This window comes from Notothenia rossii (genome assembly GCF_949606895.1).
Source record: "Notothenia rossii genome assembly, chromosome: 11".
In the NCBI taxonomy this organism is placed as follows: Eukaryota; Metazoa; Chordata; class Actinopteri; order Perciformes; family Nototheniidae; genus Notothenia; species Notothenia rossii.
In genome coordinates, this window is record NC_136910.1 from 44,084,074 (window position 1) to 44,156,162 (window position 72,089).

The following is a 72,089-nucleotide window of genomic DNA, read 5'->3' on the forward strand; positions in this document are numbered from 1 at the left end:
ATGTAATCTTAAAAAGCAGCAGTAGCGCTGGCTACTTTAAAATGTCAAGGGGTCTATTCATACTTCAAAACTGTGTATGTGAATCAGTGATTTAGACTATTACTAACAAATGAGTTGTGAATGAGTCTGTTTAGTGTAGGTGTGTATACATGCACGCACAGGTCCTGAGAAAAGTAGGGCAGCACTATGAATAAGTGCTGCAGTGTTTTGTAACATCCCTGTGTAGCCCGCAGAGACTAATTCTCAATCTCAGTCAATGACTCTTCATTCACAAGAGAGACTTAAAGAGGGAGGGAGGGAGAGGTTAGACAATTGGAGGGGTGGGAGAGAGAGAGAATAGAAATAGGATTTAAAGGTCCCCTATTATACTGTGTTTCATCATATATTATAGTAATAATAATCCCATAATCCCCTCTTTTTCAGCCCTGTTTCAAAAGTGCTGATTCTCTGTCTGTTACTTTAGATGAAAATAAGGTGATTCAGGGGGGGGGGGGGGGGGGGGGGGGGGGGTTTACCTTGGTTGGTTATTGGCAAAGAAAAAAATCCTGAAACTTTCAGAATCTCTTAATGCAGAGGGGACACATATTTATGTATAAAAAAACATGAAAAAGTGGATTTTGCATGATAGCTGACCTTTAAGGGGGAAGTGAAAAAGACGTAGACATTGAAGAGGACAGAGGTCAACAGAAAAGGACAGTATTTTTCAGAGGGTGCAGAAAATACCATTATTGGGTCGGATAAGGATAAAACATGTCTTGAATTTAAGAATGTAATGCATATTATGTTATTATTATTATTATTATTATTATTATTATTATTATTATTATTATTATTATTATTATTAATAATGCTTTAGTTTGTGAATGTTCTTTTCATCATGTGCTATATAACTTAACCTTAATCTAAAAAATGAAACAAAAGGCAAGCATGGAAAACGTCTTTCATAGACCAGAGCTACACTGTAAAATGCCCTCCACCTACTGTACATATAAAAAAGATTAATTAAGTCTCCTGTGGCTTCATTTGCTTTTAGTTCTTTGTCATGCAACATCGAGGACAAGTGAGACAAAACCGAGCAGCACAAGAGGATCCTGAGAGAAGGATACACAGATGGTGATGAATATGGAAAATGAAAAGGGCTTTTCATTGGCTTCAAAGAGCTGAATATACAGCTCTCAGTCAAATGTGAATGGTCATGCAAGTCTATTGAAGGGACAACCATTACGTCATCTATTATAAAGTTAAGGAGCTAGAGGTGGGAGAGAAAGAACATAATGAATAAGGAGACATAAGTACCCAACCAACAGTAAATACTATAGGGGAAATTAAATTGTGATCTCTGTGGCGAGTACACAATGAAATGATCTACTCACTTAATTATAAATGGCTTGGGTAAATTACCAATAACACACTATAAAATCACTTAAAATCAGATGTCCTGCCCCTAAAAAAGACCAATGTATTACATTAATAAAGTAGACAAGTAACAAAAGACAAAGTCATTTTTGACAAAAAGTGACTATCGGCTAAATAAAGCCTTGTACAAAGTAAAATATTATTATATATATGTATAATTGTACAAAGTTGCACAAAATGGAAATACTATAGTAAAGTAAGTATAGCTAAAGTGAAGGCCTATAATAAAGTGTGAGAACCTACTTGTTTTAGTTTACCTGATCCTTTTTTTTGGTTTATTGTACAAAGTTGCTATGTAGCAATATGCTAGCTAACGTAAGAGTCAGTTTGCAGATTCTTTTAAGTTATATTTTGGCCTGCAATTTAATCATTAGTAAATAATGGCTTTGTAAATAATCCATGTTGGCAGTGGACACACTGGTGACCAACAAAATCTGTTCTCGGATTTAGGAATAGTCCGAAAATCAATATTAGAAGATTTTTTTTAGGCCAGTTTGACAATAACAAAAGCCCACCATTTTCAAAGGTATAGCAGACAAGGACTCAGACTTTTCAAGATTTACGATTCAAGGGTTTTATTATCATGTGTACATTAGCTACAGTGTAGTTATGGCAATGTAAATATTAGGTCCCGAGACTTGAACTCGTTGTTGAAGAGTTTAGTGTTGCATCGCTGGCAGAATTTGAAGGCCCAAGAGTCGTCTTGATGCCCTGTCTCTATTATAACAGCCGGCTAATGAGGTTCCATTTATAGACTGTTCATTTATATGATGTCAATGCTGAGGTCAAGCGAACGCATGTATCTCCGTATCTGGGTCTCGAAGGAGAACATTCCTAATGGTTAGCCTAAATGTAATTTACGAATACCTTGAGTAGCCTTGCTTTCTTTCCTAATATGTTAGTCCAGGAATTTATGTTAGGGGTTCCTATTGACCCAGATATATACTGTTACAGTTGAATAATTGTCTTTTACTTGATTAGAGCTTGAGCATAACGGTTCATTTTGTATTGATCTGACCAACCTTAACCAATCAAGTTCATAACAGCTGCCACCCTGGGATGTAATCGCATTGAGCTGGAGGTATGTCGCTCTTTTGATGGCTCAGCTTTCCCGTCCTCATCTCCATTTAATACAATACCTGCATCATTTAAGCCAATGTATCTAACCTGCAGTCAAAGTCTTGATGCGTTTTCCCTCAATTGTGAATATGACCCTGAATTATCAAATCTATTCCATAAAATCACCTAAAGAGTGCAAGCATTGCGTTTCCCTGCTACTGTGTGTGTGTGTGTGTGTGTGTGTGTGTGTGTGTGTGTGTGTGTGTGTGTGTGAGCGTGCGTGCATGTGCGTGCGTGCGTGTGCGTGTGCGTGTGTCGTCAGCTGTCCCCTTTTTTTGTCCGTCTGGACAGCCTGTGTCATGTCAACCAATCTTGACCCCCGCTCCAGGTCAGGGCAAAGGTCAGCTTTAGCCGAAGGGCAGACCACATGGTGCCTGACTTACAAACGGTCTGCTATCTCTACCCAAGGTCTCATGTTTCCCATGGTCAATCAAAAGTCTTTGGAACAGGAGCCCCTCAACGTGAAGACATTTTCGCGAGCTGTATTTGGAAGATCTTTACTGTACTTTTGGATTCCACTGAAACATTTTGTATCTGAACACTCTTAAAACGACATATGTCTCACTTGGTTCACAGCAGTACACATGAAACAAAATGCATCTTGAATCACTTTCAGTCAAAAAGAGGGTCATTTGTTGTGCTGTTGTATTTGTCCTGAACTTAATGAGAGGAGCCATCTGTGCTTTGTTGTGAAATTGTTCTCACCATCTGTAATTTCTGGCAAGAGTATTCCTCGCTCTGCAGATGGAAAAATCTTTTTGTTTTCCTTCATACTTGGGGTGCCTTCTAATCAGATGTTGTGTTAACTTGGATAGCTTCCTAGTATTATCTCTAGTATGTTTTCAAAACACCAAACTCAGTTTATCTGTCACTTAATTTAGCTGGTAATGAACTCAATCCTTGAGAGTATGAAATTGGGAGTCGACTGCTGTCACTGCATATAGTGGTTAAGAAAAGTTCAAGTTAAATGAAAAAAAACAAAGATGCATTGCACGCAGCCTTTTATATTTTCAATTCCTGGATGATGATTTTATGTTTTGTCCTTGACTCTTCAGTGACCAAAAACAACATCCAAGTGCAGAGAGTGGATGACTATAATAACTGGGATAGAGCACTGCTGTAATCAGATACATTTTGTCGTTGTGGGCAGCAGAGGTTTACTGCACAATCATTGTGATATTCTTAGCTTTTTCTTTGACCTCTCATGCATATAAAAGCCTTAGGAGGTTCAGACGCTTATAACTTTGTCATAACTATAATTACATTACTCACTTTCCCTAATCAGGTGCTCCCAATGTTAGTGTAGAGATGGCAGTAAAACAATTATGGGCTTTTTTGCTCTGCATGGTTGGCAATCATGTAAGTAACAAAACAGACCGGAGCCTCTGATTACCTGCAGGTTGAAAACCTTGAAAAGGACATTTGTCTCAAAATAGCCAAAGTGTTACCGTGTAATGTGTTTGTTACATCAATAGGCAAAGTATTACTCATTTGTTGTCTAATCTGTTTTTGTTGTGCACAACTTGTTCAAATGTAAGCGTGTTGTTTATGTTTAAACACAGTTTTACTTAACTTTGTCTGTTACATTAATGAGAAGTGTATTGTTCGATTGAGCGAAATCAAGTAGAAAGTAAAAGATGCAAGACGAAAGTACACAACATAATAGGCAAGTGTAATATGTTTAGTTTGACAGGGTATAACTTTTAACCATTTTATGCTAAGCTAAGCTGAATTTCTGGAAAAGTTAGTGAATGGACCTTTAGTTAGGATTGTAGGCAGCTTATTGATTTAGTGAAGCTGGTCACATCTAAAACTGCCGAATGTCTACACACTAGACACAGTTAAGTGACATTTTCCTCTTCTAATCTGACCCTTTGTGAGATAGAAAACAAACATTTACAAACCGTTGTTTCATAATATATTTAGCCTAAGGTCTATTGTATCAGTCACCTTAGAAAACACAAATATTGTGTGTTTGGTTTCGGGTCAGAATTAGAAGCTCTCATGATTCTAAATAACACGCTTTAAATGCTGCAGGAAGCCTTTGACGAAAACCTGCAATTACCACGGGCAACGTAACAGACAACAGCCAGGATTCATACCTGCTTTTTACTTGTCTGTGGTCAGTCAACAACTACTGTTTTCTTGAACCATGAAGGTAAAGGATGAACTTTGGTGATGAAATCACAGGTAACAATGAGATACATGCATTTTAAATGTCAACAGAGATTGGTCACTAATTGTATTGTTCTGTTTACTGTCAATGGATGTAATTGCATGTCTGTACTGATTGTTTTTATCTACAGTATGTACATTATATTTGTTCAACACTGCCCTTACTGTAGGCCTACTCCTCTGTGGTTTGTGTGTTTTCATGTTTTTGTGCATGAATAAGAGTATGCACATTTCTTAGTAAGTGGAATACAGGTTGTATTTCTATTGTAGAAATATATATATATATATATATGCCTAACTCTTGAGTTTGCAGGAAAGATGTCACAGCTCTCAACCCTAAGTAGGTTGTTGAGAAAATAGCATGCTTGTTGTCAGCCCCACTCACCTGTTGGTTCTCTGGAAGGAATATTAAGCAAGAAGTAGGCCGAGAGGAGGTCAGGCCAACCTTGAGCTGAGACAAATGATATAAAAGGTATGGTGTGTTTTGTAATATTGAGGACACTTTGGTTGCTAGTTTTCACCAGAAATGTTTGAGGCTGAAACCTGTTACAGGATCATCATGTGACTAAAACACACAGTATGACCGCCGGACATAAATGAGCTTTCTTCATCCACTTCCTGTGCTGTCCAACATCTGCACCATCGCCAAAATGGCCTTCAATCATCTCAGGTATATGTGAGAAATTAAGTTTATGGTTCTATTTATTATCACAGACAGGCATGTGAACACATGTCTATTCTTTTGAGAGTAGATATATAGTTTTATCGATTTGATTCAACTGTTTCAACTCCTCTATCTACATTTGCATATCCAATTGAAAGAATGAAATGTAATGCTTTTACTACAACCACCACTTCTGATTTGAGGTTTGCACACATAATGTTTTCTTTTTAGATGGACATCATGACATTTTGTGTTCGCTGTCTGTGTACATATCATACTTAACTATTGTAAAACTCTGTGAATTCCTTTAATTAATTTTGATGAGCGTTTGTTTCACAATAAACTGGACATTTGAAAGAGTGCATTATTCTAATACCCACAGATTTGAATTTCTTTCGCTAAGTGGCATTGAACACCTCTCAAAGAGGTAAGTGTTACCCTACCTCAAGTACCTACAACTTGTTTGTTACCTGTGTTGCCAAATGATCAATATAGTGATGTAGTCAACAATGGATTATGCTTTCCTGAATAATCCGGACTCTCCTATAGCTGCAACATTAGGATACTATTGCCATCAGTTTAGGTTATGCGGATGTTTACTTTACAGTCCCAGCTAAATCTCCACAATACTAAATTCAAGAAGCAGAGGGGGTAAGAGAGCAGAGAACAAACTGGTCCTGCTGTACAGAGTTACTTGCCAAAGGAAGTGAAGTGAATATTTATTTGTATGTTGGCGCTCTCTGCTGGACAGAAACGATGAACACACCCAGAGACCCAGTACAAAAGTCTAAATAAGACATTTGTATTTCTTCATTGTATGTGACGGCAAGAAAAATCTCAGCATCACCAGCAGCTTACATTTTTTTGTTTGTTCGATTTTGGCAGAAGCACCCATCTGCAGATTAGTCATCAGCTTTGTACATGTGGACAAACTGCAAATGTCCCCATTCTTCTGCTACTGCTCAAGCTTTGAACGTGTTCAAATGTTTGACTCTTACTCAGACACTCCAAGACACACACATTGTTTTTCAAGTTATTCCTGTGCAGATGTTGCTTTATGTTTAGAGTTGTGTTCTTGCTTGAAGAAAATGTCCTCTCCTGTAATCCAGACTGCAGCAGGCTTATTTTCAGGATTTCACTTTATTTTGCTGCATTAATTTGACCCCCCACCATCACAAGCCCTCCAGAGCCTGCTGCAGAAGAACGTGATGCTGCCTCATCCAAGATTAAGAGTTGTTGTGTTAAGTATGAATATGATGACCCAAAAAAACACATTTTGATCTTTTTAGAAAATGTTACTATTCATTAGTTTCAGAGTCAAATTAACTTTCACGTTTTGATATCTGTAATGACTCATACAGTAGAAAGTTAAAACAATTCCTCACAAAGCTCATTAATGAGCTTTGTGAGGAATTGTTTTAACTTTCTACTGTATGTCATGAATGTAAAATAAATTACAATCATTGTGATTTAATATATAGTTATAAAATAGAAAGACACTATGAAGAAAGTGTATAATGGATTAAAAGAAATAAGATTACACACTTGTATTTTTGGATACGGTTAATAGATGTATTTGTTATTTAGTTGCTAAAAGTATGATGATAAAAAAATCATAATCCATAATTCTTAATTCCCTAACTAATTACTCGTGACATTGTGTAATTGATTAATTCATAGACTTGATACATTATTGATTAGTAAGATAATTAATTTAGCAATGAATTCGTTTAATAAAAGAGAATGAATATTGAGATGTTAGCAGAGGTTTTTCAATGGGTGTTCGAAAGGCAAAGAAATTCACCATATACAGTTCACATTAACCTCACATCTGAATAAATGCTGTTTCTGCTTATGGGATGTGCTATTATTATTATTATTAAATTATTATTATTATTATTATTCGTGTGCATGGTTATATTATTGCAGTCTAATAATTTAACCTACAGTAAGAGACTATACCTGCGTGATTTATTTATATGAAATACCAAATACAATTTATTCATTAGCAAAAGATGTTACTTTGTACATTAGAGAGATTCTCGCTTTCGAAACAAGAATTAAACTATTTCAAAAGAAAAAAAAGATTGCTGATTCTCAGAGTGGGGTTTCGAAATGAAAATGTGTTGGCCAACCAAAACCTTTCCCTTGAATGGTAACATTAGAACATACTGTGTAGACTACTGCAGTTACCTGTACTAACTAATATGAGTACATTTGTTTTAACTGTTTTCATTCGTTTTGACTGGAAGGAGTTTTATTTTTAATTGATCTGAACAGATACATTACATCTCGAACAGTTAAACTGTTCATGGAGGGTTGCTATTTTCCTTTACATTTATAATTATCAACAAGGTGACCAAGAAGCTATGCTATTTTAACACAGACACTGTACATCAACATCATACGACATGATCAGAATCTATTATCAGATCAAATAGTCCCACGTCTCGATCGTTATAGTGTGTGTTAGTAAGAGTCCGCAAACAAAATGTTCTCAATTCACATGAGAATATTTCCCCCTGCGTAATTTGCAGTCTCTTTATTCCCTGTGTAACTTTATAGTTGGCCCACATTTTATTTCTGTCTTCTTCTCAGACTTTTTTCCTTTTTCTTTTTTTTTCTTTCATGTAGGCTAATATACTGGCCGGCGCTGCAATTTCGGAATCTGCCCTTGTATATGGCGGACGAAATTTCCACAGGAGGAACCGCAACATAAAGCCACTGCACGAGGTAGAAACGGAGAGCATTGCAAATACAGAAGTAGAACTCGACAAATTCATGATTCATCTCGCCATTACTCAAAAATGTAACGTAGCGTTCGAGGAAGGAAAAAACGCTGTGGTGAAAATTTGCTACATTTGGAATTTCTCATAACTAATTCACAATTTTTTTTTTGAGGAAACAGTTGTACAGGCTGTCACCTCTGCTCGGGGAGGGACGATTTCTGCAGCGGGGAGCCTGTTCGCATGAGCTGCATCGTTTTTGGAGGTATGTCAGACCGCTGTGTTATCTTTTTTCTCATTTAGAAATCCTACAATTTAGAAATTTCAGTTGCGGATGTTAAGTTTCAGCCCCTTCTACTTAGCAAACGCTACCTGACAGTGTTTCGTATTGTAGCCAGCCACTGAGCCAGGTGCAGGCTTTGAAGCAATCCGAAATAGTCCTAATCTGTTGATGTTTTTTGACAGAATATTCCTAATGAAGTTTGCTTGTAACTGCTGACTAGTCGTCTCTGCAGCTAGTTTGTCCACATTTACACCACATAGGTAAAAACACTGTGTATATTCCGATACTGCAAAGGGACGATAGTGGCAATATGAAGGACGACGAGGGGAGGAACAATCTGAAACACAAAAACCTCCTGCAGCCATGTTTTGTGAATTTTCCTGCAAATTTTGAGCAGAGCTTCGGAGTTTCTCCTCTGAAACTCACACAACACTAGTGTTACTTTTGGCTGTATTTCAGGATTTGGTTTGAATTGCAGACAGACAAAAAATATACACTTCAACTGTCGTCATGTCAAAAATATATTTCGAATTTTATTTTTAGGAAGATAGAGGATTTTAATTCTGGGGGTAATTGGCGCCACCTGTAGGCAGTCATTTTGAGAAATTACAAAATTATAATGAGACTAGTTTTGAGAATTTGTTATTCATTTGAATGTTATTTTCTGATACGCATGTCACAATGCTGCTGACAATTAATTGATATAATATGTAAATTATTTAAATAAGTTTAAATGAAATCACCTTGTGCTTTTCATACTAATTGATACAAATTAACCCTTTTTCAATTCTGTATTTAAAGCAGTCTACAAGTTAATGGTATTCCTGCTTTGTTTTATTCATGATGATTATGCTGGACTTATTTTGCCAAATGTGTTAGACACTCCACGTCATTCTGTGACAAAAAGCTGAACTAAAACATCTTTTAAATCCACCATGAATCTTTTAAATCTAACACATTAACTACAATTTTCAGTTCCTCCTTTCTTCTCTCTCTTCTTGTGTGTTAAGGTGGGTAAAGTGATATAATTTACTACTTTGTAAACATGGAACAATTTAGACTTTATATCTGGATGGAAAATGTGTAAGCGGAAAATATATTATCCAAAGTTAACTGAATAGCACTGGAAGAAGAAGGAGCATGTCAGCATAATTTGAGGGCAGGAAAAACAATCACAAGCAGTGGCTCTACTGTTTATATTAATCCTGCAGACGCCAAACAGTTTCCCATCTTGCATGGCTTGCTTTTATTTTAATGTAAGGGAAACTGCGGAGGCCATTTTGCTGTGGGTAATTTTAATGCTGACCTTCATATCTGTATAAATTGAAAAGAGCTAGTGGAAATTGTATGGTTGGTATGCAAAATCTGGGTGAACATTCTGACCTTTGCTTGGAGTCTAATCAAAATGCAGGAGTTTCAGTTAAAGTACAGAAGTGAAAGGAGGCAACCAGTGTCAGGGGTTCAATATGGTTGAATCAGTGATGGGAATGTTTATATGCAGAATACCTGAATGACTGAGAAATAAGTAATAGAGCTCTCACGAATAATGCTGCAATGAAAAAAAACCTAAACCCTCATATAGTTAATAGAAAATGCATTCTGGGAGTGTTCTCATTTTAAGCAAGGTAAGAGGAACGCACACTCGCCTGTCTGTACTTAAAAGAACAAAAGCTTTGATTCATGGAGGATACTCAGAGCGAATAGTTTGGATGGAGAGGTGAAACCTGTCCCTCCAGGCACTGATAAACCTGACATGGTGAGGGATCGTATCACAGCCTGCTGTGGGTCCACTGTGTCAAACATAGTTGCTCTTTTAATTGTCATTAACTTAGTACAGAGGCTTTAATTCTTCCGTTTAAAGGGTAAGCGGTTTTACATAAACAATTTCTGTCTTTGATGTCATGCCAGTCCTTTCTTTTCTTAATGTACTATTACAGATTCACGATTTGTGCTTGGATGTGTGAACAAATATGCATCCTTCTTAAACATAGAGAACATATTACGTCGGCTCTTTTCTTAGTGGCATGTTGAAAATGTCTGAAAATGGCTTCACTTAAATGAGTCTCTAGGGAATGGCTTTTCAGGGGTTGGGGCTGCAGCATTAAAACAGAATCTGTGCATTCTGCACATATTATTTCCTGCCTCTTCCTTTGTAAAAATGAACCTTATTGGTTTCATGAATAATGCATAAGGACGTCAATTGCTGCAGCGATGAAAATTAGGCTTGTTTACGTGCAGTGGTTATGTACAGAGAGGCTTCTTTTTTCTTTGACCATTTTCTGAAGGTAGAGCAGAGTCTGAGTAGCTTTTCCGAAAATACAAATTTTCAGCGAAGCAAATCTCATTTCTTTGAGTGAAAAGGGGAGGGGTGAAACTCCCGCGGGTTTAATGAATCCATAAATCACAATAGTGCCAGGTTTGCTGCGCCTGCGTCAGTGTGCAGTGCAATTTTGATTTTCATCAAAAATGTAATCTGCCAGCCTACAAGGGTTTAGCAGCAGACCGGATGCCGCCCTGAATTTCTAATTTTAGGGGCCTGATCTTTCAGGATTTATTTTTGTATAATTCAAGTCTGCTTTTCAATATCTCTTGTTATTAAATTTTAATTCGTGGCATTAACATATAGATTGAAAAGGTTTTTATGGGGCTTTTGAGTGTATGCTGATGGAATTTTACTAGACGACACTGTTTCTTTTTCCAGAGCATCACGGGTGTGTGTGTCTGGGCGGGCGGGGGGGGGGGGGGGTTTATCCATTTCTCTGCATTATTGCTTTTTGAAATCATTGGTCATACACCATCTTGGAAGACATTTATTACAGAGGACAGAGAAATGTGCATTTGATTAAAGAAACAGGGAAAGCAAAGCATTTAGTGTAAACCAGGTTTCGGTCCACCCCTGCTCCTAGTCACTGACTTTGCTCTGGATAATACAAACATGCAGTGATTGAAGTGACCCCCACCATCCCCCATTTTAGCTGATTCCTATTTTTAATCCCTCCCAGAGTGGAAACATTTTCATGAGCCTTAAACAAATTTGTGTTATATATTTGGAATCTCTATTACGGACAAGTCTACTTAACATGCAGAGCACATGGATTTTTTTTTGGCATTGCAAGGTACAATTCAAAGTCAGAAAATCTCTCCAAGTTAGAGCGCAACATTTCTTTCTTTTTGCTTTAAACAAGCGCAGTGATTGATTTACTTTATTATTGTGCAGAGGCAAACACAGCACTGCCCAAATATAGGCCAATTATTTTAAGTACCTCGCAAAGCGCTCAGTTCTGAACAGAGGTATGTCCTAGAGATGTTTTCCTTGTATGCCTAACCTCCTTATTCTTGATACATTAAGTACACTGCTGTAATATATTGTTGTTAATATGCATGCATTGTCATTTTGTTATACACAGCTGTTCCAAACCACAAAGGAAAACTCATTTAATAGATTGACATAAATCACCTCTTCTTACTTTAGTGCCTATTACAATATTAGTATCAGTGATATGCAAAAAGCCTTGATGATTTTATTTAGTATATTTCCTTGTCTTTTATTTTAGTTGGTTTATGTTGTTTCTTATTCGTCGGGAACATCAAGCAAATGTGCATCTGGTTTAGATTTTCATGGTGCATGGTGCAGGTTACAGCATATCATAAGCCCCAGACTATGAAAGAACAGAAGGCCAGATGGCTAATTTTGCATTTTGACTTTAATTAGAGGAAAACGGGTCCTTTCATATATCCAGGGCAGGCATTCAAAAAGTTGCCCAGGGAATATCAAAGTGGATGACTAAGCAATTGCTCTAATTCAGATATGCATGTTTCTTTGTCTTTAATATTATTTGATTGCAGATGACAAAAGTCAGTTAATTGAGCCATTATTTCATTTTCATTTGCACCCAGTGACTCCTATCAGCTAATGCTTATTGAGCACTTTGAGATATTTTGTTATGTTATGATACAATTGTGCAAACAATGAATTTTTGTACACGTTTACTAAACGAATGAAATGTTGAAAAAAAAAAACTGAATGTAATTACCTTAGAAATACTCTGATCCTTAGATAAAACAATAACATACAAAAATGTACAAATACAACAAGTTCCTGCGTTCAAAACAAGTGAAATTACAAGATTGTTATCCGCAAAATATAAGTATCAGATGTAAACGTGCCCATTCTGCAGAAAGATGGCCTGTTGATCAATGTGTAAGCAGCTTTGTAAAGTAGCTAGTCAAAGTGTAGCTAGTTTTAACCATAGGTTTGAACTACTTTTGATACAGTTGTTTCCAGTTGTTTTTAAGGGCATCTGACAAAGAAATCTGTCTTGTGAAATGATTGATCTGAGTGGAAAGAAGAAGTTCTTATACAAAAAACTGTTTCTATTTTTTGTAGGACATACTTAGTAGTACTTCAAACTGTTATTTGAATGAAACCATGTGAAAAGTTTGGAGGCATAATGTCCTTTTAAATATGGCAATGGACCCAACCCCTTTTTTCGTAATAAGCACATTGTAATGGTCGGAATCACTGGTTTAATCTTTAACATTTTGTTGTATTTCATCAGCTTATTTTTTATGTAAAATAGTTTTAAGTAAACTCAATATTTTTAACATCTTGTCTGAAAGGTACTGGAGTAAAAGCATAATTGACATTAGATACACAACAAAAGTAAATTATAAAAAGCAACCTTAAAGGACAGATTTTGAGTAAATCTACTTGCTTACTTTCCTCTTAGTGAGACAGAATCGACCAACATCAAAGTTGAGAGTAAATATATTTGTGCTGTCTTAATTTGTTTTGGCTGTGTGTCAAGATGACAGGTGGCATTGACCCATTGCTCTTTGTATGCGTCAGGGGGGGGGGGGGGTGGCTGAAAAACCCAAAACGGCTGAGACTGTATTTTTATGTCTTACTATAAAATTCATCATTGTAGCATCCCATAATCCCCTCTGTTTCAGCCCTGTTTCAAAAGTGCTGATTCTGTGTCTTTTACTTCAGATGAAAACAAGGAGCCCCTCCCCACGCCCCTCTGAGAGATATTTGGTTAAAAAGAACACAATGGTGCTCTAGAAGAAGATTCAGATGATAATGGGGGTGGGGGTGGGGGGGGGGTTACCTTGGTTGGTGATTAGCTAACCTTGGTTGGTGATTGGCTAATGGTTAAACAAGCCAAAAAATCTTTAAGACATCATAAAGTGGGCAAAATCTGATCAGCTCATTTTCGGACAGGTTTTTTATATAAATGGATCAGGAGGTGAGTGAATCTTTTTTCCTGAAACTTTCAGAATCTCTTTACACAGAGTGGATTTTGCATAATAGGTGACCTTTAAACAAAATGTGTTTTTCGGTTTAGACTCTGAGTCTAGTTAAAATGGAAAACCAGATGACACAATATTTACATTTTCCAGTATACCCTCAGTAAACATGACTGCTGCTCAGGGCTGAACCTTAACTACTGCCGTACTGGAGTATATTATATAAGTATATTTTGGCAAACATATTCACACCCATAATCTTACATCATTTCTTTCTCCATGAGTCAGTTAAAATGTAATCCCTTTCACTCACACGTGATATTTATTCTATGGGATGTCATTTTTGTTTTCACATTCATAAATGGGTACGTCATGCCTGCATTTTTTGTTTTGCAGACCGTCTACCTCTGATACTGCGCACGGCAACAAGCATTTTAAGGGGCATTTTCTAGAGATACATCTAGAGGAGAACTTTTGTCCTGTGTGTTCTGTAATAAAACGCTTTGATATTCATATAGTTTTCACTTCTGTTCACCAGAAGCAACACTTTAATCAACATTTATCGTACCATAACATTTACAAATACATAAAAAACGGTTGTTCCCTTCGCAGCATATTCATTTCAACCATTACAAGAGTTCACTTCTACCATAACACTTAAGTCCAAAAGCTGGAAAATAGAAAGCTGACCATTCAGTTAATGATGTCGCTGGGATGTAAAAGTTGGCACTACTGAGAGACGATTAAATGGGCCACTAACTTTGCTGACCCAAAATCTTTCTGTGCGAGTGTCTGCATTAAAGATTTACTTATCATTAAAGGTGATCACACAAGTGCCACCATTTCAAAGATTTTCTCTCCTATCTTTCTATTAGATACAAGTAATGATACCACCATAAATACTGTCAAAACTGTTCTGGTAGACAGAATGAACTCTTCAAAATGGTGGTGTAAATCTGCTGCTCCAATATGGAGACCCAGAGTTTTAAACATTAAAATAAATAACCAAGACCTTATGAATAATTAATTATTTGAAATTGGCTGCCAGCAACAACCAACATTGTACACTTCTTGAAAGTAAGATAAAAGTATAACATGTAAAAGTTTCCTTTTCAATTTTACTTTACATACAAAAAGAGTCACTCAGGTTTTTAGTTATTCCTAGAAGCTGTATGCCTTATATTGGAAATGCCATTTCAGCTTTAAAATGGGAAATACACCAAAAGAAAAAAAAATCCTGCATTGAACATGACAATATTAAAAATTATTCGTCTCTTATAAAATTGAATAGGAAAAAACGCTATAAGGTTAAATGGAAATAAAAAAAAAACGTGAATTACAATTTTACCCATTTTAAATGTATCATCTGTCATGATATTTATTTATGACTCATGTTGACGTTCAATCTAAAATGTAATGTTTGAGCTTGTCCCATGTAAAGCTTTTAGTATGTATTAGGAAATCAATCAAACACAAGCTTGCAGAACCTTCAGGCCAATTATTGCACATAATGTAACGATTGAGCCCCATTGCTGATGTTTTTTGATCCTGTGTCCTATCAAAAGAAAGTTGTATTGGGCTATGAAAGACTAGTTTTTGGCTGTATTGTTGCACTATTATTAGAATACCAATCCCCCCTCTTTCCATAATATCCGTCATCCTGGCATAACTCTGCTTTGCATGGTTGCATTTTGAGAACATGCTCTCGACAAAGCCTTTTACAGCCTTGTGCTGAAACGGCTAGTTGTGTAATTTGGATCGTTTTGAAATTAGAGCATTGGGGCGCCACCGAGTAGTGGAATTCATGCCATCAAAGGACACTCATTATCAGGGTTTTAAACCTGGCGCTGAAAAAGAGAGGTGGTTGTCTCACTTTTTATTACACTTTCAATAGTTTTCAAAAGTCAGATGCAGGTAACAAGACAACCTTTTTTTCTTGATAATGGATTTGTTGCCATTTTGGTTGCAAAACAACACATATTTTCCAATGAGGAGTGCTGCTATTGTGCACAGATGCCATTTGTTACGCTAGAAGTAATGCTGGAATCTTGAAATGGATGTTTTTGTAGGACAGTAAAGTCAAGTATTTGTCCCTCTCTGTTTTTTCCCCTGGTACAGAAGCACGGGCTCAGAGGAGGCGGAGTCATGAGTGCACCAGAGGCACCCACTCCTCTGATGGAGCAGGCTGACGGTGGCAGTGCAGCCCCAGATGTTCCCTCACCAGCCTTAGTCTCTAAGCCCAAGAGTCCAACTCCACCACCTGTCACCGTCACAGTGAAGAAAGAGCCCGGGACCTCAGAGACCAGTAACGGGAAAGTGGGTGAAGTCAACCCTGCGGAGATCTGTGTTGTCATTGGAGGAAATGATGGGGGAGCAATGGGAGTTGGATTCCGTAGAGCTCAGACCGAGGGTATGTTTGCCCTAGGTACTCCTCCTCCAACGAAGAGCACAGACTCATGCATAGGTGTGTGAATATACATGGATACACGCATTTCCTGACTGTATTCTTGTCTGGTGTCTCTTGACCCTGACTTTTTTTAGTTAAAAAAAGTCTGTAAAATATCAGAAGCTTAGCCATGGTTACTCAGGATAATCCACACATTTAGCTGTTAGCTGTAACTACTTTCTACAGAATAAACTGCCTCTATGAAAACTATTTAAAGCAAATTGTTGTCCTTTGAAATATGTTAGCGGAAGTTTTTAAAAGCCTGTGTGCACATTTGAACATCCATTGACCTCCATTTTGAATTTGTGTTAAGTGTTGGATCAGCATCTGAAATCTTAAAGGGTCACTTCTGTATTTTTTTACCTAGACCCTATTTTCCAATGTTTTTGTGTCACAGACGGGATCCATTGTTTGCTTGGGCTAAATATCAATGCTAACCTTTAACATTATCTGAGGTCTTGAGGAGAAAACCAAATATTAATAAATATAATAAAATATCAAACGGTCCTGTTTGACCCTGATACCAGTCTTGATGCCACTGCCATTAATCAGATTAGTTAGTAATTCTGCCCTTTAGTCAAAAGCTGATTAAATGTCTTATAACTTAAGGTTTCAGTAAACATTGTGTTTAATGTAAAATGTTTGTAGAAAGTGGTGTTTACTTTGAGCTTAGAAGACTTATTATTGGTAATATTTTGGGTATTTTCAGAAGTAATTGGGAGATGTATATTCAGTCTGTATGTAGGGGATTACTGAGAAAATAAATGAAAAACTTAAATCTGAAATGTTTTGAGCTATGCTAAATGTTTGTACGGCTGATAATACTCTTACTTTGCTTTTATGACCCTGTTTTGATTTGTCACGCAGGTTCCTATGTATGTGGGGTATGTGGGAAGAAGTACAAGTATTATAACTGCTTTCAGACACACGTCAGAGCACACAGAGGTAAGACACTTAAAACATATCTATTGTCTCAAAATAATAACTGACTGCTCACTGTGTTTTTCCTCTTTTGACTGTATCGGCCTAAAATGATTCACTTCCTCTAAATGAGTCATGCTTGTCCTGTTTTGGCTAGGAATTGTATTTGATTTATTTATTTTAGATTTTTTGGCCTCTGCATTGATTTAAATGTGAGACAAGATTTTAGCACTGGTGCGAGCAGATGTGAGCTCACATTCTTTATTCACAGATTTCTCTAATGCTGACTGTCCCCCCCCCCCCTTCTTTTCCACTCTAGAATCAGATACCATGGTTGCAGATGGTCTACCCCAGACACCCAACAGTGAGTACCCATTTGCAAACCCAACCAGTGAACACAGAAGTTTAAAAGCACGTCAGCACAAGCTGTTTATTTCCTACCTGGCTCATTTAACACACATTATGTTTCACTAGATATCTGTTATATTTTCATGAAACTGGATATAAACAATCCACTACATCTTATAGCTGAAAATACCTTTGTCTCTATATGACTTAGCAGACTTAACGCCATTATAATTTACCCTCATTGTCCCCCTTCCTCTCTCCCATCAGTCTTGTCTCCTCACTGTAGCCGCCTTCCCATAGGTGACATCCTAAAACCAGGTACCTATAAGGCAGCATCCAACTTTACCTCAACATTTCTGGCTCAATGATGTAATGTGTGGACACAATGTTTTAAATATCACAATGTTCTCTGTATGATAGCATCAGTTCCTCTTTAAGGGAGGATAACCTGAAACTGCTTATAAAGTAAAGGCCGGCCTGCACGTTGGGGGATGTTGCTTTTTTTATTCCACTGTATATCAGCTGCCAGAGCCTGTGTTTATCAGGCATCTTAAAATCACTCTCAGGATTCACGGTGAAAGTTTGATTAGGACTAAAAATACTCCTACCTCAGAGTAGTACTTGAGTTATTTATAAAGCATCCTACAGACACTCCCAGCAATCATTACATGAACGTGCACATCGCTTAAAGGAAGCAGTGTCTACATGGCAGAGAGAAAGGAAAGAGCAGTTATCCTGATGCAGATGGAGCTTTTTTAACTGTATGAGGAAAACAAACAGTGTAACCAAAAGGCATGTGACTGTAATCGGCAGGTTAAAGAGGCTTCTTGGCAACAACAAACAACCCCTGATTAAATTCTTAGGAGGATGGAAAATGAATTGCATTTTTGGTTGACACTAAATATTTAAACTTTTATATTTGAGAGTATTCACATGCCAATTCATAAGATTGTTTGAATACAACATAAACAAATGTCAGCCAGTAAAGATAAAACAAGCAGAGGCAAAGTATAATTTGCTTGTGCCTGTAGCCTGTACAATAAAGAGAAAAAAAAAAGTATATATTTTGCTTTCTTAGCAATTAATTTAACATAGAGAAATAAACTGACTGATTTCTCTAGGAAGAATAAAATTGGCGCTGCATTTTGTTGTTCAAAACAATGTTAAAAGCTCAGGTTTAGGGCCTCACAGCGAATATATGGCATTATAGTAACCTTGACTTTAAGCCTGCTTAACACCACACCATTTTTTAATGATTGGTTACTATAGCAACATTCTCTGGATCATTGCAAGTCTGCATTTTAAAACCAAATGAGGAAAATTAATCCAGGCATACACATAATAAACTGAGATTTTCCAGTTAGTATGGCTATTAAAATATCCCTCTGTTGACGTGTGGGCATAAGAGCATTTTAAAAACAGGAGACAACACAGGTTGGAGTGTTGTGTAGGTTGAGGAGAGTATTTTAGGAGCACAGCTCAAACAAACTTTGGGTAGATCTGACTAAGTGGGTGTTAGGACCAAAAACAGCCCTGCGTTTATAAAAAGAATCCAGGGGTTGGCGGGGTGGTGTAGCTGCAGGTACGTGTTAGAAATTAAATTGTGATGCAGGAAGTTGAGTTTGAGTTATGGATCATGGATCTATTTAAATCCTCAGACACTAAAACACTGAACGCTATATTACTTATACTATTGGACAGGGTTTCAGTTTTCTCATATCTGGTTGTCCAATGCATTGATTTGCCAGATGTCGTTGCATTTTGTATTTCAAATTAAAACCCTGTCATATTGATTGTGAAACCAAATGTAAAATGGATTTTGCATTTTCAGTTGTGTTGATTATGCAGGCAGTGTGCAAGTTAAACTTGAACATGAAAGTGCAAAATGACCTTTTGCATTTGAATGTAAAATATGTACCGGTAATGGTTTTAGCGTATCAAATGATAGTGAATTTTAAATGTCAGTTTGCATTTTCATTTGAATAATTGCAGGACTCTCCTAGGCTTGTTTTCTTAAAAGCAGTGGGCAACTTACACCATCCAATTGCTTGCATTTGAATGAAATACCCATATCAAAGGACGTTCAAGGTTGACATATCTTCTGCTTTGAGCTTGTTTCTTTTTAAGGGCCTCTTAAAAAGCCACAGAGGAAAAAAAGTATGTTGGGATCAGAGTAGGCTTGTTTTTGTCACATAACTATCTGTTATAATAACCACTGCACAGCAACATCAATTTGTGACCCGCTCTATCGAAATCAGTCGGAAGTCGCAACGGCTCATTTCAAAATAAACGTGGATATGCGTAAAAAACTATTTTTTCGGGGTTCGGGTGTTTTGTTTGATTTTAAACAAACAAAGTCTTGACTTTCAGAATATGAAACTTTTATTTCCAAACTCACACGATAAATACATTCTTTAAGCTGGTAAAGGGAAGATGACAGGCAATCTGCTCTTCCGCAGTGCCGCCCCCCCCCTCCCTCCGGCTGACATTATGAATGTAAGCGTAGAGTAATCATAAATAACACGGCAGGGACCGTTAGAGTTTGTTTTCATCTAATTTCAATTAAACAAAGTCTTGGCTTTCAGAATATTAAACTTGTTTCGGCAAATTCAGATGATAAATACAACTTTGAAGCTTGTAACGGCATAATTACAAGCGGAGAACAGAGTAACTTAACGTCACAGCAGGCATAACAACAGCCGGTGTTTCTCGTGAAGGTTTTTCCCAAAAAAAATTACACACACACACACACACACACACACACACACACACACACACACACACACACACACACACACACACACACACACACACACACACACACGCACTCGCGAGCTTCCCCCAGACCAGTAATCCAAACGAAAATATCTTCCCTCCGTAGTATTTTGATCATTTGCTAATAACCAATCAGATCGATGGATTCCAGAGAAGAGAAAACTTTGAAGGCCTTTTTCTCAAAATGATGACTCGATGACAGTCATTATATAATGTGACATATTTATCTTAATATTTGGAGTACAAAAACAATCCTGATATCATTAGAAAGCTAGGAGTATCCTCTTTCCAGCAGTGTATACAACTCAACATGTGTCTTCGGGTCAATGCGACTGATTTCGATGGAGCAGGTCACATTTTAAGACACAAGCCCAACATGCCAACATCATGCATCCATAACCAATTATGTATGTTGTATGATTTACTCAGAATGTGTCCTCCTCACCTATGCTTGGTGCAATCCGGTTATGTTAGCTTTAATTACACTGACAAATGCCAGGAATCCACTAATTTGTTGAAAATAGTTTTAATCACGTCAATTGGTGGCAAAATGAAAGAATATGTGTTGGAGCCTTGAGGTGTTATACATGCAATTACAGTTTGGCACCCTAATAATCGCCTTTGTAGCTGTGTTAACAATTAAGCATAAACTGCTCGGACGTTTTTCTGTGAAGATAGGAAACGGGTTATTTTTAAATCATCTGTTTTGGCTTTTTATGCCCCTTGTATCACATGCCTAGGGCAGCCACTTACTAGGTTTCCAAAATATTTTTACAGCACTAATTTGGATTGTGACCTTTTTTTAATCTTTAAAATATAAAAATAGAGCAGAATATTTTATTTTCTGCTGTAATGTATTTTGAAGAGTTTAAAGGCATCTTTTTAACACCCCTAGGAATTCACCAAAGGATCCTGCTGATTGAATTAACAGTGTCAGAATGAAGGGGGGAGAAATTCAGAAGTTATCATTCAGCTGCTAAATGATAAAACATTTGTCACATGGGTGTGTGAGTTGAGGGGCTTCTGCTGGGGCAACATAAGTCAGACATATTAAGGAGCAAAGACAAAATTAGAAACAACCAGAGAATGGAGGATTCGTCTTGCAGTTTCTGTATGCCGTGCTGTTTACACGTCAGTTTGGCCTCAGACAGGACTTCGCTGTGGTGTGCCAAGACGCTCTTAAAGTGTTCTTAATTAGTGCGAATGCTTCCACTAATGTACTTCAAATCTTTATTCTTCCCCTTATTTCAGCCAATACTTTAGCTCTCCATAACTTCAGCTTACTTTCAGCTACAGAAACCATTCAAATATTAAACTATTCAGTCTTTTCAGCAATTGATGGGAAACTTTCAACTTTTTCAAAATATTTCATACCTTTTGAAATATTCAGCTTTTTAAACTCTTTTTTTAACATTGAAGTCAATGGGAGATGCCTTCAAATCCACTTTTCCTACACTTTAAGCCAAATGCTTCTCCTTCAACATAATTTCAGCCAGACACTTCATTCCAACTTTCAAATGATCACAATACCTTCAGCTATAAAACTTGTATAAAAGATTTTTGATATCTTTTAAACTTTTTCAGATATTGAAGTTAGTTTGGAGCTTAGCAGAGAGGCCTTTTTCAAATTTTAACATTAGAGTGGATGGGAGCAGCTCGTTAAGTCTAGAGTGCTTTGATCTCAAAACAGAGTGGAGCAGTGCTTGAAATTCTCCCCCAAAAATGTTTTAAACTTGCCATAATTCCCAAACCCTACACTTTTCATGAAAAACCTAGGAAAATCTCTCCTAGGCTCCTAGGCTCTCCTCTTCACATTTACCACACAAGACCCAAAAAAACGACATATATCATTTCATCGGGGGTCCCTGATGCTCACGGTCTGGTAATTTTTTGATAGGAGCCATATTTTTTGAACAGGTGGCAAAATTGTCAGATATAATCCTCAATGCATTCTTATGGGACTCAGTGCTGCAGTTGGTTGTCATGGTCTTGCTGGATACACACACACACACACACACACACACACACACACACACACACACACACAGGAACCCTTTGATCTCTGGGTTTACACACACAGGTGTTTGTAAACATTCAATCACTTCTACTTACATTTGATATCTTTATTTAACTCCTTCATCCTATTCAGCCTTTTCAGCACATGATGGGAAACTTTCAACTTTTTCAAAATATGTTATACTTTTTAACATATTCAGTCTTTTTTAACATGGAAGTCATTGCAATGCATTTGAGCTGTAACAATGATTTCTCTCTCTCTCTCTCTCTCTCTCACACACACATATTCACACACACTCTCTCTCTCACACACACAGACAGAAACATATACACACACACAGACAGAAACATATACACACACACACACACACTGGATGTCTCTAATACATATGTAAAGACACACAAACAGGCCAAAGGCCTTTGCCCACCTAACTATCGTTTTTATGGGTGAACCTCCCATTGACATCTCATTTAGTTTTTCTACACCTCACACTCTCCAAAACCAAACACCCCTTCAAAAGAAAAGCACGATAGATGTAATGCTACTTGAACTTATACTAATACGTACATCTGATATTTAACTCCTTCAGCCTACTTTCAGCTGCACAAACTATTCAACTATTAACTTATTGAGGCTATACATGTTGTTTATACCTTTTTTAAACCTTTTTCTTTTAAATATTAAGCTTTTTCTACATTTTTGTAGCTAAAAGCAGCTACCGTTCAGCTAATAACATATTCAGCTTTTTCTGCATTTTTGTATCTAAAAGCAGCTACCATTCAGCTAATAACATATTCAGCTTTTTCTGCATTTTCAGCCATAAATGTTCACAGTTTACAGCATTCACACGCATTTTCTGCAGGAAATGCATTTTCTAGTTCTCAACAGCCACTTGGCTGCACAATGCTTCCAACTAGTGTTAATTTCGTCATCTATTTTTTAATTTAGTTTTAGTCTTAGTCCTGTGTTAAATTTCCTTTTTAGTTTTAGTCATATTTAGTTACCTTCATCCTGTTTTTATTTAGTCAAGTTTTAGTCGACTAAAAGTCTGAGCATTTTAGTCTTATTTTAGTCGACTAAAACAGTAAATATTTTAGTCAAGATTTGGTCGACTAAAAGTCTGAGCATTTTAGTCATATTTTAGTCAAAGAAAACGAATTATTTTAGTCTACTTTTTGTCAATGAAAACTGTTGAGTCTTTTTTTAGTCATCAGATTATATAGAACATTTCAGTCAAACTAGTCTAGCCAAAACCAATAATTTGTCATTTTAGTCAAATTTATTTCACAATAAGATTATATCTAGTCCTTATTTGATGAAAAACACAGACTAAGAATGCAGCTTTGCAGAGAGTATCGGGTCAGGTTGTAGTGTTATGGCCACATTGCTTCCCTTCTGTTAAAACAATGCGTTCTCTTTTTTCCTCCGCCTCATGGCAGTGAACATGGGCTCAAATATCACATCGTTTCTTTCTCCCAAGCAGTGGTGGCTTTAGACTTTTTCGTTGTCAGTCATTTTGACGGACAGGATTGTAACATTTCCGTCATAATCCATTATTACCCGTCGAGTGCACAATTTATCACTCACTCGCGCTGACGAAGGGGGGGGGGGGGGTGTATTCGGTTAACGCGACCACTGCTCCCAAGCCCTGTTGTTGCCATTTTATTTTCTGTTAAATAAGATTCGTTAGACCAAAGTCTTCCTGACAATTCACAGTGTGCCGCTGCCCGGTGTAATTCAAATGTACCGCCGCGCGCAGCACAGACACACAGCTGCTGCCCAGCCGCTGCACCGGAAATGGAACTGCTGGGAGAAAAACTGACTATCAGAGATGTAACGTTATCTTTGATAATATTTCGTCTCCTCATTTTTCGTCAACGAAAGTAAAGACAGATTTTGACATAGTTTTTATTTAGTAAACTACATTTTCATCTCGTCACTTTTCGTCAACGATATTGCATGATGATTTCGTTACAGTAACGGCCCGTCCACACAACGGCGTGCGTTGACGCTTGCCGCTGGCTTATTGTTTACTGCCGTTGGTGCCGTCTCGTCATCGTCTCGTTTTCGTCATGGAAAAAGAGGTCGTTGAAGAACATATTTCGTCATAGTTTTAGTCAACTAAATTAACACTACTTCCCACTGCAACAAAATTAGCAATAGCAGAACAATTAACCTGCTTCCCTTTTGTGCTTTCACTCTCTTAGACGTCTACAGACACGTCATGGAATGGCAGCACAAGTTGTAAACAAGGAGCAACATAAAAAATACATCTGGGTCAAAACACCATTTTTTTATTTGAGTGTTCTTGATCAAAAATCATCATCTAAAACAAATCTAAATAAAAAGAGAAAGACAATTACCCATTTAATTCTTAAGCTCTCTACTTTATATTCTACTGAACATTATTTGAATTTAATTCTAATTTAAAATGCCGCATTAAACTAATTTGCATTGTTTTGCATACACGGATAAATATTTTTTTGTTTTGTTTGTGTGAAGGTGTCACCCGTATAAATAATCAAATCATTATTAACTTTTCTATCACTTCCCCCCAGGGATTCATCTGCCTATTTGTCCTGCTATTCTAATCTCCTCTAGCCTCCCTCTGTGTGTCAGCCCCAATGTAATCAAGGATATCCAACAATCAATGTATTTCAATCACATTTGTTTAGTCATTTATCATTTCTAATACACCATGACTAAAAACAGGACTCATTTTCTAAGGCAGAATGCAATAAGATGTTCAACCGGATCTCTATACATTCAGATGAATGTGTTCTTAGTTAAAATGTAGTCACTGAAATGGCTCCTTCAATCTTGTCATTTGTTTACCTTTGCACTGTCCTCTGTACTGTACACTTTACACCAAAGCAAAGTATCTCTACTATAATAAGGTTATTATTTACCCAGTTTCCAAACATACTGGTTGTCAGTAATATCCATCCTTATAAACAATGTTGTTTTTCTCTCTATATTTGTATCTGCAGATAGCTTCCGTTACTCCTGTGACATCTGTGGCAAGAAGTATAAATACTACAGCTGCTTCCAGGAGCACCGTGACCTGCATGCAGTCGATGGTAACTAGGAGTTTTTGGACACTTTGCATGGCAATTAATTTTTTCTTTGACAACCCCAAGACTTGATCTGGAAAACCATTTAGAAGAGAACTTTCCATTTCACACGGTCACCAGAGTCTCTACTTCCTGCAGCAGCAACAACAAAAGCTGAGTAGCATAGTAAGGAGGAGTAGTATACAAAAACAGGGGGATTTTTTGCTAATAAAAAAATAATAGACTATCAAATTAGCACAAAAATCAGACTCTAATAATAGTCTGTTTTTATGTAAAGCTTATTTCAAACTGACTAGCTGAGGTAAATAAAGTCCTATATTTCAGAATTTACTGTAACAAAAAAAAAAGAAACTCAATAATTTAAACTTCTTACTCGCACTTGAGTTCAGAGTAGGATACCCCTTGCTACTCTCTTTAAAAAAAAATCTAATCTCCCATTCTTCTTCCTCTCCCTCCTCTTCTCTCAGATCCTTATGAACAGGTAGTGTTACCTGTGGACAGCCTTAAAGAGGAGGAGCCAGTTGAACCCTACCAGAAAATCGGACCAAGTAAGACTGTTTGATGCACTTACAGTAGTTAATTCCACATATATACCAGTGCAGGTGAAGGTTGCAAAGTGGTCTATACATACAGTAGCTTAGGCACCACATTGCTGATTGCACATTTTAAGTTGTTATACCCTCCAGAAGGAATAGATTAAATTGGGATCATTTGTAACTGTAACCAATTTGTCTACGTTATATTTAAATGATTATTTTAGAGAGGTAAATCTGACATATTTGCTCAGGGGGCATTACAACTCCTACTTGATTTGTAGGTTCTTCCGTCATTCCTTAAATTATTTTTAACATGGCGTACATTTGACAGCTTGATTAGTCCACCTGTGTCCAGTTCAGCACATTGGGCACAGTTTGTACTAAACATTACATTAATGTAAACGACCTTAGCCAATAACACATATGAGCTAACTCCACACTGGAAAGGTTTCAGAACATGAGTCCAAAAGTCCTCCTTCGCAGGGGAAAAAGCACTCGCCCACCTCCGCAGAGACTGCGGGTCGGACCGACGGCAGCGGGTGTCCCTTCAAACTCAATTGGCAGTGTACGCAGGTGGGAAGCCTGCACTTGTCACTGCACTAATGACTTCTACTGATTGGGGGACAGAGAAAGGCTCAGCACACTTTGCAGAAGACCCCTGTGTCTTTATTTACTTTAATATGGAAAAATTGCTAAAAGTAAGATTTTAACTGGAAAAGATACAATTTAGAATCACCAGCCTCGTCTTCTCCACTCTATTAGGACCTCTTGTTTTCTGCTTCTTCCTAGTGAAAAAACACCTGATTAACAAAGTGATTCTGTTTCTTTTAATTGTATTTAATTCAACACAATGAATCCCCCACACTTCCATCTCAATTGATATACAGGTTTTACCACGGTTTGATTGTGTGTTCTCTTTTTTGCAGAAACTGGGAGCTATGTCTGCGAGTTCTGCGGGAAGCAGTACAAGTACTTCAACCCATACCAGGAGCACGTCGCTCTGCACACACCGATGAGTAAGCCCGTTTCATTATTGCTTGAAGCCACAACATAAAGGATAATCTCTCCTTTTTTGTATTTCTGTTGGTGTCTACAAATATATCATCATAAAGAAATACATCGTGGAGGTACTGCCAACATCTTAATGCTATGTTTTTATGTTTACAATGTTAAGGTAGGAAAACAACAGTATTGTCAGATTGGACGTCAAAGGTCTAAGTTGGAGCATTGCACTGTTCTTGATTCTGAAATCTTATCTTCTAGGCGCCTTTGATCTGAAGACATCTCGGGTACAGGAATGTGGTAGCATGGATATGAGTAAATTTCCCCCCAGCCAAACTGGTAAGGTAAAACGTAAGTATTCTACTTTTATAATCCTACATTTTCCAGTAGATCTGTTGATTGATGGTATAAAGTAAAGCAAAACGTTCAGGCCTCATTAGCTCATAATCCAAATGCTTATTCTTTTCATGCACGCAAACACACACTTAAAAGTACAGTCGTTTCGTGCTCTGGATGGTGACTAAATGAAATTGTTAGTAATGTGTATAGCAGTATGCTTTTTCTAGCTTTTGCCCCATCATTATTTGTACACTTCATATAACATTTATCTGTGCTGATGTAGAACTTAAATGCTTTTAATTGGCTGAGATTGTCAACTTGACAAAATGTTACATTGTTGGAAATGAGTTGGGGTCAAAATTGAGATTTGATGTTGATAAAATGGAAAAACAACCTAGGGAAGTTGATCAGAAACTAAACCCCTATTGCCTGCACTGTTGAATAATGTATTTTTTAAAATGACAGTGTGACTCCCGCCCACACGACCACAGAATGGCAGTCAGTGGGTTCACTCAGATATTGGTGGCTGGGTTTGAGGGCAGGGGCAGTCACAACAATATCGCAGTCCTGCTGAGAGGGCGTGATCGAAATTCATATAAGGCTCACTACGGCTGAAGTATGTTAAACCTGAAGCAGTGGAGAACTGATGAAGATAGGATCTGCTGTAAAGTTCTGGGTCACCTTGCCAGTGTATTTGTGGTAACTCTGCTGCAAAATGTTGGCCTCTAGAGAATCGTTAATTACACTTTTAGAAGATTGGACATTAACATTTTTTATAACTCCTTTTTTAATTACCACAAGCACCTTAACACATTAAAAATGATGTTCAAAAACAATTCATCAAAATGTAATACAGGTCCGCACAGATTTTCAATTACAGCAAGCGTTTGTCTTTAAGCTGTTTTTTCTTTCAGAAAGATTTACAAACCAAATAAAACCTCAATTAAATACTTTTTGTTTGCTTTTAGCAAAATCCCAAATTAAGATCTGCATTTTAATATTTGATAAAATACCACATATAGTCTTTCTTCAACATTGTAGGCAATTTTAGCTCCAAATCTCCACCAACATTAGTTTCCTGCTGTCATATTGTATAGATTTTCTTCCAAGTGGTGCAAAATGTTGTGTTACATGACCCCCCACACCCCCCCCCCCCCCCTTCCATCTTTCTGCGCTCTGCCATAAAGAACTATTTAAAGCATGGCACACACATCTAAGAAGTGGGTCAAAAAGATGGAATGAAGAGGAGGAATTAAAACCATATTTAAATGTAATGCGGACATTTGGATCCTTTTGTCAAGGCTGTTAGTGTGATTGATTTGAATGCCCCAAACTAAAACTGAGATTAATAAATTGCATGTCATTAACTTTTGCTCCGTATTAACTTATGTGGAATATTATCCACATTTTTACAGCATGGCCATTTCACTCAGTGTTTCTCCTTTTTGTTTTCACCTACAGACATTCCATTCAGGCGGAAACTGGAAAGTGCAATTCAGTCTAGTCTGGTCGACACAAACAGTTCGCAGAATTCAAGCGGTGAGCACTGGCGCACTTATTTTATCTGGGGGTGTGTGTATTTGGGTGGAAATGTATCATTTCTGCTCAAAAAGTAAAAGGTATTTTCAGTCCTGCTAAAAGCAGGTATATATGTGTGTGTGTCGGTATAGATAGAAACAGTGCTTCTGCAGACATTGTTTTGTTTGCTGATAATGCCCGGGCTGAAAATGGAGATGGAGGGGGAGTAGACGGTGTAAAGAGGTTTATGTGACCTACCTTGCCTCAATTGTGACTATATAAAACTAAAGTCCATGAACTCTATCATTAGTATTTGTATTATTCCGCTCCACACTCACACAATTACAATTGAGACCTTGTTGAATACCATGCTTCTCTCACACTAACATTCAAGTGCAGTCATTGTAATAAAGGGACTCAGTTTTCTATCAGCTTCTTTCTTTGAGCAATGCTTTCCTACAAAAACACAACATCTTCTACAAAAGTCACAAAAGTCTTGTATGTATTTCTCATTAGAGTTTTCTGTCTGTTCTGATTTGTCTTTGCTAAAAAGAAATTCAGTTTGAATGGAGCTGGAATCAATCAATACATCCTTGGGATCGATGCAGTATTAAAATTGCTTGTATAAGGTTTAGATAACCATCAGTCACTGATAAAAAAATGCTGTAAGGTGTTGTCATGTTTGGAACGAATCAATGGAAATATATTTTTTAAATGTTTCCTTTTATTTTTTTTAAAGACTGACTGAATAAACAAAGGGAAAAGTGTGATTTAATAAATAAATAAAATAAAAGATGGAGAACCTCCTGTCTGTAGTCTTATCTCCCTCCCTCTTCTCTTGTCCACAGGAACTCCGAGCCCTCTGGTGGCCAGCGTCTTCTCTACAAGCCAGAGTGAGTCCAACCCCACCTACCTGCTCACAGCAGAACATTCATTCTACTTTCTCATTTCACCTTTTCTTTTCTTTTTCCTGCATGCTTTGATTTTTTGAGGCGCTCTATAATCCATTGTGATTGAACAGTTTTTCTGCATTTAGCTTCATGATTGTTAGGCAGAACTTTAGAGCCATATTGTAAATCTGAATTGAATTCGGACCTACCTTTGTCTTAAATTGACAACTACAACTAAGCATTGGCTGAATTAAACTGGTACATGGCTTGTTTTGGTGGACAAAGATGGCTGGAAAAGCTGTTACAGCCAATTTGCTGTACATCTTGTATTTTAACATGTTAGCTATGTGTTTATTATGTTTGTTGTTGTTTATGGAAAAGGCTTTTTAAACCAAGGACTTTGAGATTAGATGACCAGCACTTAAGTCCCCACATAGGTGCCGACATACACATTTTTATTTTTATTATTTGCAAAGTAACATGCAAATTGGATCAAATTTGTTTTAAATGCTGCTGCACATTGAGTCACTTTAGGCTATAAAAACCACAAAAGCATGGATAAGTGAGGCTAGAATGTGGACGGATGCACAGTGTATTCATTTGTCCCTCCACCAAAGCGTCAATGCACTTGTGGCCCTTGTGATTTTTTAGAACCCTACACTTGTGGTGCCTGTGGCATCCAGTTCCAGTTCTACAACAACCTGCTGGAGCACATGCAGTCCCACGCTGGTGAGTCCATCACTACAGATGCATGTTAAGCTCAACAGTGAAACAAAAACAGAATGTGAGCACACCCCCACTGGCTGCAGTGCATGTGAACGTCTGTATGATCACACATAATACTCAATTGCGTATTGAGTCATAGGCGTTTAAACCTTGAGAATGTAACATTTGTTTTTAATGTTCCAAGAAATATATTGTTATAATCACGGTTGTTGCAGATCTGGTTCTGGGCTGGCTGAATACGACGCTCTTATGTTTTGTTACAAAAGCTCTAGTGCATCATACATGTCCCCATTGATATACACAGCATTATCTTTTATTAAGTATCCTTTAGTACATACAATGTCAAAAATAAAGACTGATTCCAAACACATCCCAAAGTCATGACAAAATGACTTTGTGTGCTACGGTGGCTGAGAGGTGCAATTGACAATGACAAAGTGTGAAAGACTTTTGAGAAAAATTTACATTTTATAAAACAAATTTACCAAAGAAAAAACTATTTAAAATTAACAAAAACAAATTAACAAGACGCAAAACACTTTTACAAAGGTAGAGACAAATTTACAAGTGTCGAAACACTTTCACATTTCCCGAAACACTTTAACAAACTAGAGAATCAAACTGGAAAGGGAATGCCCGTCATACCAGAAGTGACGTGCAAGTGACTGACACAAACTTAAGTTTGTTTTGGCGGATAGACCGCCGGTACCTATGGACCTTTGTGGTCGTTAAACATGTTTTGGCCATTCTGTGGAAACCACCTGGGCCAAGTGACATGGTTTTGCTCATCACGATATACTTTCTCTCGTGCAAGAGATACGTTCTCGTGCACACGAGAAAGTTACAGGTTCGCCATGAAGGAAGTGGAGCTGTGCCTTTTACACACATCCTTCGCTGTGTTTACCTTCATTAGACAGCTAAAGAGTGACACTCACACTCACACTCACACTCACACTCACACTCACACATCATCATCATCATCGGCGGTCACTTGTAGTCGAGTATGACTGTCCTCCTTCTTGGTCCTTGTGGGTCTTCAGGTGGGCATAGAGGCCGATTCTGGACCCGATTATCCTTGTGCAGTGTGGACATGGGAATGTAGAAGTGGAGGGTTTGGGTTGGACCTGTTTGGTGGTTGCTCTCTCCTTCCTGAGTCTGCGCTTGTCTTGTGCAGCATGGCAGAGGTCATCATTGTATAGTACAGCACCCTCACGGACAAGGTTTCTCCAGGTCGCCCTGTCTGTTGCCATGTCTTCCCAAGCTTTTAGGTCTATGTGGCACTTCTTTAGGTTTGTTTTTATGTTATCTTTGTACCTCTACCTTTCCAGGGGCCCGTTTCCCTTTAGCAAGTTGGGAATAAAGGACTTGTTTTGGGAGGCGAGAGTCAGGCATGTGGATAACATGGCCAGTCCATCTGAGCTGGTTTTGGGCAATGGTGGCAGTGATGGTGGGAATGTCAGCCTCCTCCAGGACGCTGGTGTTAGTGCGCCGATCCTCCCAGCTAATCCTGAGGACTTTTCGGAGGGATCTCTGATGGTATGCCTCAAGTGCCTTTAAGTGCCTGCTGTATGTGGTCCAGGCTTCTGATCCATACAGAAGAGTGGGGAGCACCACAGCTTTATAGACCAAGATTTTGGTCTTTGCTTGGAGGTCACGGTTCTCAAAGACTCTCTTCCTTAGCCTTGAGAAAGCCCCACTGGCACAGCTGAGGCGATGGTGTATTTCGTCATCAATAACAGCTTTTGATGATAGGAGGCTGCCAAGGTATGGGAAGTGGTCCACATTTTCCAGTCTGATGTTGTCAATGGAGATGTTTGGGGGTAGGACAGGCGTACTGCTGTTCGGTGGTGGTTGGTGGAGGATTTGGGTCTTTTTTATGTTGATGGCTAGACCAAGCTGTTTGTATGCTTTCGCAAAGGCTGATGGGATACCCTGTAGGTCCTCTTCTGAGAGGGCTACAAGGGCGTTGTTGTCCGCATACTGCAGCTCCATGATCGATATGGTGGTGGTTTGACCTTTAGCCCTGAAACGGTTGATGTTGAGCAGTTGGCCATCAGTTCTGTACATTATGTTGACTCCCTCGGGCAGATGCTTGCTTGTGAGATGTAGGATAGCAGCAGCAAAGATGGAGAATAGTGTTGGAGTGATGACACATCCCTGTTTGACTCCTGTGTCGACCCGGAAGGGTTCAGTTTCGTCTCCACTGCCACTGAGTACCGTGGCTGACATATTGTCATGCAGCAGCCTCAGTACCCGGACGTATTTTTCTGGGCAGCCAATCTTTGCCAGTACCATCCAGAGGGCCTGACGGCTCACTGAGTCGAAGGCTTTGGTGAGGTCGATGAAGGCCATGTATAATGGTTGATTTTGTTCTCTGCATTTTTCTTGCAGTTGGCGAGTAGTGAAAATCATGTCTGTAGTGCCTCTTTTTGGGCGAAATCCACTCTGAGACTCAGGAAGGATACTTTCTGACAGGGGGGTGAGTCTGTTGGCCAACACCCGAGCTAGGGCTTTCCCTATGGGGGACAAGAGAGAAATTTCACGGTAATTTCCGCAGTCTGCCCTGTCTCCCTTCTTAAATATGGAGACAATTAATGCATCCCTAAGCTGAGCAGGGATTTCCTTTTCTTCCCAGATTTTGAGAAGCAGGGCATGGATGTGCTTAAGAAGATCAGGTCCGCCTTTCTTCAGGACTTCTGCTGGGATGCCGTCGGGCCCAGCAGCCTTGTTGTTTTTTCATATTCTTAATGGCATCCTGCACCTCACCCAAGCTGGGTTGTTCTCCCATGCTTTCAACTATGGGCTGTTGAGGGAGTTGGTCAAGAGCCTCCATCTCAGGAATGGTGTCCCTGTTTAAGAGGTCCTTATAGTGCTCTTTCCACCTGTTTGCTATTGCATCCTTGTCCTTCAGAAGCAAGAGCCCATCTTTAGAGCAAAGGGGGGATAGGCGGCGATAGCTGGGACCATATACCGCTCTTGTGGCATCAAAGAATCCTCTTGTATCACCAGAGTCGGCAAACTGCTGGATCTCCAGAGCCTTCTTTGTCCACCACTGGTTCTTCAGTTTCCTAACTTGCGTTTGGACGGCTGCCTTCGCTTTGGCATGGGCTGCTCTTTTCACCTTGCAGTGGATGTTATTTTGCCAGGTGATAAAAGTTTGCCGCTTGATGTCAATGAGTTGCTGAATCTCTGTGTCATTCTCATCATACCAGTCTTGATGTCTCCGCTTTTTTTGACCAAGGATGTTTTTGCAGGACTTCATGATGGCAGTAGAAAGTGTGCTCCAGTGTTTTTCAGTATCCTCCGGATACTGTTTGGGCAAGGCTGCGCTAAGAGCATCCTGCAGCTGTTGTTGTTAGGTGGTGTCACCCAACAGGTCCAGTGCATGACATTAGTGGGCCATCTAAGCTAATTTACAGATGGCCCTGAGCCCAATAGAGATTGCCCTGAAAAATGCGCGCGGACGAAATTGCACGAAGGTTTTGAGGGGCCTCCCCCTAGAACATTTAGATTTTTTCAGGTCTAACTGTAGATGCTGTCTGGTGCATTCTCTAGACTGAATTATAAGTTGAACCACCACAATATTATATTGTACAATTTCAATTTTATTCTTAATTTCAATTGTTTGTTTGTTCTTATTTATGTTTGCTCTCTTGCATGCCCTGCATAGCTATAAGAAATACTAAGTTGTTGGTCAAGACACTTTCCATCTGATGAAGGCAAATGCCTTCCCAGATTTAAAAAAGTAGAAAACATTACATTCAGTTATAACTGCCAAAACAAACATTATTTACACTATTATGGCCCCTGTTAAAAATGTGTGTAATGTTATCTACTGTAAATTGGTCGAACGAATCCCTCCTCATCCGGAAGCTGACCGAGCAGACCCGAGCAGCAGTCGAGAGGAGCCGAGCGCATCCGCGAAGCACACAAAATGGCGACGTCAGAGTTACCTTTAGCCGGCAAATCTAAATCTCTTCGGTCAAAATAATTTCCCTTTAGCGCCACTTATGTGACAGACAAGAAGAGTATGTGACAGACAAGAATAGTCAATTCTAATGTCTAACACTTAATGTGGAGAAAGAGATGTGCTGTGTGGGTTGATTGTGCGTTGATCTGTTGGTAATGCCTCGGGGTTCCGGTGGGCATGTAAACAAATGCATAATGCTGCGCTATACTTTGTGGCCTCACCCGGTTGCATAGCGACGCTTATTGTTTAGGTGTCTTTTAATAAGCAGGTAGTCCTATCATTAGCTAGAACTAGCTAGATCTGATCAATATGGACATAAACGTGAGTGAAGTCTAAACTGGCGGGAGTGAGAGATCAGCTGCTGCTGACGAGTCGACACGCAGCTCCGCATGATCATATGCAGCAGTGAGCGGACAAAACACACACTTCAGGTTAGAATATCACACTTAGCTATTTTAATTACCTCTCACTACTCACCACTACCTAAACTACTTATAGATATGTTTAGTTTTGCTGTCGGGTCACTCATTACTGGATCCGCGAGCTGCATGATACTAGCATAATAGATTGCCCGATCGGGCAACCAGCAGGTGAGGCTTCATTGCCCGAGTTAAATACTAGATGGCCCCGGGCCATCGGGCAGTCCTTAATGTCGAGCCCTGAGGTGGATGTTAAGCTTTAGCCGGCTCTGTCTTTTCTGCATCCTTCTTTTCCGCATTAAGCGGATAGACATGATGGAGCGAATGAGGCGGTGGTCAGTCCAGCAGTCGTCTGCACTGGTCATTGCTCTGGTGTTAAGGACATCACGGCGGTCTTTGGAGCGGACAATGACGTAATCAATGAGATGCCATAGTTTGGAGCGAGGATGCATCCATGATGTTTTGAACTTGTTTTTTTGACGGAAAAGTGTGTTGGTGATGACCAAGTTGTGCTCTGAGCACTTGGTTAGCAGTAGTATGCCATTGGAGTTTGTGTTTCCAACCCCTTCTCTCCCCAGCGTGCCTCTCCATAGGTGGTGGTTTCGTCCCACTCTGGCATTGAAATCTCCAAGCAGGATTAACTTGTCCTCCTTGGGGACTTCAGATAGAGTTTTGTCCAGGTCAGCATAGAAGGCCTCCTTTACTTCATCCTGTGCATCAAGCGTTGGGGCGTAGGCACTAATAACGGTGGCCATCTGACTACTGTGGCGCGAACCTGTAACTTTCTTGTGTGCACGAGAACGTATCTCTTGCACGAGAGAAAGTATATCGTGATGAGCAAAACCATGTCACTTGACCCAGGTGGTTTCCACAGAACGGACAAAACATGTTTAACGACCATAAAGGTCCATAGCACCTCTCAGCCACCGTAGGTAACAGACTAATACAACAGAATACATCTGACAGTGGTGTGAAATAGGATAGCAAGCAAATGCCCATATTCAGTTTTTATTTGATACATTACTGAAGTGCAGTTTGTTTACCCTCTTAAGCATGAATCACGTTGCCTCTCCCTGTGTGCAGTAAGAAATATGATAATAGACTGGACAGCCTAAAATACTGTTATCCAGGCTTCTTGGAAACGGAATACATTTACACTGATGATGATAACTTACTGTTGGCTTTTCCCTTGGGTCCTTGCTTTTGGAATTATTGCTGTGAGACTGACCTCATTTAAAAACTGCAAGATTTGTAGCTGAACCTATGTGAGCATTGAGGAAACAAATCAGTTTAATTTCTTCTTTTAAACATGCTTTGCTGGTTTTGACGCACATGTTGTAAATAATAGACTCCAAGAAGCCATGTCATATAGTTTTGCTGTCAACTATTTTATTTGTTTAATTATGGGTCTTCATTTTCTTTTCAATTCTTTACATTTTTCTACACTGGAAACACTTAACATACACTTAAAACTATATAGCATTGTCACCTCTTCCTGATGTTAATGTCTTCCTCTCCTCAGCTGATAATGAGAACCACACCAAAGGGGAGTCTCCCAAAATCTCCTCAGCCTCCGTTCCTCCAGAGCAGCTGTGGAGAGGCTCTCAGGGTCCGGCCCATTCCTTAGTTAAACTACAAATCCAGCCTCAAAGTATCCCCCAGAGAAACCACACTGTCAGCCGTAAGTACTTCAATCATCTTCATACATCTCACGCTGTGATAGTTAATGCGTACCAGGTTGGCCCCCTGAAAGAGTGGATTCATCCGTGGTTGACTTCTCAGTCGAGTAGAAACACAGGGGTTTTAGTACTTCAGCAATATGTTTTTTATTATAGCAGTGCAAGCTTGGAGCCGAACAGCCAAATCCTATTGGATTGAAATGATCAGAATCTGAATTTTTATTCATCACAAAATGGGGAAGTTAAACACTAAGCAAAGTGTAAATAGAGACGAAAAATAATAGAACACTATTATATGGCATGTACATAATATTTAACACTAGAACCGCCAGAGGTCGCTGTATACCTAAAACCGCCAACGGGTAAAATGTACCCGCTATTGATTTGCAAGGTACAATGTTCTTTTATTTATCATACAGAACAGTGAGTTTTGATCGCACAGGGATGAAACATATACCAATAGAATCTGTGGACTCTCAGCTTTTCATATGATATAGTTTGTGCAGATAACATGAAGTATATAATATCGCTAAGAGTGCTGATTTAAACGCTTGGTGTTAGACTTGTGTTTTGCTTTGGTACAAATCTCTCTATCTATCTATCTATCTATAACTATCTATCGATCTATCTGTAATGCTCTGTTCAATGGACATATAATTGTCTACATAAACGGACGACACAGACTACTTCTCTCATTCCGAGTGTCCATCTTTATTCAACTGGCACGTAACCTGCACACATGCATTACGTCCTCAACGTGAGCTCAGTCATCCAAGATCTTGTATTCTCCAAGATGTTACACTATCTATAACTATCTATCTGTCTATCTTTCTCTCTATCCATCTATCAATATATCTATCTATCTATCTCTCTCTCTCTCTCTCTCAATCTCAATCTCTCTCTCTATCTATAAGGAACCGCAGTAGACAAAAGGCGTTGCTATAGCAACACGTCATGTTTACGCTGCATTTTCTATGAGGTAAAGATTACCCGCTGGCGGATATGGGTATAAATGGCGATTTTTTTCAATCTGACTTCATATTGACAATTGTTAACAACAGAGGGTGCTACATAACACACTTTCAGGAAAAGTCACGGACTGGGAGACTTTAATATGTTATTGAAAAAAAGTTACATACAATCAAAAAACAGCTGCGGGTAAAATATACCTGTTGGCGGTTCTAGTGTTAAAAGAAACACTAATACATCAAAATGAATTAAAAAAATAATAATATTAATAAAATAAATGTAAAGTAAAACAAATAAGTTCTAGTGATTTGGGTACAACCCTGTTTATATACAGGCTTAAAGAATGTTTTATAACCCCTTGGCTAATCGTGCAGTGTTATTGTTTAAACAATCTGAAATTGTATTATTAGGGAGCCTATGTTGGCCTTGTGTTTAAGAAGCATAACCTATAACTGCAACATCCCTGGTTTGCTTCCTGCTGTAGGTAGTTATGCGGCTTGCCTCCCCCTGTCAGACAGATCGAAAACATGGAATCATTATGTTTAGTGACTTGTGAAGTTTTCTTCTGCATTAGAGCAATAGCCAAATAAATGAAGCTTAATATATTCTCTAAATTCTCCCCAAGTTTGAAGTCAATCTGTTTTGTAAAACAAAGCCATGTTTGTTACCATGTTATTCATATGTCTTATTTATTCTCTATGATTCTGTAGCTCATTCCCCCATAAAGAAACTCTGTATTCTCTGCCAATATATAGAAAACATCAATACTAATGATCTTTCTTGTCAATGTTTTCCTCTGCTTTCCTGTCAACCCATCTGCTGTGCGGGCTGGCAGACAATAATGGACTACCTGAGAAGGAACGACAGCAGGTGGCTGAGCGCCTCTTACGGGTAATGTGTTCAGATCTGAGCATGCTAAATGTGCTCAACAGCAAAGACTTCCTGAAGTTGGCACAGACCCTGGTGGATACTGGAGCCCGTCATGGTGCCTACTCCACCCGTGACGCTTTTGGCAATATGAGTGCCTTGGCGCTGCGCCAGCTGCCCCGCATGTACAACCAAGTGAAAGTCAAAGTCACGTGTGCTCTCGGCTCCAATGCTTCGCTGGGCATCGCCGTCACCTGCCACTCCCAGACATCAGGCCCAGATGCTTGCTATGTTCTCACAGCCTACCAGGTGGAGGGCTCCAGGCTGAAGCGCTATGTGCTCGGTGTGAGGGAGGCTGAGCTGAGGGAGGGGCCCGAGCAGGTCCAATACTGGGTGCAGAACGTGCTGTCTGAGTTTGTGATGTCAGACATACGCACCGTGTATGTTTCTGAGCCTAAAGCGTGGGCAGCAGGATTGGCGGGATCACCCCTGGGTGCTGGTGGTCGGAGCAAGGTATGCCTACGATGCGCTGGGTGTTCCCTCGGGGCTGTCGTCCAGGCGGTTCTTGGGAAGCGCAGCCTCCAGGCTCGAGGTCTTCATGAGTTGGCTGAGCTTCTCTCAGCGTGCCGAGATATCGCCTCGTCCACCACGCTGTCCCTTCGCGACGAACAGTACTTCAAAACCTCTACAAGCACAACTGAGGACGGAGCACAGGGCGGCCCTGCACAATGCCCGAACCCTCCTTGCTGGGATCGTACGGCTGAAGCTCTTCTTCAGGTCCACGCTCACTTTGAACAGATTTGCGAGGCTTATGGTCGCAACAAGACCACAGCTCCTCTCCTCCAAGGTCTCAACAAGCATCTGCTCGGTACACTGGCATGTCTGCTGGCACCTCTGCGTCTGGCAGCTCTGGAGCTGAGCACCCAGAGGAGACCCACCTTACAGCAGGTGTTACCCGTCTACCTGCGCCTGGAGAAGTTCTTCACATCCAAAGCTGGAGAGGCAGGAACCGGCCCGGCTAGCAAACTCTGCCACTACTTTCTCGAAGCACTTAAGGAAAACTTCAAGGTACTAAAGTTTGATACATTTTATTATTTTAACAATTTGCTGTCAAAATAAGAAGATTCATCTACTGTAACACATACAGATGGGTTTCTTTTTTAATCTACTAATGCCAATAGATTTTGTTCAACTTCGCTTGAATCAAATTGATGATCTTTAAATTGAAACCAATAACAATTAAGTAAACACAATATTAGATTTGACCCAACATTTGATGCCACTGTACCAAATATGCATTGTAGCTTGGTACCCAGCCATACTAAAGAGAGTCTTGTTGTATGACAAATACATGAGTAATTGGTTTAACTTAAAGCCATTGAAATGTTTTTCTGTCACTAGGTTGAACGAGCCCACCAGGTCGCCATGGTGCTGGACCCGCAGGTCAAGCTGTGTTCGGTGCCCGCCTACCAACACGAAGACATAATCTCCCGCGCATGTGAAATGGCTGCTGAAAACAGAGATGGAGGTATGAGTGGTGGAGGAGGCGGCGATGAGCGGGACACTGATGGCCCACCAACCCCTAAAATAAGCCGCATAGAGGGAGCGGGAAACAATGGCGGCATCATAAGGGGAACTTCCTCCTCTGGTAACGATGATAGTCATAACCAGGTTAGACAAGAGATGTTTCAGTACCTGGCCGAGCCTCTTCTCCAAGGCACACCTGACCTCTTCCAGTACTGGAGCTCACTGGTGAACGAGAAGTTCCCCAGGCTCTCCCGCCTGGCCATGTGGCTCCTCGCTGTGCCTGCTGTGGGCATACGCAGCGAGTGTGTGACTGTGTGTGAGCAGAGCCTGGCTATGAAGAGGAGGCAGCAGGTCACCTCTGAGGAGATGAACAAACTCATTTTTCTTCGCTCCAACATGGGCTAGGAGAGAAAAATCAACAAACCCTAATCAACCAAACCCTCACCTCCAACCAATGACTGAAGACTATTATTTACATACTGTAGGTTTAGACCAATTGTAAACTTCAATGTGTTAAATTACTTCTCAAGAAAGATATTTACAGGAATCTCACATTGTATAGGTTGCAAACACCCATAACACAATACAGCTTATTACACATTCTATAGGGAGAAAAGACTGTTGTATATTACTGTGGGCCAAATGTAGGGGTGGAACGGTAACCCTCAAAAGATTGTCTTGTTCGGTATGCATCACTTGGTTTGGGATGCAAATGGAAGCAGGATCAGTCTCATCATGGCCAGTGAATTACTCCAGCCTAACGGCTAAACTGCTAACAGGCTACAATGCTGTTATTCTCACTGAATGGCAACATTTTCAGGTAAACTCAGATTTCACTGCTTGAAACTATTGTCATGCACCTCTGAAAACATACAGCAGTAAGCATACACACTATTTAGACAATTATCATTTTCATTGGCGTATGACAAACAAATTCAAGAAGTGAATTTAACTGCCACTGCACCTCTGACAACTAAGTGTAGTAGGTTTATTATTTACTATCACATATCACTGAAACACTTCATTTCAACATATTCTGCCACGGGAAACGCTGAGCAAAATATTTGCTGCTAATTTGAAGGTTGCTTCAGTGGCCTAAAAATGTAGCTTTGGATCATTTTTCATTCAAAAGGGTAAAACGCTGATAAAACATTCATAAGGATGTTATGCTTTCCCTTTTTGTTTATGTTACAAATTGAAAGAAAAATCACCAATGGTTGGTTTTTGCTGCTGGATATGCAAGGAACATGGCTAGATTTGCACAGAAGGGACCATTTAATTCAATTATATTAATATAATCCAAGCTTTTGTTTGAGTTCTCTAAACATGCATAAAGAGGACAGAATCATGTTAAGCATGTTTGTGCTTTTATAAAACAATTTCATTCAGCCTCACCATGGCTGCGTGCCGTGGCACCAAAGGGTAATTAAATAACGTATTTGATAACTATATCTCACATCATCATGTAATAGTTGATGTTATATCCCAGCTTGTAGGTCAATACATGCACAATAATGACTTCTCAAGGTCGTTTTGTGTGGCTTTATGATGCAGCGCTGGTGCTTCAGATAGTCACATCAATCAGCTCTTTGAAAAAAGACATCAATGTCCTTCTCTATACCGGAGACATTTTGTCTGTGCATTGTCCTCAGATAAACAGCAGCAATGTTATTAGTTTGGTAAGCTTGTACACAAGTATTTAATTTATAATTGAAAACCCTTGTGTGGTTTCCCACTGTGTATGTGTGTATTTTTTTTCAAAGCTTAATTAGAAAGATAAGAATATAATCATTATTTTATTTATTTGTTCCTCATCTATCATTCTTATAAGCATTGTCTTCCTTATGTGAGCTACATTTTTCCATTTTTAAAGCAATAAGCTTTATCAAACCTACCTACTCAACACGACTGTTTTCACAACGCTCCTACAGATAATTATTATTGGTAAATTATTTTCTGTTTGTAAAATCAACAGGATTTTCTCAGGAATGCACCCTAGCAGGCACCGCCACTTTTTCCTCACTGTACCGAAAACACACAAAACTATGACCTCAATGCAGAGGTATGAACTGAACCGTGACTTTTGGGAAACGTTCCACCCCAAATACAGTTAGTGCCATTTGCAACAAAGAAAGAAATATATATCATCTTTTTCAGGATGAAGCAAATTCTGCCAGGACATTAACTTAAGTCAACACAAGGTCAAGTGGTTTAATGTTTTATGAATTCCAGGACATACTTACGTGAGCTAATACCTCCTAAAATGACTTGGATGAAAGGAAGTTATACTGTAAAATAGTTTGTTGCTTCTGGTACTGATACATAAAGTACTGGTTTGTCATCTTGTTTTTGGGGCCTTGTGTCTCTTTTCATGCGACCACCTACAGTGGGAGCTAATGTCATGCCTTTTTATTGCTGTTCAATGGCCTTCTTTTCACCATGTTTTCTCAAGCTTGTAATTTAATTTTGTTTTGTTCAAAGGAACCTCTGGCTGATGAAACAGTGTCCTCTAGTGGTCAAATGTGGACTTAAAAAGAAAAGTGCTTTATTCCAAAGTTCAAGTCATCTCTGGGTTTCTAAAACAGGTCAGGTATTATTTCAACAACAACACACCCAAGCACAAGTATCCTCTGTATAAGCCTATATGCATTAGGTCAGGTTTGAACTGGGGTCATACCAGAGCAGGAAGGTTTATCAATACTGACATTAACACTCAATTGTATTTTAGGTATCCTAATAGTTGTGGTGCAGCTTAAATATTGTCTTATTGCAGTTCAATAAATAAAGGAAAGGCAAGTTTATTTATAAAGCACCTTTCAACACAAGGCAATTCAAAGTGCTTTGCAAAAATGAAAGACCGATAAAGCTACATCATATTATGTGAATTATAAACACTCAGACACATTTCAGAAAATCAATTGTAAAAAAGCATTGCAGTATCATCTTTTCAGTTTTACGCTCCAGTACAACTCAAGCTACACTCACATTTCACTTTTAGTAAACTACATTTTGTTCAGTCTCCCATTCATTTAAATTAAATATAACAAATTGAAGCTTCTGTCTTGGAAATGGATAAGAGACTATTATGCCCCGTCGCACTACTTTATTTATTTCATTATCACACTCACCATCTTCAAACTGCTGCACCCCCCCTCATGATCACATCAGGATTTATTTATGACCCAGGTCTGAATCGTCTTCATTCGACGCTGAGACTGGGGCAAATTGGTTCATCATTACTGTACCATTTAAGTTTGTTAGGACACAGGAAGTAGAAAGTACAGGAAGTCAGTACACTGCACATGGACATTTAAAGGGCATTAGAGTAAATGTTTCAAAGTGTAAAGCCAAGAAAAGACGGGTCTCACTGAGAAGCAAAGGTTTTTGGTCCAGCTGAATTCAGCAGTTTTCAGTTATATGAGAAAATGTGTTCGCATTTATTACACATGCATTAATATGACTGTCACTCAAAAGTGAATGGCTCTGCTTTGCAAACGGCATCATATTGTTTTGAATAGACTGTTGCCCTTCTATACCTCTAATAACAACTCTGATTTACTGTTTCATAGATATACTTCTTTTCTTTAAGAGTATGTTGCCACCCTGCACATTTTTGCTGTCCTCTCTGGTTGAATGCTTTCACCATCAGTAATGGGTGGATGGATGTGTTCTGAAATGTCTTTTTGTTGCACCTCTTAATAGCTATACGTGATGTTGACAACCTGAACATCAATGCAGCAAGGTGAGAGGTTAAACCACTAGAGGTCAGCAAAGACAACATTTTAAAGGGGTGTTGGATTACTGTTGGTAACTTTTCTTTTTTTTCTTGCATTAAGATTGTTGGAAGGAGTTATTTCATTTATATATTCCAAGATGTATCTGTTTTCCCTCTCTAAGGATTGGGGAATTACTTGATTCAGTGTAACCAATATACTATATCATCGTGATAAAATGTATACTGCTGTTTTCAAACTGATTTTTATTTCGCACATTTATATTTTGGTAAAAGAAAATCGTAACAATACAAAGTTTTACCTCGGTAATCAGACCCTAATGTTATAATTTAATTAGAAATCACATGGTCATACAACATTTTGCTTTGGTTTAAGATAAAGTTAAAATACTATACATTGGTTTTCAGTTTTAAAAAGTGATCCTCGATTGAACAAATTCAAAGGATGTTTCTTACAGTCTTTAGATAAGTATTTTAAATAGGATATGCTCTGGGACAAAAGGCCATTGTTGACGTCATTATGTCAACTTAATTTTACTTACAAATAGCTTTCTTTTTGTTCTTAAATGAGAACTATATCTAAGATATGCATGCTTTTAATAAGAGAACTGATATAGAAAGTTAGAGGCAACATGATTCACCTCCATCTGATGAAACGAGGACGCTAATTAGCAGATAAGCAACACGGAATGAATCTTGACCTTGTTAGGTGATGCTGATTGTGGGTTGGTGTTAATGGGTTGACATCATCCATCTTCAGAGGATGTATTGTGTAAATACAAGAGAACTGCTGTTTTTATGCCACAAGGGGGAGCCTTCATTTTAGAAATACAGTAGGGAACACCAGTAACATTATACCTCTATTTTCTACAGTAGCATTTCAACAGGTTTTTGATATAATAAAAACTCAAGTTAGATACCGTTATTAATCAGCTGTAGGTTTTTAGTTTGTTTTAACTTATTCAGATAATAATTGTACAACATGGTATAAGAATGCAAACATTGAGATCTGTTCTGTTTAAACTATGGATTATAGTCTATTATCAATTCAGGTTAAGAAACTAGTGTTGCTTGCATCCTATTTTTTAAAGGCATTTCTTTTTATACTCTGCTAAAATGCAAAAAAAAAAATGGGTTTGATTCTATTAATTTTGTCTTTTTTATTGCACTTTGGCAGCAGATTCCTGTGTAGCTTCAGATCTGAGTTGTCTTATTAGTAAGCCTAATTTATACTTTTGTAGCAACACTATTTTTATATAATGGCAAAAAAAGGGTTCAGTGTCTTTTCTTTTTTCCCTGTGTCATATATGGCAGCACTGTTCAATGTTTCTTGAATACATTACCCACTGTAGTATGTGACGTGTGAATAAACTCCAACTCTGTGTCAACAACACTGTTGTGTAGCTTCAGTTAAATACTTGTATGTGTGTAGAAAGAGGTACGATAAAGGATCTGCAGTATGTTATGAAGTATTAATCCTACAAAGGTCAGTTTTATACAAGTAGAGGTGTGCATTTAAGGTCTAGAAAAAGACTGCAACTAGCATTAAACTCTCTTTGCCCGCATTTCAGATGAAAGGAGTTTCCTTTCCAGTCAAGGGAAGAAGTAAAATGTTTAGAAAGCCTGCTCCTGTATTTATGAATCAAGGGAACTTGAGAGGATATTTCCCGATCTTCCTGTAAAAATGAGGCCGGTTGCTTATTTTCAGAACGAAGGAGGACTCCCACCAAGAGAGAAATGAAGCACAGCTTTCCACAGTGGCTGAGAGGGAGAGACCGAGGGCCTCAAACACATGTAGAGGGGAAAGAGGCCTTATATAAGGGCAGAGCGATTGAAGACTTACACATGGGGGAGTGAATATACAGAGGCTGCTTAGAGGTGCGTGCAAGGTTTCCCCAGGGGCCACGGATAGGGCAAAGGAGCGAGGGAGGGAGACAGGAAGAGGGAAAGAGCGAGCAAGTGTTGGTCACACCCTGCTGTCTTTCTCCCTCCTTTTGCACCCGGGTCAGTCGGCCCCCAAGGTGCAGCCGTCTGCTGCCATGCAGAAACACCCGCACGCTTGTCTCCTGCGCTGCTCCCAACACAGCGCCTGCCTACCAGAGCCTAATTTGCAGCACATGCGTCCAAGTTTACCTCCCCCACTCTTTCTCCACGCACTGCCCCAACACACACACACACACACACACACACACACACACACACACACACACACACACACACACACACACACACACACACACACACACACACACACACACACACACACACACACACACACACAAAATACGGCCTCCTCCCTTCCTCCACACCTCACTGCTGAAGGTGACGTTTTTCCAGAAGCTATTACTACAGTGAAATGTTGAGTTTGTTTTTGCTTACGGCCCTCATTTTCAGTCATTTAGGAAAGCAAAATGTGGGGGAAAACAACCCGCCCATTTGGACAATTGCTACCCTTTCTTCGGGGTTATGTAAAAGATGTAGATCAGCTCTTATTGGAATGTAAGGAGGAGTGTGTGGGATTTAACTCAAGCAATATAAGCAGAACATGTGAGGTCTTTTTGTTGGACGCCATTGTTCATGTTGTAAAATGATGTTTTTTTCTGACTCCATGCATTGGTAGTGTGATAAATGCTGCAGCAGCTAAATATAAAGGGGGTTCCCTCTGTGTAATAATATGTGAACACTAGATGGCACCATCTGGCTTTTTATTAGCGATGGAGTGGACACAATGAAAACATCACTGGTCATGCAATTCAATATAGCCACATAACAGACCATGGCCTCAAGTAGTGGATTTGAGAACAAAAAGGATATATAAGGTCATTTTGGAGGTTGTTTTCCAGGTGTAGTTCTTGACAACTGGAAACACTGATGGAGGCTAGAGCTCCATGTAACCCAGGTTAGAATGTTCCTTCAGAACATGGAAGGCCAAGATGTGTTCAGACTCTGAAAGCTAGAAGACCATCCATGATGTTGCTTTGATTCTGGAGGACATGTTTTTTGACAGTTTGAATATCTGAGAAAATCCCGGCCCTGACATTCAAGTTGATCAAAGAGCTACAAAGCAGCACTGTATCTACTCACAGTTTAAAGTTTCGTTACTTACATTTGTCATCTATTTCACATTTAATGACATCTTGAGCCACACATTGGTTTATTCTGCTCTACCCAGTAAGACACATGTAGCCATCCAGCTCCCTTTGCCCTTGGCTTTTACACAACCAAAAGAGAGCCTTCCAGGTTTCGTTTTCGCCCAAATCGGAGTGTGCAATGTAGCTTTGCTCCCACCTCTGGCATTGACAAAGTTGGCACCTTCACCCCTGCCCAACCAATGGCCATCACAGCTGTCCTGACTTGTCTGCTCAATGAGCATTGGAGGGACAGGGAAGGACAGGCGGAAGGAAGTGTTCTCATCCTCCTCTCCTTGTCCTGTATGGAGGACCCGGTGGCACCGGCACTGTAGTTTTTCCTGCTCAGCGGGTGCTGACTTTTATCAGTAGTGACATGAATGTACAGAACTGCCAGGGCGCATCCACCCAATTGCTGTCAGGTGTCGTTCCTGCTAACACTCCACCTAGCCCCTGACCCCACAGGCACCCGGTGCGCCTGTCTGTTCGCCTGCTCTGCTCTGCTCCCCCCGCACACCTGTGCAGACACCCATATGCACGCACATCATAACCCGACTGAGATTGAAGTATTTTCCCACACAGGCCCAAAAGATTACGTTTGTGGCATGCTCCTCCCTAGAGTGTCTGGGCGAAATGAGAAATCTTGATACAATATGATGGAAACACTCATGATAAGTGTCCATGTGTTATTGCATTCCTCACATATAGCAGCTCACAGGTGCTGGCCACTTCCTCCCTGAAACAAAGAGCACACAGTCTGTGGAGCCCACGATGAGGAATTTCACTGCCTATTACAGTAGGCAGAGCAGCATTTGAATATTTCATGTCTGAGTTATGAGATGACGCTGAAGTGTGAAAGTATGATGTTTGACTCTTGGCTTAAGGAAGGCGAGTGTGGTCACTGTGAAAAAGGAGGTCAAGGTTGGATTTGCTTTGCGGATATAAATAGCCCTTCAGTGATGTCCCCCTGATCTCACCGTTATTATTTATTAATCATTGTCATGATCTGGGGAGCACATCCAGCCTCACCATCCAATTTCAGACAGCTGAAGACAATGACAAGAGGAGGACAAGGTCTAGCCTGAATTGTAGACCCTTAAAATTAAGCCCGTATATACTTGGTTATATTGAATCAGGCCTATTTGTTTTGTGGAAAGGCTTTATTGCAGTTTTGATAAAATGCCATATTGAGGATTGCTGACGCTGGACTTTACAAGCATTGTTCTTGCCAGGGCACATCAGTGGTTGTGTTCCCGACATTACTCTGCCTTTTGTTAAGTACTTTTTTTCATCTACATAATTTCTCTATTCTACAATTAATTTGCACAGAGGGAACCAAATGCTTGACAAGTAACATTACACATACCAATAAAATGGTGTTATTTGGCTGGGAAATTATAACAAAATGTCAGAAGTTTAAAAGTAATCAACTCTGTGTTGGCTCATTATACAATCTGTTGCCGTTTGTTTTTTCCTCTGCAGTGTCTGCACAGCATTCAGCTGCTCACTTAGGTCACTCTCTGCTGCACTTTTCAAACTTCTTTCCCTCTAAATGAGTTGTTAGACACAGTCCCTAAGGCTGTGTTGACAGCTCACTAAGCTAAAACATATACCATGTACTTAGTAACATAGGGAATTTAAATCCAGTTCATGAACTGTTTATTCTTCCATTTCCTCTCGCTCCTAACTGTTTTAACAATATGTCTCCCACTGCATGTAATTGTTATATGATAAAGCAGAAGAGCATTTGAAGTTCAAAATGTATTTTTTAAATAATGTATCAACATCCCTTTGGGTCTTTTTTTAACTCTGTGCTCTGATTCTGCAATGTGTTTTGTATTACTTTCCTTTTGTAAATCACTCCCCACATTGGGTCCATGCTTTGTACAATAGAAGAAGTAGCATTTTAGAAATTAGATACATTTAATATAGTAACTTAGTAACCCAGCCCCCGAGATATAGCACAATTGTATTTTATCCTTATTGTTCCTAAATGCCTTAAACTTGCAATATTCATTATATCTGATCATTTGTTTGTTGGAAATATGTTGATCTTTCAACCACATCTTTTTAACCAGCAGGTTTTTGCAGGCTTCCCTTGAAAAAGAGATCTACGATGGGACCAATCTGATTAAATAAAAGTTTGAAATGAAATGAAACAGTTCAAGAGGAAATACAGAGAAATGATTTTCTCGAGGTACATGGATGGGGAAGGTGTTTGACTATGTGTGTCTGTGAGTATGTAGGTGTGTATATGTATGTGTGCACATATGTATATCAGTGTATGTATGTATATGTGTATATTTATATATGTCAATCAACAGGTAAAACTGATTAATAATACTAATCAAATCAATAATAATGCATACAAATGATAATTTTTGCAGATTATAGATTATAAATAAATCATTTAGGGACAAGGGGGTGAGATTAAATAAATTATACTTCTTCTAACTCCTTTTCGAACACTAGATGTGGCACTGTTGATGTTGCTAATGCTGTTGTTGTAAATGTAATTTTTTGTTTTGATTTCTCTTACATGACTATGCACTGCAACATTTGTTTTGTAATTATTTATTTTATTTCTTCGAAATAAATGTATCAATCAATCAATCAAAATCTTTACATTTTTTTCCAATCCTTAAAAAATGCAGACATTGTGTTTTTAAAACAGGAATGGAAATAGAACAGATTGAAAGTATTATCTAGAAAAACTCAGATTTATGTTTATACCTGGGAAGGACAGGGTTGGTTTATCAGTTTTCTGTTGTTTTTTTGTGTGAGGTAAAAGTGAGCTATGTTGCTATATGTGATCTCATCGTTATACAGAAGTGAGTAGTTTTGTGAGTGACTCCCTCTATGTGGCAGTCCGAGAGTCATCCCTAAAGAATGAGTGTAGAGCAGTCAAATAATTACAAACCTTTTTAAATCTGTTTTATAGTTGCGTCTCATGTTAGGATATTGCCTTTAGTTTTAAAAGACTTATCTTTTATCACAGAACAGCTCAGGCCAGCTCACTCTTTACGCTTGGGTCTCCGCCAATCGATGTCATGTGAGGTGTCGCTCTGGAACTGAGGTAAAGAAAGCACATTTTTAATGATTAAGCATCGAGTGCCTTTCTATTCTATATTCCATCATCTCATTTCCATGATTTGTAACTACGTGATGGCTAGAATAATTCCTTAGGGAGAATAATTCCTTGGCACAGAAGCAGACAGTCAATTGAAAATACACACTGGGCAATTTTAATTTGAGAGGATACTGAAAAATGACCCATTTATTAAGCCTGTTTGATAATCAAAGCTAATGGATCCTTCCAATTTTCTTAACTCTGCAACTGCTAAAAGGAAATGGGGAGAGGCTGACTGTGTCTTGTAATTTGGAAATATGCAATGAGGTGATTTATAATTAAAAGAAAGTACTCTTTTGTGATCGTAAAGCTCAATTATTTGAGTTATTTTTTCAAGAGCAGGGTTTTTTTTCTAATTGGAATGACCCGAGTTGAATGTGAACTTCTATAAATATTAATCTTTCCCTAAATGATTGCCCACACTAAAGAAGATCCAGACACTCGGGGCATTATGTGTGTGTGTTGTTGCCATAAGGAACTGATCACTATGCAGCCACATATCTAAATCTCCTACAAGGTGTCTCAGATCTGGAGCAAACACAGAGGGACCCAAGGGCATTACAGGTGCATCATGATGACGCACGACGCTCATCAATGTCCTAGTCCTTGACAATGTCATTCTAAACTGAGGGAAAAAAAAGAAGCTTCTGGGATCTGTTCAGCGAGGCAGGCTTGTTTACATTCTCCCTTTTCTAACTCCTCCTAATTCTTTCTGGCATTCTTTTCCCTCTCACTCCTTTGTTTTGATGGAAGCTGATATCTAATTGGTGGAAAACGAAAAGGCAAGTTGATTGATCATGCCGGTGGGTATTGATCAAGCTGATCCTCTGCCGTGACCCTTGACCTTCCGATTGACAGCAGCCCTTATAATGAGGCCCTGGAACAGAGACCATAGGATAGGGGGGTTTTTGGGAAGGGCATCTGTGAGGAAAAAAACAAACCCAAGGGGGTGGGTAGCGTACACACACACAGCCCGGCTCAATCAACTTGGTGCCATTGTTACATTGCATTGCCCTCGATAACCCCAATTTGCATAATCGGCTTTTGCATTGTTTGCCCCAGACACATTAAGGTGCGGCATTTCATTGTTAACTGCAAATCAGCACGTGCCCATTGTTTGCTCATCTCAATGTAGCATAATGCATTGTTTACTTATGCTGCAGCATGTGTTTTTCCGCTTACTGACTTAACCATCACACTAAACGCATTATGTTTCCTTTTTCCCGGACCGAGTAAAATATACATTACATCTTACGCAACACCGGTGGCTACAAAAACCACAACGTTGTTTACGCACTCCACAAAGCACTTGGATTATTTACGAGCATTAGGTATATATGCTCTTTGCAAAGTCTACTGCATTTTGTTCACATTGTTTACCAGCCACATTATAAAAATTCCTGCCATTTCTCCTTTAGTTATAGCTCTGAGGTCTACACTTGTCTGAGTGCCGTGAGACACACAGAGAATGTCCCCCTTTCAGTCTGATTAGGGCATTCCCGCTAACAACCGTAAAGTACATTTCCGTGCACACTCACTATGCAGGCTACAACCATGTGCAATCCATGTACAGATTAATACAGATAAACGCACACAGTTTACACACTCATACACATTGACAATACAGAGCCTTAACACTGGCACCGCTCTATGAATCTGATGCTTTATGAGCATTTGGAACATCGTTTTTTTCTTTTATTGTTCAGATGAGTGTAAACATGCCGTGCCAATGAAACACACAACCTGAAAGATGTTGGGCAATAAGGCTTGGTTGTATTAATAAAGGAACAGTTTTATTCGACGCTTTGAGAAATGCTCACAAAGGATACTTGAGAAAATGTTTACATTGTTGACAGGTACTTGCGTAGGGCTAGTTTAGCTTTTGATAGCTCGTTATTTAGTATTCTGGCATCTACAGCTTTCTACATATTCATATTTAGCTTTACATTACAGACTGATATCGTCCATGGGTGCAGCTAGAGCAAAACACAGAGACATCCGGTGGTCTCTGTCATGATGCATTTTAGTTTTTTACTATATTTAAAATATGTGCTAGACCTCCTGACCTTCTTTCTGCTCAGGTTTTGTTAGGATAAAACACATTGTGCTGAGGCAAACTCCGCAGCAGCCTTACCTCTACTTTTGAACCAGTTACACTGCTGAACCGATGTTATCTATAAGTAATGTTTGAGGTTTTCTCTCCTTAGTGCTTAACAATGTTACTCCTGCTCTGTGGTCACTGCTGTCAAATGTAATTCATCCCTTAACAGCCTCTCAGCCTCATGCAGTCTGTGCACTAGTGTATGTTGGAATATGTTCTCTGATTTATGTAAGAATTCTGATATTTGGCAATGAAATCTCAGATGTTTCTTTAAGCCATTGGTTTTTGTGTTTGAAGAGCAACATTTTTAAGATTACATGTATTTCAAAAGCATACTGCTTCTTTGATTTAAGGGGTGTGACATTTGGTTAAAACTACATTACTTGATGTCTTTTGACTATGTTGCGACAGTGCAATAATCTGTAAAGTCAACGTTTAAATATTATCACCCAAAGTTGATATGGCAAGCTTGTTATCTCATCCATCAGCCACAGGACAGCGTTACGAGTTTGATCGTGTTAACTTGAAGATTGTCAATTCAATATTTATTTTCCTTTTTAAGTCTTTACACACTCCTGAGGGCAATATCTGCCCCCTTTCTTGCTAAATGCTCTCCTAGGTTTAAAAGATGGTTGCCTTCATTGTCTGTCTGCCATTTGGTGTTGGGAGGTTAGCATCCAAAGGGTTTATCAAAGCTTTTTCAAAGGTAAAACCAAAACAATTAGTTTAAATGGGGACCGTGAACCTGATCCATCACCCAGCAGTTTTAAAGTTACAATTACTTACTTTGTTTTGATTTAAACCCATTGGTTCAATTTGGGATAAGGTTTTGTCATGCTTTGCTCAATGTAAGAAAAACGAGGTTTATTCCTAAAGTGACCGCAGTTTTTCATGTATATTAGATGGAAAAAAATGACTTTCCCTCCTGCGCCATACTTTAAGTACAATTTTCCCATGGTATCAGGTTCCCCAATTTAGCTAAATCAAGCCCGTGTGGACATCTACTGTCGAGAAGGTGTTGAAAGGACACACGAAGCTTTAATCTACAACTCGCTTAATATAAAAAGGGCTTAGATATGCCGTGAGTAATCATTTTTATGGTTGTAGTTTACAACGTGAAAGCCTACGTAATATACTGTTTATTTTATGTGAGCAACATCTTGCAAGTAAATGAGGGAGGGTTTGGGTTCAATGAGTTGAATGTGAATGTAATGCTGAAAATTCATTAGTGACAAACTGGCAATGGCTGTGGCATGTGTTTGGTTTTTGCACTTTCTTCCACAAATCTTTTCTTGCTCTACAGCAATCCTTTGGTCACCTTAAATGTTTTTTATAGGACCTAGCCATTTTTCTTCCAATGTGCCACATCCCATTCACCTTACCAGACATGTTTCCACTCTTCCTCACCCAGAGGGATTAAACTACCTCAAGCAAAAAGCTCAAAAAAATCCTCCAAGAAATGATTTCTTTTCTTGGAAAGCATGTCGTTTCAGCCATCATTTGGTGAATTGGAGGCCTGTGCCAAATTGTTGTCAGTCCTGGGGGCTTGATACCTCAACCTGGTAATACCGCTGCAGAAACCGCTCCACTTTGTGTTTTTATGGACAAGCGTCACTGCAACTGTATTTCAAGTAGGCCGGCTAATGAGCTTTTTAACCATCTCCATATGGACGTGCTCTAACGTCTAGACGGAGGGGCAGTAGTGGTGGCAAGCGGTGGTGTGCTGACTGTGCCGTACTCTGCACCCCTGCACACATAATTCTTCCCCACAAGCAGCAAAGTTAAAACAAGGGCAAGCCTTGGTTGCCGTTTGGGACCCATAATGGGTTATTGTTTACCGCAGCTCACAACCGTGGCTAAAATCCAGGAAGTGAAGATGATGAGGAACACACTCCCCATGCACATTTACATATGTAGACAATGATGTGATGTTCAGTATGGTTGCGTATTTCGTGAAGTATTAACTCTGGAAGAATTCATTTTAAACAATGACATGTCTTTTTTTAACATTTTCTCTCTCTCTCTCTTTCTCTTTCTTTATTTTGCTTGCTCTTTGTCTCAATTGTATGTTGGGTTTGACAAGAGTATCACTTTTCTTTTTGCCTTGGCTCTCCAAATCAGAAATGTTTAAAATGCCAGTCCTGCATCGCAGCGTAAAAAGGGAACATTAGGTTTTAGGTCTAACATACCAACTTTCACTTTCATTTATTTACTTCATTCTAGCTCCAGAGAATTTCTGAGGCAACAGAATTGAGCTCCACCAGTTGAGGCATTAACATCCACATTTGTCATATAAATCTATCCATTCCACCACACAGCCTACCAGATTGTGGTGGTAAAGAACCATTTCATTGTCTGTCACCAACATTTTACTGAAACACAATAAAGAAAACATAAATACAGTTTTTGGGTCTTTACAGCACGTACAACAAACATTTAGACAATGAACCAAAAAAGCAAGCCTAGACAGAACATTTTGAGAACATTTTAATTGTATTCATGTTCCTTTAAAAGTGTAGCCTTTATGCTACAAGATGCAACATTTGGCTTAGACCACATGTACATTTTGTAGATGGCGATATGTACATAGTGTGTATGACAGCAGGAAAATTATGTCCAAGTCTGTTGAAATACGTTTTTCGTATCTTCAAAAATGTTGTTCCTTCGAAATTGTCTCAGCCAGCCATAACATAAACCAGTTTTTAATCTCAGAAAGAGTTGCCGTTTGACCGTTTGAAATCGGCGCAAACTATAACTAATACATTATTTAGCACTTAAATAAAAGAGGATAAACAAGTAGACTGTTAAATTATGAGTGGGAAAGGGAGGAAAAAAAGTTATATATCATAACAAAGTGACACAAATGCACTCGAGAGATAATTAAATTAAAGATATAAAAGTAGGACACAACCATGATCTAGAGTTAACTTCTCCTTTTCCACTGCGATCTACTATAACTTAAGATGATTACATTTATTGTGATGAATTAATATAAATGAAACACTTCAATTAACTAATTCACTAGGAATAAAATAGAATAATTGACAATTTATCTAACAAGTGTGACATTGTATTGATTGCATGCATCACAACAGACAGTAATGTGCGTGCTTTCTTCTCGGATCATATTTCACATATCATCCAGTACTCTTATATCAAACCGTTACTCAATAGCAGTCTCTATTTTCCTATTTTTCTATATTATGCCACTGTCCAGCTGAACTGGCTGCCCTTAGATGCTAAGCGCATATTAATGACAGCTGTCATAAGCATTAGAAAAGATTAAAAGCGATTTACACAAATTTCTTTAATCTTTGTGATATTCTGTTTTAAAAGTAACAAACAACACCTCCATCTCAGGCACCCTTCATTGGGAATGGCTTTTCTTTTTTTAACTGGAAACTGCCTACGTGACATTTTTCCTGGAGTCCCTGAAAATTCGACCTGGTATGAGTTTGTAGGTAACGCAGGATTATACTCTTAAGGGCTTTAATGGGTGTTCTGTAACAGCATTATATTTAGAAAAAGCCACTGCCTTACAAGGTCCTAGGTACTATTATGGAATGCTATTGTCATTTTTATTTTCCTTTCCCATTTCTCATTCAGAATACCCCCATATTTACTATAAACCTCATCTGTATTATTCTTTAACGTGTTAACATTGTTGACACTATAATTTTACTCTCCAGATCCTCCACATAAAAAATAACGAGGCAAAAGCATTTAGGTTTGCACTTTAGAACTGTCACAGATTAAGCTGGGTACATTAATGGATTATCGGACAATCTTTTTTCCTTTTTGACTCGCACTGCTCCACAGTAGCTCTGGTGATGTAGAGGGATTATTCTACAATACTGCAACCACTTTTCTCTGAACAGAAGTGAAAGCAATATTTTGCATTACCACAGAGCTGGAGATACAGTTTAGAGGATGCTTATGATCTACATGCATTTAGACAAAGTTAATATTGTTTATTGTCCGAACATCATTTATTAATCCAAAATAATCAAATGCATGCACTTTTTGCTTAATTCTACTGTTGAATTTCCACTTCCTGAGCTCTGCGTTCCTGGAACGTGCTCACCAAGCTGTTACTTTTAGAAAGCACAGATGTAATCTCCCTGGGTCGAGAGTGAAAAAAAAGAAGCCAAAAACTGTTTTCATGCTTTCAGATTCTAAATGTGGATAATCCTGACTGTCACTGACTGTTAAAACTCTGTGTACATACATTTGTAATACAATGTGGAGGGATCACTCCATACCAAATAGCTTTTTTTCATATAAGGCTACATGTTTATGTTTGGTCATTATGATTGCATGACCAAAAAGTCAGATGTTGTGACTTAAAGAGTATTTTCCAATTGGATCTAAAAAATATGATTATATTAGGAGCTTGTACAGAATGGGATTGTCACTACTGTATGTGTCTGTTTTGTGTCTAATTTGTCAAAGTTAAAGGTTTGTGTTTGTCCAGTTGTGTTTTGTTCTCTGTTGACCTCTCACTGATTATAAAATCATTACCTTTCCTAAGCGATGCAGTGTATTCTGCTTTATGAATAGGTTTGCAGTGGGATTTGCAGAATGGGATTTAACAACTAAAGTTAGAGCCAGGGATGCACACAGTTTGAACTTTGTCCATGTTTTTTTGGTCCATGCCCTGAGGAGTTGGGCGGTGGGTACCAGGCTGTACTAAAACAATTTAACTCAATCTCCTTGCATAAAGGAGGGAATGTGAATGACCTTTGTTTGAGCATGTTTCAGGGTCCCCTCCGCCCTTGAGTCTGAATACAGTGTACCAACCTGAAAGGATGCTGACTTAACACATTAGGTCATCTTTTGTATCTTCAGCACTCCTGTACAGAGAGAGCGAGTGACAGTCTGATCTTAGGTGAAACATGGAATAATGTAATTATAGGACTTGAGAAATCTACTGTCTTCTATGAGACTTTTGCACCAAACTGGGTCTGCATTTCCTTTCAGTGTTAAATTATTTTATCAAGTAAGTTTTAATAAAATGTAATAAACATTTTTTTTAATAAAAAAGTCTGTGACCTAGCTGACCGAATGAACATAGCCCAATCTTTGAGAGAAGGACCAAAAAAACAACTTTTAAAGAGATGGAATTGCTGCCACACAACCACATCAAACAGGAGAATGTGTGTTGACAAGCTGTCATGGGAAGGTTGGGATACAAAGTAATTCATTGTCTTCTTTGACAAGATTTACATTGGTGGTCTATGTGAAACTCTGCTTACAGCAACTTTCAAGGTCAAACACCTCTCAATATGTGATTCCCCCCTGCTCAAGACACAAAAGGAAATATGTGGTCCAAAGTCGCAACACCAAAAAGAAAGCAAATATTTAATGTTTGTTCTCTCTTCCCTTTATGATAGGGGGCAGGTTTTGTCTGTCTAAACACACATTTACAACAAACAACTGTGGGAGAACCCAGAGGAAACACCGACATTCCAGCTGACTGTCTCTAAGGAAAGCCATTAAAAAGTAAAGTCACTCTCCGTGTCAAAATATCCTCAGAGTAACAGTAACATTGACCAAAGGATTGTTTTCATTTCACTCAGCAGCTGAGACTTACGAAGGGTTTGTCACCGGGCTCAAAGGCTTACGAACTTTAGTCGAGAGTGTGGTTTGAACCTAACATCCATCTAAAGTGACAGGTCGGTAAACATTAGGATGTGTGTGAGTCAACCTGAAATCCCTTACATTTGTTTTCTCTTTTCAATTCCTTTTGACTTAAATCCTTGTGTGCTAATAGTGAACTGGCATCAACTTAGACTGGAGTTTAAGGAGTTGGCCAAATTTAAAAACATGCACAGGAAGGAAACGCTCATAAGTGCACTCTTAATGCCATTTTGTCGTTAAAAACATAAAAGTGGCTTTCAAATTGAAAGACGAAAGGACATTATGATCCATCAAATTAAGTGAAGTAAAGTAAGGAAAATAACTGCTCTGGCTTTGTCAATGTTCTTCCATTATTTCTCTGATCTACAGCTTACCTGTTTCTAAAAAGGGAATAATGGGAAGCATGACTTTGACTGGGCAGTTAGGTGTACCTTTTTATAATTTGTTTTTCAAAGTTTATTGGAGGACTTTCCCAAGAGTATGTGAGTTGAGTTGCCTATTTCTAGTCTTTTTTTATATTGCATAAAACATTTGTACCTACATGTGGAGAATGATTTCAATCGATTACAATTACAAATATTGTTTTTATGAGCCTAAAAAATTAAAGCACAGTCCCTTAATCATATTTGACACATTCTTTTTATTATATTCCAAAATTGATTTACATTCAGTTATAGTCATCTGTTTAACTTTGCTTTCATTTAGCCTATCTTGTGGAATTTCAGTGCAATAGTCTTTTACTTTCAAATTAAATCAACTTTAATGCCTTGGTTTCAGGGGGGATTTCATCAAAGATCAACAAAGGGGGGGTTGGAATAATTCCTTCATGTTTTCAGGCTGCTTAGTTATGGTCCATGTGTTATGGAAGTGTTAGATTGTTTAAATTGTAACCACTAGAGGGATACATATACGCCTTTCAAACTCCGTAAACACCATCTTATCCCTATGTGGCATGAAGAGAATTGCCGTCAGTGAGAGTTGCCTACCTGTGTGACTTCCCACTTTGAAAAAAAAACACAGCCCCGGAACATTTGAAACATGAGTTGTTCTTAAACAGACTTAGAGAGAAACTGCCTCTAAAGCGGACGGCGAGCTCCGACTGCTCCAAGTGTTTCTGCTCCAGGCATCAATGAGGACCGCGATGCTTACTTCTGCAGCTCTCTGCCCCTCTTTCTCTCATTCGCCTTACCAGATATTATAGTGCATTTCAACTTTTGTACAGGCATACAGGCAAGGGGAAGTTTGGATTGCATTTTTTGATCACAATTTACCTCTTGTTTTCTGTAATAAATATGAGAGGTCGGTTTGTTGTCACTTTTCTTTGGAATTTAATATGTGCTATTTCTTATGCTGTTTTACGGGTAGGATAAGGAAACAACAAAAAGGTGTGACAAGAGCTTGGCGGACAACTGTGGATTTCTGCGAGTAACTCCTACCGTCAAAAGGGGATGAGGGGGGCATCGGCCGGACCCCCCTCTTGATTGATTACTTATTAGTCATCCCTTTGGCTAAATGGGACCCATTGAAAAGGCACCGTGGAACACATACATGAATCAAATATTCCTGTGTCCCCCGAATGTCTCCAGAGTAGTTTTGCTTAAGAGAGGGGGTCGTGGCTTAGCATTATAAAGAGGGAAAAACAGCATAGCTTTATGGGTTTATTTAGACAGTTTCTACGGTTTGACATTCTACGGCTTTAAAAAAAAGAGAAAAGGAAAAACTCGAGGATTCCAAAGAGGAGAACATTTTGGACATACATTTTTTGTAGTATTCCGTTGTTTCTTTTAATTTTTTTTCCTTTAATTTTTTTAATATTTTTTTGCTATTTCCTCTCCCGAAAAATGAAACTTTGGACATCTCCCTGGGTGTCTTGCCTGGTGATTCTCATCTTGTGTTTTGGATCAGAGTGCGGGACAGTCCGGAGATCCAAGAGGGAGTTGGTGCGCATTAGGGAGGCGAAAGCAACCATCCCAGGGGCTTGTGCCACACGTCTGCCCCGGGGCAAACGCTCTTTGCCCGGCTTGGAGCGACGGGTTCCTCGCCAGCGTCGGCGCTCCTCTCAGGCGGAGGAAAACTCTCCGGATCGGGGCAAAGCTGTCTATTTTACCGGCAGGGGAGATCAGCTGCGGCTGAAGCCTGGCGTGGAGATACCAAGAGGAAATTTCACTCTGGAGATGTGGATCAAACCGGAGGGAGGTCAACGATCACCCACAGTGATTGCAGGTAGGATATTCTACACATTCTCCATCCTTTTATCAACACAACTCCTTGTATTAGTGAACTCCAAAACTAGCAGGTTACATTGGACTATTATAACTAAACATGCATATTTGCTATATTTCCCCACATCTAGTCTGAAATAAAGCAACATGCAGTTTCAGCGAGTTGAAAATGAGTTCATCTATCAGACTAGACAATGATGTAATGCTCTTTTAGTACAGCGGATATTTAAGGTAGTGCACACAAAGGGTCACTCAAGATTTGGATCAAAATTAAGTTTTCCTACAAACAGAGTGAACATTTGCTGCAAAATGATTGAATTTCCAAAAATATTTTTTTCTGTATTTTCTGCACTTCAGAATGATGATTTATGTTGGTTATTATCATTAAAGTGAGGAGTACTGGCAGCAGATAGGCTGCTGCATAATTTGACCGGCAGCTGATGTCACTGTGCGTAAAATGTAATTTCTCTGAACCGATTTGGCTATTTTAAAACTATGATGTAATGGTCCAAACTTTGTGAGCGAGCACGTCATGCCAGGCACAAAGCGGGAGTGATCTGTATGTTTATGGATCTCAAAGCGCTCAGCACAAGCCGCAAGCTTGAGTGTCCCCCAAAATCGAAACCTTTGGATTGGCTACCGGAGTTACGGGACAGTACTGGGAGACCAGGGTTTCCCCTCATGGCCAAATATGTCCTGTGTGTGTTTGTGCTGTATTGGTGTGCATTTATTGTGCTCGTTGTGTTAAGGACAGTCCCTCCATCCCGTAGACTGTTTTGCAAAAGCATGCGTTATTTGGCGAGTCTGTAATTTAAGGCACCATCAGATATGATGCATAATTGTCCACTGACTGCGCAGAGGTGGTTACTAACACATTATAGTAGATCCGCGTGGTTAGAGGAAAGCTTGACACTTTGTAGATGTCATCTGTACGTAGCCCTTTTTCTCCTCCTGCCATGCGTAAAGGAGCTCCAGAAAGGTGTTGAAAACTGTTCTGCATCATCTGTTTTGACCAATAGCGCTTTTGTGCATTACAGTATAGGACAGGGTTTCTTGTTGCCTTTCTTTGCCGATAGGGAGCGTTGCATACACAACTCATTGCCTGCTACAGTACTTGTGCAGATGGCTGCCTTTGAACTGAACTGAACTGAATTGAACCCAGTCTTCCTCAGCCTCCAGTATGCCAGTCTGCACGTATGGGGAATAAACCAAATGAGTAAATTGACTTGCTCCTTTTATTTTATTCTGTCTGGCTCTCTCAAAACAACCCATCCCCCCCAAAAAAAACACATACATAATCACTTACGTGTGTGTGTTTTTGTGTGTGTATTGAGATACACTTTTAGGTATTGCTAGCCAGTTGGCAGGAACATGCTCTGCAAAACCAATCCCTTTTCAGAGTCTCAAACTAGGGGATAGGGGGTTGAGAGGGTCTGTTGTGACCTGAGGGACTCCTAGATTTACAGAGGATGGACATAATAACAGCAACATCTGTACAGTATTATGCAATCCAGTACAAAAACAACACTAAAAAAGGCCTACACAATGTCCATAGAGTTAAATAAACACATTGAGAACACAATCTCCTACAGAGAATACAATTTATAGTCGTTACGGACATGGTATTGCATAACATTATTATGTACAGGTGTTGTTGTGATGCCCCGCCCCCATATTTTAGTGACCTGTCCTTACTAGAGATTACCATCCATGTATAATCTTGTGTTTTTTTTAAGACTTTCTCCCATCACGCTCCCACTAGTGTGCCAGAGAGAGGACCTATAAAGCTAGCAAATATGATGATCAAACAAATTCAATAAAGCCTAATCTTTTAAATCCAATTCAGGCCTAAAAAATCCCAGTGCCTCTAAAATTGCTCCATCCCCTTGTTTTGATCCTAGCAGAGTGTTGTTTGCAGCAGCTGTTTTTTTTACTGTGTTGTTTTGACCACCACAATTTCTCTCTTTCTATATCCTTCTGTATTTGTATCTGTCTTTTTTATTCTTACAGTCTTCCAGATTTCAATGATTCTTGTTCGTAACACTTGGGTTGTGGTTTTTTATGCAATTGGTAGGGAATTATCACTCATAAAGCGAGCAAAGAAAAAAACGCTGGCAGCACTTGAGTGTTCTGATACTTTTGTATCCTTGTTATTGTCTCTGTTTTTGAGTTTTGTCTTGCACACAAAATTCCTATAACTCTGCGCAATGTCTTCCCTTGCAAAAAGATGAAAGGGTTGTAATTGATAAATTGCTCATAAATATAAAGGAGAAACTTCAAATGAACAATTACTCAAAAGGCATTATGTGCGCCTTCGGATCTGACAGTACAATGAAATTGTTTAATAATCAGAATTAGCTTTATTGGCCAAGGTACACACACAAGAACATTGACTCAGCTGCTCTCAATGCACACACACAAGATATAGAAAAACAGTTAAAACAAGGAAAAAAAACTGGGCAAAGTTGTACATAGTTAAGAGTAAGGCAATAGTGCAATGTAACAGGTAACCTTATATACGTGAAGTAGGTCGATGTGTGAGCAGTGAGCCTAGATTTGTATTTAACAATGATGATATACAATGCCATTTCTTGGAGCAGTAGAGCAGTACCACTTTTCAGCTGAAAATAGATTGTCCAGGGATAAATAACTGCTACTTCATTCTCCAGAGATGAGTGGTCAAACCATACATGTGTGGCTCACCATGATCTTTGAATTAACCCATGACATCATGGGGAAAAAGTGTTTCCTGTGCTGTCATTTCCCGAGTGTGACAGTGACATGTGGCTAGAATTGATCCCAGGTACAAAAATATTTGTAACACTTTTAGAGACACACACACACACACACACACACACACACACACACACACACACACACACACACACACACACACACACACACACACACACACACACACACACACACACACACACACACACACACACACACACACACACACACACACACACACACACACACACACACACACACACACACACACACACACACGATCAAGTTCTGTGTCCAAATGTTATGCAAACCTTGTTGTGCCCTATTAGCCCTCGTATCCGGGTCATGTTGGGTTGTCTCGCATCAAAGAAAGAGGAAAATAGTTCACATGAGACAGAGGCTCTCTTCCCTGACCTGTTGGGGACAATCTGCAATGCAGACATTAGCAGATGATCGCTGCGATAACTGATATTTTTGGTGCAGTCAGCTAGTGTGATAATACATGTCCTTTGCTCATATTTTTTGTCATGGATACTTGAAAATGTAATCTTCCGGTTTCATTAACAAGTCATCATGTTAGTTAGGACACTAAGAGGAGGATATATATCCTTGAGATGGGTAATTACCTTGCATGCGGTTACAGTTTCAAGAGGGGTTTAGACTTTACTGCTACACTCATCTCAGCAATCACCTCAACTAGAAATGTTTCAGTCATCATGGTCATGCACTTTGCTTCAGTGAGCCATAGAGAGAGAGTTTGTTGGGTTCCAATAAATCCCAGTTAATGTCCTTGGATCATGGTTTTGTGGGATGACAGTGTCCCAGCATGAGTTACAGTTCATAAAAAGTGGTATTAATTTATCACATCTGAACCTGCAACTATTGATGGATCATTTATCCCTCAATGAAACCAGCATTACGTTAAACTCATTCAGACTGAAGCTTGATAGCCAAGTCAAATATTTTAAGTAGAGTGTTTTCAAGTGATGTGATAACTTTTTTTAATAATCAATATACTTTCTATGTTTATAACGTTTGGGTTTATAGTATCATTGGAACTTTCCATTTTCTACACAGGGAAACTAATGTTGCGGTCATTTTAGACTATGAAGTGCCTTACTTTGACCTTTCAGAGCCATAACAGCTCAAAAGTAAACGGCGTATTCATTGTTCCCTTCCACTCTGCTTATTATCAAGTCCTTGTGACATTTTTCTTTTTGTGTGTATTTGTTTTTTGTTTGACTTTTTCTTTTCTTTGTTTTTCTTGGAAGAAGACAAATGCTAGAAAAGTTGCCTTTGAACCTAACAGGAACAGCTCTCTACTGTAGCGTGTGCACATGCAAATCCCTGCGTGTCTATGGGGGATTCTGAATAGACACACAAATATTTGGTTTAGCTTTTCAATTTATCTGCGAATATGGGATTGTATGTATTTTTTCATGAGCATATACTGTAAATGCAAGTCAGTATAAGTATGTGCATAATGTGTGTGTAGGTGTGTTTGTGTGTGCCAGAGGAGTCACAGTGCAGGGTCTGGAAAAGTGTTGTGTGTTAGATTAATTGAGCATGGCAGAATTATGACAGCTGTTTACATTAGGAGCCCTACGAGCATTTTAGCACACCTTTTAGCCTTGAGTGCACTGGCTGACAGATGGAAGGCTTTTTCCTTCCAGTGTATTGGAAAGCCTGAAAACGTCATCCACCAAAGGACTGACCTTGACGCTGAACCCGGGCCTCACTCTTTGAACATTAGTCCATTGAAATACCAAGTTAATGAATGCATACTGGAGTGCGCATCTAATTAGAAACAGGTCAAAGTTAGCAAGATGTCCGTGCAATTACCATTAGCCAGCCACTTATTGGAGGCTCAGGTAGCCTAATCGATGGGGAACAAAGGCATTTGAGTGAACAAGTGCATTGAGGCAAAGATGTGATCATCATAATGATAATAAGCTTATCATTTGAGACCATACTAAAGTCAGAACAGAACAATATGAAGGGTATTTACAGGCATCTGATGCATATATCCTAGAATCAACTGCAAAGGACACTCAATACCAATATAGGCTGAGTGTGGATGTCACAGATTATGTGTCTCTTTGCAAATGGACATAATTCCCAGAAAGCTCATGGTTAAAAATGTTACCATGATATTAGCAAATTCCAGGAATGTATTCCTGTCACAAGAGCGGAGTCCTGCTCTCTCCCCAGAATCACCCGCGAACACAGACTTTCACATGCTTGTAAGACACAACAAGGTGCTATGGAATCTTTGCACACTCTGACTGGACGAACATATATTAAAAACATACGCACAGGCATAAACTTGTGCGCCTTCACACACGTACTTCAACAAGTGTTAAACAAACAAACAGTTAACATTCAGAGATCCCCTAAGATGTGAAAACACATTACCATGCTGAATCTGACATACACGGTCCAAGTGCAACAGGAAAAAGGTGTTTTGGTGCCTCTACAAAAACAAGGCTTTAGCAGAAAACTAGCCTTTACTGGCTACCCCACTGGCAAGGAACATTAACACGAATGACTTTAAATAAACTCAGTGTATGCAAGACGCCTATACAGAGAGATTTCCATGGGGTCTCCCTTAGCTAAACATGCACTTCAACCCAATTTCCAGGAGAACATGCACTCAGATCTGTAAAAAAATAAATAATCATATTAATACATTCACTCCTTTACCTCAACAAAATGTTTTAAATCCTACTTGGGTGATAAAAAAACATACCTTGAAATCTAATTGGCATATTAACAAAAAATAACATTAAGGATCATATGTACGTGTGACATCTAGTATCAGAAGAGTGTCAGCCATCTTACAGGTGAAGGGTGAACATGTTTTTTAAAATGATTGCTGCAGATTCTTTCTGATGTTCAGGGCGAGATTCACGCCTGGAAATAAAGAAATGCATATATTAATTGTTTCTTTTTTTCATTCTCTCTCCAGGCCTATACGACAAATGTTTCTACGCCTCTAGTGACCGAGGCTGGTTGCTTGGCATCCAGGCGGTTAGTGAACACGGGAATCGTGATCCCCGCTTCTTCTTTTCTCTCAAAACGGACCGTGCCCACAAAGTGACCTCCATCCACTCCAACGCTCGTTATGGACCCAACCAATGGGCACATGTGGCAGTCACATATGACGGTGTGTACATGAAGCTCTTTGTCAATGGGGCCCAAGTGGGTGTCAGTCGCGAGCAATCGGGCGATGTCTTCAGCCATTTGACCAAAAAGTGCAAAGTGCTGATGATTGGGGGGAACGCACTGAATCATAATTACAGGGGGGCAGTGGAGAGGGTGGGCCTATGGAGGCAGGCCAGAGGGCAGAGGCAGATTATCAGGGATATGCAGGGCCACGAGGACCCCCAAGATCTACCTCAGCTGGTCATACGTGAAACATTCGATCACCCAGGTCGGAAGTGGCTGACTGTAAAAGATGGTAACTTTCCTCAGCCTGAGGAGGGGGGAGGCGGACGATTAGGATTCCTGGGTGGTGTTGGAGTTGTTAATTCTGAGGGAATATTGGACACAACGCTGGACCCGCCATCTTGTGGTCAAACTGTCTGCGACAATGTCCAGGTCATCAAAAACTACAACAACCTTTGGAACTTCCGTCGACCGAAGAGAGTACGTTATCGTGTCATCAATGTTTGGGACGATTTACGGATAAAGCCAACTGTATCAGACCACCAGATCAGCCTGCAACACCAGCAGCTAAATGATGCCTTTAGCCCCTACAACATCAGCTGGGAGCTTAGCGTTCACAATGTGACCAACTCCTCCCTTCGGAACCGCCTGATTCTAGCTAACTGTGATATCAGCAAAGTTGGCGATGATGCATGCGACCCAGAATGCAACCACCCGCTGACAGGGTATGATGCAGGTGACTGTATGTCTGGGTATCGGAGCCGTTGCCCTGAGCACAAGCAGGGAAATGGTGTGTGTGACCCTGAATGTAACTGGGAAAACTTCTTCTATGACCTCGGCGACTGCTGTAACCCCAATGTTACTGATGTGACCAAGACATGCTTCAACCGCTCGTCTCCACACAAGTAAGATCACACTCTTCACATTTTGCATGTTACCATGTTTGTGGCACTGGTAATCCTCTTTGGTAGTTGTTTAATAAACAAAATACTTACATTCCCCAAAAAGCTTTATCCAACCACAGCATTCCTTGCCTAATTTGATACATTCTTTTGGTTGACATGATTGAATAATTTTGGTAAACCAACTCTACACCATGGTCTCACATGTCTAGAGTAAACCAAACAACAAATCTTTCCATACATGTGACCCTGAAGAGATGTTTTAATGTCTAATCCTACTGTTTCCTGACCATTTGGGCTGAGGCTGAGTGTAACATAACTCCCCGCCTGTGTGGCCTAGGAAATCCTCTGGGAGCAGCTAGTCCAATCTAGCTTTGGCCGGGTTCAATCAGTGTTCCACACTTAAGCAGGGCAAAACAAACTCCACCGGATGACTTTCCTTGAAGCTAATGCACAGGCCAAATCACTCATTTATGTATCCATTTTTCAACAACTCTCCTTTTTCTGTATTCTATGTCTCTTATACCCATAGGTCCTAATCAAGCTGACTTGATTGGAGAAGGGAGTTGGTTTGGAAAGAGTGACATAGTAAACAGAGTGTAAGGGCAATTACAGGTCAGAAAAGAGAGTCCAGTATGTTTTTTTTTGCTTGTAGCTATGGAAATAATTTCAAAGACATACCACTCTCTCCAGGAAACCACTGAAAGACATGTTTCCTGGGGAGGCAGGTATGGGTCCCTAAACAGGGGTGCCTGAAAGAATTTTTCCAGGAAAAACATTGAAAGAAAAGTTCCCTTAGCTTGCATGTGAATACCAGTACTACAGTATCTTCTAGATGTACTGTACGTCAAGCAAGCAATATATGGTTTCATGCAGCTACTTTAGGATTATACAGATGCCTTCATAAATGCATGCACATTTTTGTTTTTGTGGTAATGTCATTGTGGCTTGTAGACGATGAGTAAAAGCTGGCAAGGAGAATACATCTCTGGAATTGGCTGTAATGAGGTTTGTGCCAGACCTCCAATAGCAGGGTTGTTTGTTTCTTGGTACACTGAAACCCTACACAGTAGACTGAGACATTTTTGTGGAAAATGCAGGGGGTCTTTATGGTTACACGAGAAAAAGAGACAAAAATGACTTAAATTCAGATGTTTGTCAGGATTTCTTGCCACTGTCATGTGGGGACAAGCGAAAGGGAGAAAAACTTTTAGGCCTACAGTGCTGGATTGTTTGGGTTCTTCTGATAGCATGAATCAAGGAAACCCGGCTGTTTTCAATCACAGTTAAGCTGGAAGGATTGTCTGTTTGGCACTATGCTATTGTTTAAATGACTGCAAAATAGCTAAATAATGACATCTAATTAACATCAGAAGGGAAAAGCAGGTGGGTTTTGACGTTGCTTCACTCTCTCAATTCCCATCACATCCCTTCCAGCTTAGTCATCATTAGAAGCTCATTCATCAAGTGGCAGGCAAACTACTTCATTTAGACATCAGCCATTGGCAAAACGCTTTGCTGCTGCAATGTTCAGACCTCCCTGCGGGCGTTTGAAAGATGGGCTTTTGAAAGGAAGGATACAAGCAAGAAAGAGAAAGAGACAAACATAACGAGGACAAGAGAATTTTAAAGAAATAGATATAATCTCCAAGAGTGGTTGATTATTTTGCTTTGATTATGGTATGTCTGAAGAGACTTGCAGAGAGCTACACTACAAACAGTTTGAAATTCCTCCATAATTATGGAATTCTGGATGAACAATGTACTGCGTTTGCAGGGGAACAATGGTTGTGAGGTCCTGCATTTATTTTTGCAGCATACGCGGCTGTTACCACTTACAAGTAGTGTTTTCAAAAGTCTGGCTAACACAGGACACAGGCAGCTCTGTGGTCCTGAAACAGTCTCTCCTCTGAAATACCATTGATAATAACCTCCCTCCCCCTCCCCTCCACATTTGGCTCAGGGAATTATTTTGCATTGTTTTCACAGCCCTTGGTTTTGACAATTCTTATGGTTTTGGTGGTATTTGATGTTATCTGACAGCCTTTACATTCTTATGTCTGGAGTTAGGGGAATCTAAAATTGTGGCTGTAATGTATACACTGGGAATTAACATGAGTGCAGAAAGGCAGAAAACAAATGGCGTAAATGGTAAAAGTTTGTTTTGTGTTTGTTTGAATTTCAATGAAGGCTCAATTTAATATCCAACAAACTAGACAGAAAACCATTCCCAAAATATCTGAACTCATCAGATTACAATTTCTTTGGTCAGCAAAGCCAGGCAGATATTAGGACCCATTCAATCTCAATACGTTTTCTTCTGCAATGAAGTCCTGGCCTGGCTTTATCATAGGCTAATAGGTCATCTGTTTTACCTTGGCCTCTGTCTCTCCCCCCCTCCTGAGTCAATACCTCTTACTGTGGCAGGTTAATGGATGGACGCCCCTTTCACTTTCCCTCACTTCCTCTCTCTGCTGTATTTTAGCTCAGAGTGCGGAGCTAATCTCCAGGGCCCTTACTTGACTTGGGTGTTTTACAGTTGGTCGTCTAAGCTTTAAGCCCCCGTCCCATAAAACATAATGGAGTGCTTGGGCGTAAATACCAGGAGTTTGCACTTTCCCTTTAAAACCATAGCGGTGCTAGCACACTTCTAAAAGCACCTGTTGCAGATCTTTCACCTGTGCTCGCATCGGGCTTATAGATGTCTTTGGGCTTGACTAGATGACTGAGGGAGAAATAAGGAAGGAGGGGCTGTACTCGGGCCCACTAGACAGGCAGGGGAGTTGCATCTGGCTATGATGGGATAATATGTAGCCAGATACTGTAAGTGGTCTTTTGGAAAAATATGACACACTGGGGAATTGAGTTGATAGTGCCTTTTTGGGGTCATTGAGGTTCAGACCGTCCCGTCGTCCATTCCATATTTCTCCAAATCCTTCTTGTTCAAACTCTTCTCTCAGCAAAAAGCAGTCACGGCAGGATCTCTGGAATCTGAGCGTTAAAACAGTTCCAATGTGTCTTCCTTGGAAAGGAGAAAAAATAATCAGCAGAGTAAGATGGAAGGTTAAAGAGGAGAGTGCAAGTATAGTAATAAAGGCAGAGATGAATGATGGGTTTAGGGGCTGTGGTGTTGACCAACTCGATGACAGAGGAGCTGAGGGCCCCCTCCAATTTTAAAAGTGTTCTTGGCCGTAAGACTATCATTGCAATGCCAGTTCACCCCAGCTTTCACATTATTCTGCCCCAGACATATGTATACAAGGCACATTTATGGGCTTATGTGAATTATATATGGGTGTAAATGGATGAGGTCATAATCCCCCATTTAATATGTATCAGATAAAAGCATTAACACAGCAGTTTGAGCTGCTTAGATCCCTACCACAGATGCTCTGCATGGACACTTCAATTCAGAGAAGCTAGATTTCTACACACACCTTACCCTTCTTTCTCTCTTTTACTCCCTAGTTCTTTCACTCCTTTTTTAATTTTTTTTTTAAAGACTGTATTCCCCAGGACATGTCTGAATTGTGTGGTTAAATACATGGAAAATCATGTGTGTTCCCAAATGGCTCATCTTGGTTAAAAAAAAAGTTTGATGGGAAGAAAGAGTCGGGAACGGGGCTATGGGATGTGGAAATAGTTGAGGCGTGTGTGAGGGAGGCAGAGAGAGAGAACATGGTTATTGGTGAAGGGTTATTGGCGAGGAGTTTTGAGTAAGATCTGGATTGACAGATGGAACGATGGATGATTTAAAATGCCCAAACTTGTGACAAACACCCTCCAAATAAAATCATCTGCAGTAAAATGTTCTGAAATCAAAAACATACACCTGATGTATGTATATGCATATGTTCTGCATTTGCTCATCAATCTATCATGTTACACTGAATAATTGAACTCATAATAGTTCTATTTTGACCATAGAGAAGAACTGTTGCTCTTTTTCATTGCTGACTCATTCGTTGAGCATGTCCAAAAACTCTGGACAAATATTTTCTGAGGAAATAATGAAATTCCTGAAACTATTAGGAAGAGGGACCTCATATCATATTTTCTCACTCAGTGTCTCTCCTTAAACCCGGCCCCAGTGATTGCCCCCGGTGGCTCTCGCATACAGTAGGCTTGAAGAAAGCATGCGCTACACTGAACCCCCTTATTTAAAATGTGTGTTTTGAGGTGCAGCTCACTTATGATTTGAGGCAGAGAGACCCCTACAAGAAAATGTTGTTTGGATGTAATGAAAAAAAGAGATCAGAGTTAGCTTATATGTGTACATTATTCCAGAACATCTCCAAACACCAGGGACACTGATGTTGAAACTGCTTCCTTTAGACTTCATTGGATGTACAGAATGAGACACCTTGGTTCAATGCTTACATTTAAAGTAGAACATAGATTCTGCAGGTCTGACATTGTAGTCTTGACGAGGTTATTATCTTATCTTTTTTAACTGCTTGTTTATGCAAATATCAATTCAGCCAATCACATGCAAGGAACTTCTGCTGTAGCCCATATGCCTCACGGTTTGACACATTTTATAACTTAACTTTTTGTCTATAGAGCTATGATGCAGTCATTATTTTCATGGTGCAACCAGAAAGTAAACATCTCTGGTTATATGATAATTTACACTAAATATGTGATACTACGCATATCATATTTAGACCCTTTAATAAATAAATATATGCTAGATATGCTTCAACACATCATTCAGTAAGATTTTTAGAGCCTTATAACTGAAAACTTTTTATGGTCACTTTTGTGACCCATGGGATTAAATGGGTTCGCTGAACCTTAAGTGGTATCACTTACGCAGCTGCACTTCTTTTGGCAACCAAATGCTCCACTATAATTTTGCTGAAATCACAGGATGTCACATTTTATCTTCTCTACTCTGAGCTGCTAATTTTGTGGGTATCAATTTTATTGTCAACATTAATCATAAATTGTTCTGCATGTCAGTGAGTCTTGTTGAATGGAGTTTTTTGAAGATGTGTTAAATGTCTTCTGTTAATAACAACCTCACCCCTTAAGCGAAAATATAATACATCTAATTAAGTCAAATCAAGTTTCATCTTGCAGTAAAACTGTACTCTACCTTACACATTTACAGCAATTCTACACATATATAAATAGCACACTTTTAGATATTAAGCTTTACAAAGCATGAGCCTTTGAGATGTTCACTTTTATCATTATATTAACCTGAGTTCACTTATGTGGCACACATTTGCTCTGCGCTTCAAAAAACAAGGCACCATTTTTAAACTTTTGATTTGCTAAAATGTCAGACTTCACTGTTAATGATATACATATACAATTGATAAAACTGAACATTGAAACATTGCACTATTGACATGACATCTTTTGGAAAATATTTCCAAATGTACTATAAGCTATCCAAACAGTAAGGCAGTTCATTCTGCATCAACTTGGATAGGATCAATCAGTTTCTATTATTTGCTAAAGCATTGTCACTGATGGTACATAACGTGCAATTGTTATACATTAAATAGCGTACAGTACCTTCATTTATCAACTATCAATGACATTACAGTGTTTCTGTTACTCGATGCAAGGTTTTATTATTTCAAAAAGTACACATTACCTAAAGAAGAGTGGAATCACTTATAGTACTGGTTTTTGGGAGGAAACTCTCCTTGCAATAGGACC

General features: G+C 39.3%; 2 protein-coding genes across 7 annotated transcripts in view; both read left to right on the forward strand.

The window, feature by feature from the left end:
- Positions 1–8,008: 8,008 nt before the first annotated feature.
- znf618 (zinc finger protein 618) lies at positions 8,009–44,782 on the forward strand. Of its 5 annotated transcripts, none has more exons than XM_079657773.1 (17): positions 8,009–8,107; positions 8,283–8,365; positions 15,752–16,097; positions 16,947–17,024; positions 17,320–17,364; positions 17,616–17,666; positions 25,131–25,220; positions 25,682–25,762; positions 26,234–26,323; positions 26,677–26,766; positions 27,014–27,103; positions 28,553–28,630; positions 29,458–29,502; positions 30,151–30,228; positions 36,137–36,295; positions 38,098–39,197; positions 39,531–44,782. In XM_079657773.1, the coding sequence occupies exons 3-17, from the start codon at positions 15,779–15,781 to the stop codon at positions 40,059–40,061; spliced, it is 2,925 nt and encodes a 974-aa protein (XP_079513899.1). In that variant the 5' UTR covers positions 8,009–8,107; positions 8,283–8,365; positions 15,752–15,778; the 3' UTR covers positions 40,062–44,782. The 5 variants fall into 5 exon arrangements, with proteins under 5 accessions (XP_079513899.1, XP_079513900.1, XP_079513901.1 ...); XM_079657774.1 differs by having other exon boundaries at positions 27,014–27,091; XM_079657775.1 differs by having other exon boundaries at positions 15,752–16,043.
- Positions 44,783–58,490: 13,708 nt separating this feature from the next.
- Positions 58,491–72,089, forward strand: part of pappaa (pregnancy-associated plasma protein A, pappalysin 1a) — an 89,129-nt gene continuing 75,530 nt past the window's right edge. For both annotated transcript variants that reach the window (XM_079660139.1, XM_079660140.1), the window contains exons 1-2: positions 58,491–59,611; positions 65,312–66,416. In XM_079660139.1, coding sequence (XP_079516265.1) covers positions 59,230–59,611; positions 65,312–66,416 — 1,487 coding nt within the window. In that variant the 5' untranslated portion in view covers positions 58,491–59,229. The remainder of the gene's footprint in view (positions 59,612–65,311; positions 66,417–72,089) is intronic.

What these genes read in the sequence shown, in the direction of transcription:
- znf618 (XM_079657773.1), top strand. Translation starts at nt 15,779, where the DNA reads ATGAGTGCACCAGAGGCACCCACTCCTCTGATGGAGCAGGCTGACGGT. An exon ending in GAGCACAGACTCATGCATAG is followed by an intron (nt 16,098 to 16,946) that starts GTGTGTGAATAT and finishes TTTGTCACGCAG; the next exon opens with GTTCCTATGTATGTGGGGTA. An exon ending in CACTTAAGGAAAACTTCAAG is followed by an intron (nt 39,198 to 39,530) that starts GTACTAAAGTTT and finishes TTCTGTCACTAG; the next exon opens with GTTGAACGAGCCCACCAGGT.